A 67,503-nucleotide genomic window follows, 5' to 3' on the forward strand; every position below is an offset into this window, starting at 1 on the left:
GGCAGGGGAGGGGGAAGAATGCTGCAGTTGCCATGGGAATGGGATGGGGAGAGGAGGGGGATGCTGTGATTGCCTTAGGAGTGGAATGGGGGGATTTGTTTCGCTGAGGCTGCCGTGGGAGTGGGATGCTGTCCAGTCCATCCTGCGAGGCCAGGGCCCTGTAGCTGCCCGGCCCACCATGGAGCTTCTCATCCCCCTTCATTTTAGCAGCCTCATCTACCTGAGCTCCCTGGTCTCCTTCCTGTAAGGTGCCCCAGAGCCACGGGCTGAGCCCCATCCCCGGGTGCGGCAGCAGAGCTGCTGTTTCACACCAGTGTCCTCGAGACGTTAGAGCCAGGCATCAGCTCAAATGGCCTGGATCTGCAACTTCTCCACCACCACCCAGCTCCAACAGCCCCTGGGGCTGAGCACCCCAAGACTCTCTGCCTGCTCTCCGCCTCTCCCACAGCAGCCCCAGGGCCTGACCCCGGCCCCCGCCCCATCCTCCCTGTACCCCTGCTTGCAGGTGAGGCTGGCTGGTTCTGCACATCACGCTGCTGGTGCCCAGCTCCACCACCGTCCTCTTCCTCCTGGCTCTCGCCAGCTTGGTCCTGCTCAGCGTAGTCAGCCTGGGGTTCCTCCAGCTAGGTGGGGTGACAGGGGAGCAGGGACTTCTCCATGGTGAGGTGGCCCCAGGGGCTGGCCCTGGGGCTGGGGGTATGCAGTCTCCCCACGTGTCTCCTGCAGCAGTGGCCTGGGAGGACAGGCTGAAGCAGGGGCTCTGTGGCACAGCGAGATGGCGTTGCCCGCATGGGTGCCACCGTCACAGCTTGCTACACATCCTCCGCTGCCCCCACTGCAACCACTCCGTGGAGGTGAGGGATGTGGGGCACCCCAGGAGCCGGGGAGCTCTGCGCATGTCCGAGGTGCTGCGCACACCCGGCCCTACCCACCCTTCAGCCCCATTAACCCAGCCCTGTACCCCTGTCCCTGCACACTGTATAGCCGCCCCATCCTACCCTGTATACTGTGCCCCCACACCTGACCTGGCACACTGCACCCTGTAAACCCTACCTGTAGCTTGCATGCTCAGCCCTACACGCTGCACCCCATATACACCCATCCCTATACATTACACCTTGCACACCCAGCCCTACTCCCTGCAGCCCCTACACACCATACCCTACACCTAGCCCTATACATTGTGCCCAGCACACACAGCTCTCCACGTTGCACCCTATACCCCTGTCTATACATCCTGCACACTGCACACCAAGCCCTGTGCACTCAGACACCCCTTGCACACTCAGACACACCCACCCCCCCATGCACATGCAGCCCCTGCGTGCAGCCCTGTGCAGAGAGCAGCCACAGTCCTGGGTGCTCCCGGCACCCCCCCGCCCAGCACCCCTGTGCCGCACCAGTTTCACCAGCATTGCCTAAAGCTGAAGAAACACATCAGCTCCTACCACATCTGCTGCATCTGCCTCTTCGTGACGGTCACCGTGGGCTATGTCATGGCAATCCTGCTGTCCTGCCTCATCTACCTAGTGCTCATCTCCCTGTGGTCCATCACCACAGTGATGATCTGCACGTATCCTCGCCCAGAGAGGCAGAGCCCTGCCCCAGCAAGCATGCACACATGCTGCACCGCCCAGGCTGTCGTGTACAGGATTCCCCTGCCTGCACGTAGCCCCAGGGCCAGCACCGCCCATGGGTGCCCACTGCACAAGGGTGCACAGTGGTCTCTTTGCCACACCTGTGTCCATCTGTCCCTGATCCACTGCTCCAGCACCATGATGACCCTCCCTGCCACTGTCTACCTGAGCTTGATTGAGACCTGAGTCCGCTGTGTCCTCCAAGCACAGCACACCCTGAGGTGCCAGGTACGGCTGCCAGGCATGGAGCATCCCGCCAGCCCAGCAGGACATGGCTGGACCCCAAGCCCAGAGCAGGGGGGCAGCCCCACATATCGATTCTCTGCATGACTTAGTCCCACCATGCATGCTCATGCATGCTCATGCATGCATGGAGGGCTCCTTCACTGCACACACTCCCCTCTCCATCCCCTCTTGGCGCCGGATGCACTGGTGACACCCAGGGCAGCATTGACCCACCGCCAGCTGCACCAAGCCCCATCCCCACCACTGTGCCCAAGACCACCCCATCCTACCCCGCGTGGGGCCAGGACACATCCATCACACTGTCCTGCTATGGATGGCACGCTGCGGGGATGGGTGTCACCACCCCAGAGCTGCCCCGCGGGGACGTGGAAGGCTCTCGTCCCTGCAGCCCATGGCCCTGAGCCCTCCCTGCGTCAGCAGGACGGGACATGCCTGCGACTTGCTTGCTCTGACCTGCCCTGGGAGCTGGCAGAGATGGGTGTGGAGAGGGGAAACGCAGTGGGATGGGGGAGCCCAGGGTCCCCCCAACTTCTCCCCTTATTCTGGCCCCCGTCCACGATCGGGATGGGCAGTCCTGAGGCCACCAGGATCCGGGACTACGAGGGTCCTTGGCCACCGCCCAGCCACCCTTCTCCACACAGGCTGCTACCACTGGCAAAAGCTGGCAAGACAGGCAAGAGCTAATTGCAGGTGAGCATCCCCTGGCACAGGTAGGACAGGGTGGCCCAGCAAAGCTTCGGGCAAGCCCCATTGGCTCAAATTGGCCCCAGACCCCCGGGATGCTCCAGGGCAGAGCAGCACCAGGCATGGGGAACCCCTTTTCTGCCAAACCCTCCTTCAGCAGAGAAGGAAAATAGAGCACCAAGATGGGAGCCATGCACCCACCGGCCCAGGGCAGGGGTGGTTTGAAGGCTGACAGCCCCCTCGGCATCAGGGTGGCTGTTTTGCCCTGAGGAGCTGGCGGAGGGGCCAGTGGCAGTGCTGGCAGGCAAATCTCCCCGCTTGCTCAGTTAGCATTTTTATTTTAAACAAAATTGTTTGACCATTGAAATCCTGTCCAAAAAAAAAAGCCAAGCAGACCCTCTCGGCATGCCTGCATCAACCACGCTGCTGCTTTGTCAGCGTTCCCCAATACTTGGAAAAGTGCTCGAAATGCAAATATTTGCATGGCTTTTTAGACAGTTTTCCACCCGCCTCTAATTCCTCGTGGTTATAGCCGGAGGGGCTGACCCCAATGGGCACGGTGGGTTCCCAGTGACCATCACCAGTTTCCCCATGCCAGGACACAGCGGGGAAGGAAAATCCTTGTTCAAAGCCCTGGTAGGAGCTGGTAGGAGGCCAAAACACGTTCCTCCCCATGCTCTCCTCTCCCACCCAGAGCCTGGGGCTGTGGTGGACAATGAGGATGCTGAGGACTGAGAACCTCACAAGCAGCTCAGGCTGTGGTCCAGCCAGCCAAGCAGACAATAAAGATCTTCACCCCAAGCTTTTAGTGAGCCATGGTCACTGCTGTCCCGGGATGCAGAGGGCTGGACCCTGCTCAGCGGGATGGAGTGGCCAGGACGCTGCCTCCTCCAAGGGACATCCCTTGCTCTGCCTGGTCCCTGCCCCAGGCAGGACCAGCACCCCAAGAGCAATGGGACCCTGTGGCACAGGGGGATGCTGACACCCACCTCTGGGGGAAACCACCTCCACACCCTCATCGTAAGGATGCCCATGCTCTGCATGACCACAGATGACCCTGGTACCCCCTACCCCAGGGCTTTAGGGGAGAGGCAGCGTCCCCACCCCGCTGGTGTCCCAGCGGGACCCCACTGAACCACCGGAAGCAAAAGGGTGGGCGCGACTCAAGAGAAACAAATAAAAAGTGGAGGTCAACCAGACTTGTGAAAGGGACAGGAAAGCCTTTCCCAGGGCGCTGGCTCCGCCTGCCCCCCCCCCCACCCCCCCAGCCCCGGCAAGCATCCCTCCCATGAGGAAACCGCTGCTGAGAGTCTGGTGGAAGTGGATGGGGGGGCCATGCGAGGCTGCTGCCAGCATCCACCTTCACACGCCCTGCCACAACCCACAACTGTCCAGTGCGACAGCCTCGGCTGGACCCCTGCAAATCCGGCACCATCACGCTTGCCGCCGGTCTGGAGAGGGGTCCCGGGGCCCCTCGAGTAGCCCTCTGCAAGGGTCAGCATGGGGCCGTGGCAATGCCCCCAGCCCTGGCCCCAGCACGGCAGGGATGGGGCTGGCTCCCTTCGGCTCCAGGTCTGGAGTCGCCCCACTGATAAGGATGGCAAGGAGACCTGCCCAGAGCTGGCCCGCAGATAAGGCCCGTGTGCTCCCCACCGATTGCCCCGGGAGGCAGCCAGTGGGGTGGGAGCCACCATCCCTGGGAGATACGGCTGGGAGGGAGCAGCGAGCGAGGAGGGCAGGGGGACGGACTACTGCAGGGGTGTGAGACACCGGGGCCCTGCGGGTCCCCTTCTCTGGGCAGGGAAAGTCTCCCTGGCTCCCTCAAGACCACAGTGGGGGTGGCACAAGGTGTGGACCCCCTGGCAGAGCAATAGCCCCCCTCAAATTCTCCCCTTCCCAGCGGGGAGCAGTTCCTTTGTCACTGGAAAACACCTGCCACTGCCCTGCAAACCCACAGGGCTGCATCACGGGCTCACCGTGAGGCAGGGTCAAGGACCTCACCATGCCTCAGTTTCCCCATCTGTAAAATGGGGCAAGAGCCCTGCGGCATGAGGGCAGAGAGGGCTCAGTCTCTCCTTACTCTGATGCCCCAGGAGCGACCCATGCCAGGTGTTATTTATAGACCAAGCTGGCATTTCAGATGGGGACAGGTTGCCCTCAGAGCCAGCTGGCTGCTTCCAGCCTCTGCCTCAAGGTCACTGGGAGAAACGCTGGCCTCAGAGGGGCTTGGCAGGGTAGGAGTCCTGCTGGCCCCAGCCTACCCTCCTGGGCAGGGAAGATCTCCCTTCTCCCAGCATGAGGGGGTAAGGATCATTTCCACTGGACACACCAGGTGAGCCCCCTCTGCAGCCCCAAGCCCCCTGCCCGACCGCAGGTGACGGGACACACCAGTGGGGTGGCCGCGGGGCAGCAATGGCGGGGTGAGACTGGAGGCGTGCAGCACACTGAGGGTGTCTCCGCCAGTAAGGGCTGCGTCACCCGTTTTCCCTGGGCGGGAGTGCAAGAGAGAGCTGGGGATTTTCGCTAACCAGAGTAGCACGCTGCTTCACAGAAAAGCCAGCCCCCGGATGTCTCATCACCCCCTCCCACACCCTCTCAGGAAGCAGAAGTGGTGCAGAGGGTGTGTGGGCAAAATCCCCCCGTGCCCCGATCCCTGCCAGCCCCAGCTCAGAAACACTGCCCAGTTGCGGCTGTGGGGCTGGCTCCTGCACGCAGCCCTGATGACACCCCCAGGGACCTTCCTGCCCCCGGGCAGGTCTGTGTGCCACGGCGGATGCTGCTACCCTGACCAGGCTCCTGTGCCGCAGGGCCAGGCTGGGGAGGGAAGTGGGACATTGGCACAACCAGGAGTATCACCGCATCTGTCCCAGAGCACTTAGAGGGGTCACCCCTCAGGGAACCTGCTTGCAGGCCCTCGGCTGCTCAACTCTGCAATTCATGTCAGCAAAATGCCTCTTCCCAAAACTGCTGAGATTGACCATATATATATATTTTCATGGAAAAGCCATACATAAATTATACACACACATCTATAAATATGTGTATGATTTTATATACTATATAGGATCTGATGTAGTGTATATAAATTGCAGTGAGTTGGGATGGGTGTGCCTTCAAGAGCGGAACAGCTCGTCTTGACGGGCTTGCTTATCACCCGAGCCGTAGCCTCAATCACGCTTCCAAACCAATGCTCCCAGGGGATTGGCCCTGCTGCTCCTGCCCAAGGGTCCCTCGGCCCCAAAAGTCACCGAAGGGGATGCCCAGGGCAGGGGGATGCCCTTCACAATGTCCAGCATCCCATTACTGTCACTCCAAGAGTCCGTCTTCCAGATGGAGGAGAGGAGGAGGATGGTGGGGCTTGTCCGTGGCATGGGAGGAAGGGGAGCTCACCGTAAGTGGAAAGAAGTCCTGAAGAAGCTGGATGAAACCCTTCTCCCATCTAGACCGAGGCAATCAGAGCAGCTTTGATGGCTCCAGATGCCTTCTCCCTTTTGAACAGAGTCTCACAGAAGGGGCACCCGACAACACCCCTGTCTTCTGCCCAGCCCTTCTGGCCTCCTTTCTGTTTGCTTTTCCTCCCAGCAGCCCCACGTCCAACAGTGCCGCGCTCGGCCGGAGCGGAAGCGACCAAGCCACGGGGCTCGGCATGGCCGGGGCTTTGTCTCCTTCAAAGGGGATGAACAAACGGCCAGCGGCCCCCCAACCCAGCTGGGGGGATCCTGCGGAAATACCGCAGTCAACACCCTCAGGCGCTGCTTCCTCCCCACTCCGAGGCTTCGGATGCAAAGAAGTGTTTTGCTGCCGTAAGGCAACGTCTGCATTTCCAGCGGGCGTCCCGGTGAAACACCGCGGGTTTCTTAGAGCCGCCTCCAACCTCTGAATGAAAAGGCACCTTGTTTGAAAAACAGAGGGGCTTTTTTCTGCCACGGCCACCTAAAATATTGCACGTCACTGCTGATGTTTGCTTTTTGAGAATGACAAGGTAAAAACATACTCAGTGTGGGCTGCGGGCGTTTGCTTTGGTTGGGAGTTTTATTTTCATATGTGTCTGTCTCCTGCAAGAAGCTCGCAGGTGAAAATGCTGAGGGTTTTAAAAAGCCCTGCCTCAGATCGACAAATATTTTCCCAGAGAGCCAGCAGAGACATGCTGTGTTTGTGGAAGGGGGGTGCTGCTCCCCTGATGGCCCTGAGCCCTCCCAGCTCTGCAACACCCATCCACTGGCCTCGGCCACCCCACGGGGACACCTGCAACGGCCGTGGGTTGAGCATGGGGAGCAGTACCGCTCGCTGGAGGAAAGAAAGCCTTCGGCCCTCTGTGAGTCGTCTTCAGCAGGTCAAAGCTGTCCCTGAGTGATGCTGCCTCCCATCGCAGGTGGGAGGTGGAAAGCATCCCAAGTGCAGCCCAGTGGGAACCAAGAAAAACACGTCCCTTCCCCTCCTGTCGCCTCCACCGGTACTAGATCCATGCCAGGGTACCGGGCAAGCGCTCCTGCCCCGCTGCCCGCTCCCTCTTGCTTTGGCAGGCAAGCAGGCAGAGTGGTGGGAGGGGGTGGACATCCCCGGAGAGTTGTGGGTGCACACATGGGTGCCCATGTTGGGTGCACATGTGGATAGGGGTGTACGTGTGGATGTACATGTGTGTGTGCGCCCATACTTGAGACATAGATGTGTGGGTGCAAGTGGTTTTGTCCACCTGGCTGGCGTCCATGCCTGCAAGCATGGCACCCTATGGCACCCTACGGGGTGCAGGGAGCCAAGGCAGAGGGTGGTGGGGCCCCAGCATCACCGGCTCTTGCTTGCTGACAGCAAAGCAATGCTCAGCCCTGGCCAAGCCTCTCACTCGGGTCTCACTTCTTCCCCCAAGTCCCTGCTGAGGGATAAAGCGAAGGGAAAAGGTGTTTCACCACCAGGCTCCAATGGCAAGGAGGAGGGGAGGGAAGGTTGGGGCAGCACCATTTCCTCCGTGCGCATTGCCACGTGCCCCTTTGCCCTTTTTGCATCATGGAGTAATAAATAAAACCTCCAAATTCACATCTGGAAGAATCCATAAAAGCAGCTGGGACATGCACAGGCAAAGAAAGGCTCTTTCTCCAGAGTAAACTCAACAAAACCCACAACTGCACCCAGCCAAGGAGGGAGCCGGGGCGGATACCTGCCCCGGCACAGCGGGCTCAGCAGCCCCCGGGGCAGTTCTTGTGGACAGACTGAGCCAAGCCGAGCGAAAGGAGAGGCTGGTGCTGGAAATGGTCTCTGCTGACCATTCCTTTATGGGCTAAGGATGACTAAAAGTCAGGAGGTAAGAACAAATACCAGACTGCTCTTCACTGGGGAAGCGGGGAAGGGAACAGGAGAGGTTGTTTCCATTGCCATGACCAGAGAGTTTTTTTGGCTGCAGGAAGGACTTTGACTTTCAGGCCACAACAAGACAAAAATACAAACTGACATTTTTTTTCCCCTAGGGTAAAGCCAGCTTTTCCCACTGAGCAGGGCCCAGTCCTGCCATGTGTGCATCCCATAGGATGCCTGCCGAAACAGGGGGGATGGACATGGTTGTGCCTCTGCATAGCCTTCCTTGGAAGGGGACATGGGGGGACGGTGCCTGCCTGGGGCAGGAGGCTGTCGCAGGGCAGACCAGCAGGGATGGGAAGGTCAGCAATTTGGCCGAGGCACAGGGCTGCTTATCTCATTTCCAACAGCTGGGAGAGTCATAGCCCTTCTCCGGGCACACAGCTCCTGTAAGATTTGCCCTTGAGGCTCTGACCTGCTTCATATGCCCCTGGGAAAACGACACCCCGGGCTCACGTTTAAATCATCCGTTCCTGCTGCCTGCCTGTGTCCAGGGGCAGGGGCTGGCTGCAAACTACAGCCGGCGGGTTTCAGCTCAGCCCCCAGGACCCTGCAACAGCCCAAGGAAAGGGCATGACCCCCCCAGGGCCGTGCCAGGCACCTGAGTGCCGAAAGTATCCCAAGCCTTCTGGCTGCCAGAGCCGGACGGAGCTCCTCTGGTTTGAGCTCCACATCTCACCCTCCACTCATGGCACCTACAAGGCACATGGCATCGCCTGGGCCCCCGTGGCACAAAGCTGGCACGCAGGCAGCTGCGGGCAGATGTCCCAGCTGCTGCCAGCGCAGATAAGGGGCAATTAGCAGGTAGGGAGAAAGCTCCTGCTCTCCCTGCTCAGCCCAGCTGCGCTAATGCCACCCCAATTAAAGCCCCCTCTTTGCTTTCAGATATTGCTGTGAGAGATTAATCCGCCCCAAAACACAGCATTTCCAGCAGGCAGACAAGACAAAGGCAAATCTCGGGTTGCAAAAGGCTCCGGCACCTGCCTGGGAGCGTTTAATTACCCTGACAATGTCTTCAAAAGCAGAAAAGCCACCAAGGCCAGAAGAGCCCTGCAATCAAAAACCCACAGAGGAGGCAGTGGCTTAGCTTGCTGCTCCTGGGTGCCTGGGGCTAGCACCTGCAGGTTTCAACCATTTCCCAAGAGCAGAACCATCATCCAGCCCTCTTGGGGACACTTTTTCCCTGCAGAGCCTGTAATGCTGCACAGGGTGCTGACTGCTTCATGTTGTTTTTTTCCTTTGTCCTTTGGGCTGCTCTTTTTGCCAATAAATGCACTTTATAAAAACACAAAGCAATGGACAGGTCTAATCTCCTGAGGCAACATGTGCCCTTATCATGGAGGGTGGTGCCCACCGAGCAGGCTCGGGCTGTCCTTTATCCAAAGGCAGCAGCGTGTGCACACATTGCAGAGCAAATCAGAGGCAAAACTTTCCCGGGTTTTCCAGCCCCTTCCAAGGCCCTTTTGGGAGCACAGGAGTGAGCAGAGAGGGACTCTTGCAGGACTGATCCTGCTAGAGAGGTACAGCAGGTATTGCAGGACCCCACAGGGCATGTGCATGTCCAGCATACAAAGCAGACCCCTCTCATCATATCTTCGTGTCCTTTCATGTCTCCATCCAGACATTGCTCAGAGCTCTGCTTTCCAAGGCTGTTGGGTAACAGTCACTTACCTACCTTCTGGCTACATAGGCTTTGCGATCAAAACACCATAAATTGTGGATGGCATCCCTGACTTTCTAGGATTCAAACCACCAAGTCTGGAAGGGAAAAACCCCAACAGCCCCCAGCTGTGGCAATTGCTGATTCAAGAAAAGTGCTTGCGAAATTGCACACAAAGCACTTTGCAAAAATTACCTGAAATCCCTGCCTGGAGGTGCACTGAAGGAGGAAAGAGAAGGGCTGTGTGCTGAGCTCCAGATACAGATCACAGAATCATAGAACGGTTTGTGTTGGAAGGGACCTTAAAGATCACCTATTTCCAACCCCCCTGCCATGGGCAGGGACACCTTCCACTAGACTGGGTTGCTCAAAGCCCCATCCAACCTGGCCTTGAACACTTCCAGGGTTGGGACATCCACAACTTCTCTGGGCAACCTGTTCCCTCATGGTGAAGAATTTCTTCCTTATACCTAATCTAAATCTACCCTCTTCCAGTTTAAAGCTATTACCCCTTGTCCTATCACTACATGCCCTTGTAAAAAGTCCCTTTCCAGCTTTCTTGTAGGCCCCCTTCAGGTACTGGAAGGCTGCTATAAGGTCTCCACGGAGCCTTCTCTTCTCCAGGCTGAACACCCCCAACTCTCTCGGCCTGACTTCATAGAAGAGGTGCTCCAGCCCTCTGATCATCTTTGTGGCCCTCCTCTGGACTCGCTCTAACAGGTCTATGTCCTTCTTATGTTGGGGGGCCCCAGAGCTGAACGCAATACTCCAGGTGGGGTCTCACGAGAGCGGAGTAGAGGGGAAGAATCACCTTCCTCTACCTGCTGGTCACATTTCTTTTGATGCAGCCCAGGATACAGTTCAGCGAGGGCTAGAACAAAGCGGGACTGAGGAATTTGTGAGAAACCCGTGATCTGGAGGCAGAGACCCTCAGGGATGTGTCCCAGCTCCTGTGTGGATCCTCTCCCCACTGCTATCTTTTCCTTTTCCGCTTCCCACCGCTCAAACCCTCTGCCCCTTGTGCCGATGCGATGCTGGGGCCAGGTCCATGGGTAGCCATCAAACACATATGTTTTTTCGGCGGTGCAGAGCAAGACGGACCTTTGATGTGCCCCAGGGTGGCTGCGCTGAGTCCCCCTTCTTTTCAAAGGCCCGTCCTTGGCTATTGTGTTCACATCCTGAGCTTGTTTGTACACTCGTCCGAGGCCCCCAGCCCCGCAGCCCCCCTGCCGCATGGACAGCCGCGCTGACTGACAGATAAAAGCAGCCAGGCTTGCTGGGCAGAGTTGCTATCAGAGCAATGACAAGCGGCACAGTCCCGTGGTGCAGCCACCGAGATAGCAGGAGCTTTGCTGGGCTGACCCTGCACCCCTAAAGGCTCCAGGTCAACAACAGCTCCTGCTAGATCTCTACCAGCACTGGCTGCCTGGGCACTTCGTCTGTTGGCAGGAGCAGTATCAGCCCTGCGCACGCCAAGGATTTGTCCTCATGCTGCTTCTCTCCCCCTCGGCTGCACCTGGGGAGGGCCAGCATCTTGCCAAAAGATGTAACTGTCAGGCGGGAAGCAACATAAAAGCCTTGCTCTTTACTAATCGCCTCATCTCCCTGTATCATCTGAGCAGGGATAAAGCAGAGATAACCGCCTGCCCTCCTCCCTGTAGGCAGGCTTGGGTTGTGCAAGGAACACAGAAGGGTCCCCAGGACTTTGGGGGTTAAACTCCCAATGAAACCCAGTCTTTGCAAGCAAGGAAGCCCTGTTAAAAGAGCCAGGCTGTTTTAACCCCACTGGGGCAGTGCCCAAGCGGGAGCCTCTCTGCTGGGTCTCTGTGCCAGCCCCTTGCGAGCAGAGCAGCGGTAATGAGCACCACCACGTCCACTTCTCTCCTTGTGTGGTGGGAGAGATGGGGACATCAGCCTCCTCGCTGCAGGCAGACAAAAAAAAACCCAGAGGCGTCTGAGGAGGGGGTCCATGGGATATCCCAGGTCTGCACGTTCATAGGAACAAGGGACCACACCGCAGTCTGCACGTTCATAGGAACAAGGGACCACACCGCCCTCAGCCCCTTACCTTTCCCCCAGGTGCTTTCTGGCTCCTCTCCGGCTGACAGCTGCGGACAATGCAGAGAGCCAGGCTAGACCCAGATGCTTCCCCAGGAACGATGCAAAGATGGGTGATATTTTGAAGGTAAGACGGAGCTGCAGCCAGCTCTCAGCATTAGCTGCTGCATTTCCATTCTCTCAAGCGACTTCTCCTGGCTGTGTGTGGCCCACCCCTTGTCTCCTCTGCCCCTTTGCTAGAGGAGAAGAGGCAGCAGATCCTCTCCCAGGCGCTGGTGCCTGTTGGGCTCCCCCTCCTTCCTCAGGCTGCATGGCAGCTAGTGCCAGGACTGTGGCCGAAGAACCAGAGCTCCCAAGCATGGCCATGTGCGCCTGGATTGCTGGGAGCCAGCAGAATGGGGTGACCTCTTCCAAGGCAGCACAATGGCTTTTCCTGTGAGGGTCAGATCCAACTACCTAACCCCTCTTTCAGTCAGGGCAATTGAGAAATGCAGCAGCAAAAGCCAAAACCGCAAGGTCTTCTAGAGGATGGGGATACTCACAGTGTTGCAAAATTCTTGGATATTGCACTGCTGGCTGGGGGAGACAGGAGCAGAGAGGGCAGGCTTTCCTGGGAGCTGTGCCTGCCAGCCCCAAAGTGGAGCGGGGTTGCAGCATGATTCTGAGGTTGCAAAAACCTGGATTTCCTAGCTACCTTCTGGGACCTTTAACAGCTGATTTCACCCCATTGCAGCCCACGAGTTGAGCAGGGAGCATAGCCAATGCATTGCTCAAATCTGCTCCCAGGAAGGCAGGAGCTGCCACTGCCATTTCCCCGAGTGGCTGTGATGCAGAGGAAGTGGCTTAGGTGCAGGGCAGAAGATCAAAGTCTTTCTTTTGTCCCCAGGTGTCTGTTGTCTGCCTGGCCCTGCGCCCTGGGGTGCCTGGGGTGCCTCACAGCCTCTGTTTCACAGAGCGCATAGCCCACAAGAGCCCTTTGACTACCTCCCACCCCATGGGCCATCGCATCTCCTGCAATCCTTGGCCTCAGCCCAGCAGCGTGCACTTGGCTGCAGCACCTCCGACGTGGCACCACCCTCCAGAACTTGGTTCTTGGCTTTTCCATCCATTGCAGATTGAAGAGCCATGTTAGTCCCAGTATTTCTTCCCATAAAAGTGCTCAAGTCACCTCCCAATGTTTTTGATAAGCTGCTCACAAAGCACAGGGCATCCTTTCCAGCCTGTTTATCTCTGTGGCTCTTGTTTTCCCTCTGCTTTTTAACCGCCTTCCCAAAATGTGGTAGGACAGCTGGTCACACGAGGGTCAGCCATGCTGCAAAACTGAAGTGAAACTGTATTTTCCTTCCCACATTTTGGTCTCGTGTTTCAGCATTAATCCTGCAGGAGGGACACTGTCACATCATGGGGTATTGCACAAAGAAATGCGGAGTCATTTGAGTCCGAGTCAGGGGACTCACAAGCCCCTCAGGAGTTCGGAGGAAACAGGGACAAACATCTCCTAAAATACCAGGGCCAAGCTGCAATGAGGAGGAATGCCCTGATGGAAGCTAGGCTAAAGTGAGGTGGTCAGGACAAGCACAGAGGTTCCTGCACTGAACTGCAGGCAGGAGCTGGGCCAGGCAGGGAGCAGAGCAGGCAGCAGCAAGCAGGAGCTTGGTGCAAGCTGCAGATACCTATGGCGTGGCGCAGCAGGCCTCGAACAACAGTCTGCTGCAGCCAGCTCCAGAGTTTAAATGCTCCTGGTCTTTGGGAACCAGACAGAGATCTCCAGGTGGATGGCGATGGCTCTTGATTCTTATGGGCCTAAACCGTGCTAAAATCATGCACACAGAGACCATGCATCTTGCTGAGATGAGGGATGAGAAGTCAACTGTCACCCATCAATCCTATGTCCCCATCCCCATCTTTGGCCATTTCCCAGCTTTGGCTATCTCTGCTCCTCGCAAAAGTTTTTGGCTGAGCTGGGCAGCCTGAGCACCAGGGCTCAGCATCACCTGCGGTACAGGCACCGCTTTGCGAACAACACAGGTGGCACCAGCCGCTGACAGCCAGTAGCCAGCCTTCTCCCCCTCCCCACTTGCAACCAATGCAAGGTAAAGGGTGCTCAACTGCTCTCTCTGCATTTGAAGAACCCTCGTTTTAAGGTATTTCACTGCCAATGCTGGCTGCGGTGCAAAAATATCTGAGTTTCTAGAACATAAGCTTTCTTCTCATTTTCCTGGCAGGTGTAGAAATGGGGAACTGCTCAGCACATGGTCAAACATATTGTGAGAGGGAACAGAAAACACCTGCAGCGAGTATCTGTCAGGGCAGGTCGGGGCTGGCACAGCGGGGCACACACCACCTCCTCTGCTAGCTGGAAGGGAGGCACAGCAGATGGAGGCCATAGGGAGAAATAAATCAAGCTGCCTCTTTCCTGACGCATTTCAGCGTCACACTCGGGAACCTCCCGAGTGTGAGCTCTGCTGCAGGTGTCCCTTCTCCAGTGGGACCTCAGTGCGCTGCCTGCTCGGCAGCACTGGCCTGCAGTGATCCCAGCCCTGCGCCTGGCACGGGCGCCCAGCCAGCACACACCAGTACCGGTGCTACCAGAAGGTGAAGGCTTGGTGGGGGAGGGCAGGGCTGGGGCTATTTTCCCTGGGTTATACTTCCCTGAGCAGCAGGCTGCACCCAGACTGTTGCGTTGAAAAACGATGAGAATCCAGTCTGCAGGAATGATCTAATCTCTTTCTGAACCCTCTTAGACCTTCGGCTCCCACCAAGGCACCCAGCAGCAGCGCGTCCCATGGGGCAGCCACATGCTGAGTGACGGCAGTGTCCCCCCATGACTGGCCAGCCTCACCACACCTGGTGATGGATGGAGCTGGAGAAGGGAGAGCCTTGGCACTGGAGCCTGGCTCAAACCTTCTCCCGCAAACAGAGCTGGCGGGTCTACCAGCACGTCTTGCCTGAGAGCCATTTTACAGGAGGCTTGTCTGCAGACAGCTGCATCGAGTTTCAGATCTAGTTAATCCCCCCTTTATCAGCGCAGGAATGTATTGCTTTTCACAAAACATAATCCTCTTTGCAATCATGTGTTCTGCCAAACTACAAACTTTCTGCTCCCATCCTTCTTTCCTGAGAGAGGATTTGAGGCAATAATCCAGGCCTAATAATTTTTTTCTTTAATGAGCAAGGGACATATGAGCACAGCATTGCAGAACACGTGCACACTCAAACCTTGAAGCCGTTCCCCGGTTCTGGCACACCTTTGAGGGATGCCCTGAGCTGAAGGACTGAGGCTGGAAGCGGTGACCTCCACTTGTGCTGCAGCCCAGCCAGACAGGGCAGAGGAGGCTGCGGCCGCAGCCAGGGCCCACTCATAGCCGTGGACAATTCTGGAGACAGCAAACATCAGAGGGTGCTCGAGGAGGCTGAGATGTTCTGCAGGCTCCATGCAGCTGGGGTCTTTATGAGATTAGCCATCAGCTGAAAAGAAGTGGAGCAAATATCACAGCCCTGGTAGTCCTCAGGAAGCTGGAGCAGAGAGAGTCCCTGGCAGGGAGAGCTCCCTTCGCAGCCCCAGCTGGTGCCTGGCTGAGCTGTGAGCCTCAACCCAGCATCACACTGATAACTGCAGATAGACTTGCCAAGGGCATGGGTGGCTTATGGGTTCCCTAAATATCCCCCAGTATATTATTTACCACTTTCACTCTAAAACCGCTGAGCTGCCTCCTCACCTGTTTCTTCACCGTATTAAGCCTACTGGAAGATGTGTGCTAGAACTTTGTTCCGTTAAACAACCAGTATGTTCTACTTCTCCTTCCAGTTCCTTAGAAACAAAACCTCACTGTGCTGCACCTGCTGGCTTTTAGAGACCAAGCTCTGCACACCAGGGAGCTCCCAGCGTGGTGTGGGGTCACTCTGCCTGCCCCAGGGAGAGGGCTGGGGTGAGGACCAGTTAATTCAGAGCTGGAGCGATCCTGTGGTGTCCACCAAATGGATGCTTTTGCCAGCACAGCCTGGGTGGCCATAGAAACTGCACTGTAGGCCACAAGCAACCCGTGGCCTGACATGGTCTGTCTGTGCTTTTTGTGTTTATGCACTACTGAGTCTGGCTCTGATAAAGGCCTGCCACGCTTCTCATCGTGCAAATAAAATAGCAATCTCAGGTAACACAACATGAAGAAAAGGCACCCTGGGTGCCTCTGCTCGTTCAGACCTAAAAAGGCAGCCCTGAGCACACATGACTTGCTGGGACCTGAAGATGCTGAGCACTTCCCAAGCCGGAGTGAGTTGTGCGTCTGGTTTGCACCACCCAGTAAGGAAAATATTTTTCCTGCCCTCTTCCCTCAAAATGCTGAGAGGGTAGAAATGATGAATCTGTGACCTGCTCCTCCTTTTGGCTGCCGCATACTGTGGTAAAAGCATACCCGCCCCATGAAGAGGTGTTAAACTCACCTCCCCCCTTAGTGACAGGCAGCTGCCCCGCTGCCAGCCCTTCCCGTGGGGCAACCCCGAACTCACATCCACCCGGTAAAACACCTCCGCGGTCCCGAGGGCATCCGAACGCAACTTAAAACGAATGCAGTTTCCCCATATTCCTTCCCCGCAGCGGGGGCTGCTCAGGTAGCGCAGCAGCAACCGGCCCACACGCACAGCCGGCGGAAGGAGGTTCCCCTCCGCCGCTGCGGCGACCTAAGGGCGCCAAAGCCGCCCCCCTCCCCAGGCAGGGCCCACCACCCCCAGGCCCAAGGCCTTCGGCCGGGCTCTGCAGGCACCGCGCACAGGCTGCAGGACACCTCCCACAGCGGAAGCGCGGGTACACGTAAAAACGGTCGCCCAGGGCCGGGGGGACAGACTGTGGGCGAGGTACCCAGGGCGGGCCGCGGGGAGGACCTCAGGGCGCTGAGGAGACGGCGAGGGGCAGCCGCGAGGGGAGAAGACGGGGCCCTGCCGCGCGCGCCTCTGCTAGCGGCGGGCTGATTGGCTGCGGGCCGTGGGGGCGGGACGCGGAGAGGGGTGGTAGAACGGCGCTGCGGCTGCCGGTGCAGCAGTTGGGCCCCGGCGCGGCGAGCGGAGGGGCGGCGGGTGAGCAGCGGCGCGCGAGAGCTGGGTCGCGAGCGCCGGCGGTTGGGCGGGTGGGGGAGTCGACCGCCGCCCTGAGGCGACGCGGCCGACGCGCGGCAGAGAGGGCGGGCGTGGGGGCTGCACGGGCCGCACCGGCGGCGCTGCAGCTGCGGCAGCCCCGGTTGGCGGGTGGGCGGGCGCGCACGCACGTGGCCGCGGCAGAGGCTGCCATGGCCGCCTGACCTTGAAGGTGGGTAGGGCCCCGCTGCGGGGGCAGCCCTGCGGCTCGGGCGAGGATGCGGCTGCAGGCCCGGGCGGAGGGGAGACGTGCCCTCGGCCGGCGGAGTATCGCCCGGCCCGCTTATCTGGCGGCCCGCAGCCGGGCCCTGCCCGCGATACCGGGGCCGCCCAGCCCCTCGCTGGAGGCTACTCCTATGCTTCCCCCCCACTTCACCTTATTTTTGAGGGATTAGGGGTTGTTTGCCGCCTTCCGGGCTGCTTCGTGGGAGGAGGGAAGGTCCCTTCCCCGTCAGGCGGCCGGAGCGCGGGCTCTCCCCGCGGCCTGGTGGGGAGGGGGTTTGGGCCGTGAGGGGTGACTGCTGCGGAGCAGCCCTGGTGGGCTCGGGGGGCCCTGCGTTCCCGGGCGGCTGGGGAGCATCCCTGCCGGGTGCCGTGCGTGCGGGCCCTTTGCGCTTCCCTGACTTTTCCCCTGGGTTAGCTGGTGTGGCTTTTGGGAGACCTTTCATACACACGCCTTGTTGTGCCCTGCCTGCCAGGTGGGAGTCTGGGCCTCAGATTGTCACTTGGAAAAGGCTTGTCAAAGCTGCCAGGGATTTGTCTTCATGTACTCTTGCCCTAAACAAAAGGTGAAATGAGTGGATGGCCACTATTAACCATTGATCTCCAAATAAAACCTGCTTATATTGCAGAGCTCCCAGATGTGAAACTAATCCTTGTGCACCTGAAAACCATTTCAAAGCCATTTCCCTGCAGTGCTGCTTAAGGGCATACTCAGGTCGCATGCTCCCAACCTAAATTCCTGTACCAACCCAAGCTGTCTAGTCACTAACTGAAAAAGGTTTTTCAAGCATCTTTTCAGGAATAAATGCTGAAGTAAATCAGTTACAATTTACCTTTCAGCTAAGCTTGCTGTCTAGGGAAATCCAAACTATCAAGGTTACTGAAATGGTTTTGGAGAGTTGGCTATTATTTTGGCTCTTGGCTATTCTGGGAGACTGTTCAAAACTGAAATTGCCTTTATAAAGAATATAGCCATCTAGAAGGGACCTTGCAATTGAAAGTGTTTTGGCAAGGTAGGAGTTTATGCTGCTTTACCTTACAGCATTGTGCTGCGTCTGGCTACCAAGCAGACTCTTGCCTTCATCCTGTCATTGAGACAGACCCCAGGAACCTTAGATACGCAGTGTCCGTTGTCACAGTTGAGTAAGTGCCTCTTGCCAGCACTCCCTGAGTGGAGGTGGCCCTACCATTAGTAAGACCCTTGGCTGAAATTAGCCGTTTGAGACTATTCCTCATTCATACACACACACATGCCCCACCCCGCATCCCTGGAGTTCAATAGAGTCGGTTTGTTCATCAGAACTTATATTTGCAGTGGAAGTATATGAACTTCTAGGTTGCATTCAAGGTTGATGTAGGTTTGCTAACATTGTGACTTGCATAGAAGCGTGCACATAAAATCCATGGGCAAGCTTTGCACTAGTGGCAGTGCCTGATCTTGGATGTCTTATGTAGTGGCAGGGGAAAAGCCTGACTTGACTTGTGTTCTGAACTTCTAGGGCTTTGATCAAGTTGGTGGGCGCTCCTCCAGAAGGCAATGGACCATGCCAGAGCAGCAATCTCTAACTTGGTAAGATACAGTCCCCCTGTGCTATTTGTCTCTTGGTGGGCTGACGATACTGCAGAAGAAACGGTGTCCATGTCAGTATCAGAGAAGATCATGAATCCACAGCAGCGTTAGGTGCTACTTTGTGGGTTGTGAGCCAAATGTTGCTGTAGCTAGCTGGCCATGATAAGAAGGTGGCTTAAGCGGTTCAGTGCTGGTGGGGTTATCGTTAACTGCTAGGATGTCTTGGGTCTTTCAGGAAGCTGATAAGGGGTGGGGGGGGGGTGGGGGGAGAACCTTGAACAATGTTCCAGGAGGAAGTGCTGCTGAGGAAGCTGATTAAATGCCTATCAGGACAATCAACATGTGTTCTATTATGTTACTTTGGAGTTAGGAATTCAACCACAAGTCCAGCCTTTGAATGCGACCTGTGCTTTGAAATAAACATGCAGGAGGAGGTAGCTCTGAGCTTGCTCAGCCAAGCCCGCCGGTCCTAGAGAGCTTGGGTTGTGAAATGACCCTAGGCTAGGACTGCGAATGTGATGGTTTGGTCTCTGAACAAGGATGGAGGATATGTGGGGTTGAGGCATGTCCTCTGCAAAGTGTGAGGGAAGCAAAACTATCAAGCAGCTGAGCAGGGAGACTGCTAGGATAGATGATGGTATTGCCCTTTCTGAAATGTGAGCAGCCAGCCACTTCGTTGCAGGTAGCTTGGGCCAGAATGGAACTGCAGATCTGAAATTACATTGGTTTAGTTTTGACCAACCAAGCTGATGTCTGGTCTCTTCACCTCTAGCTGTTGACTTGTAGTTTGAGAGTAAGCTGAGAACTGTGGATGAGCTGCTGAAATTGTAACAGGGCTTGGGTGCTTGCCACCAGCTGTTTCTCCAGTACAGTGGAGAGGGTCTGCAGGACTGTTGCTCCCAAAACTATTCCTCTGGCCTTTTAGCTCATCTCCTGCCTATCCCCAGCAAAACCATGGCTGCAGGCAAGTTCAGTGCCTCTAATGGAAGCTGAGTGGTTCTGCTCAGTGCCTGGGTATGCCTGGAATTGAGTTTAACTGTCTATTAATCTGAGCGACTGCCTTGTGCATGGGCTGCTGTTCTGTGGGTGGTTGGACTGTGCATTGCAGCTGTTTAGAAAAGTGGGCTCAGCACTGGAAGCTGCTCTGCTTGGGCACTGATAAACACCTGTTGAATGGTTCCAGTCACTGGTGGATGTGGGAGGTGTATCCTTAGCTTTCATGTTAGCTGAGATAGCAGGATTCCCATGGGTCATCTCTCTTCAGCCTAGCTGCTTTATATTACTCATCAAGAGGAGCTTGGGGTAGTTTAATACAAGATTATCTAGATACTGGATGAGAGTATTTATGTCAAAATGAATGCGGCTCAAAGGCACAATCATGGAGGGGTTGCCTTCCCTTTCCTCTGTCCTGATCAAAGTTCCCTTCTGTGTGAGTTGCACATTTTCAGGTCAGATCAGTGCACTCCTAATCAAGACCAGGAGTTTCTGCTTCAGTCAGCCTGTGCTGTGGGGGTCACATGGGAAATGCCGATGCCATTGGTTGTGTCATATCTGTAACAGACTCCAAGCTAGACTCTGACCAGTGTGGCTCTGAACTTGTGCAGGGCAAACAGATGCCAAATAGACTCTGGAGACCCTGAGTGGGTCTGGGTCTAACTGTCTGTTCAAAGCAGCCAGCCTGACTTACTGACAGCCAAATGCTTGGGCTGCGCTGGAGCAGTTTCAGATGAACAAGCTGTATTTGGTTTGGAGCACAGGTGCAGCTGACTGCACGGACTGTAGGCTGGTGTAGCAAACTCTTCCATCACATGACTGTCTTTCCACACAGTTTGGTGGCGAGCCAATGTCCTACACGCGCTTCAGCATTGCCCGGCAGACGGATGGAGACAACAGCCATGTGGAGATGAAGCTGTCTGCTGATGATGAGGAAGGAGGAGAAATTGGGAGACCAGAGCACTTGCATGCCAGCATGCCTCCTCCACGGAGGAGTGGCAAGAACCTCTGCTTCCTAGTCATCGCAGCTGTCCTCCTCCTTTTGATTGGTAAGGAAGGGTGGGAGGCAACTGCATGAAGTGGACTCTAGTATTGAGTATATCTGAGGCTGTTAACATTTGAATCTGTATTGTTTCAGGAGATAATTAAAGAGCCCAGATCCAGGCTGCAGCCTCTTGTCACTAACTCAAAGTATGTCTAGCTCAGACATGATACAGAATTGGCACAAAGAAGTGTGAAGTTTGACAGTGGAACTGTCACTTAGCTAAAGGGCAAACTGGTCCATGTGGCAAGTGTACTGGTTTTCCCTCGATTAACTCTTAACACTTCTGTGGAGATGTGGGACAACATATCACTAAAGCCTTTGGTGCTTGTCTCTCAAGGGTTTTAACACTGCCACTGACCTAAAGTAAGCATTCTCCTTCCCAAGTGGTGCTGGAGGGACTCTGCCAAGCATGAGATCAGATTTACAGTGTACCTTAAAACACGCCAGCTCAGGCAAAATGTCAGGCTGCATATTCCTGTCTGTCCTTAGGTATGCCAGCTTGTCAAAAATGGTGTGAGAGCAGAGCTGCATCTTAACCCTGAAGCTGCTTTGAATGCATTTGTATGGTATGCGGCTGGTTTAGTAACCTTCCTGCAGCACAAAGAAATACCTGTTCTGTCCATAGGGTTTCTGATTGGCTACTTGAGTTACCGTGGACGAATGCAGAAGGCTAGCAGGTGTCTGGATGGAAGTGGCAAGTGTGAGATGACTCCTACCGCATCTTACTTAGCGGATGATGATGAAACTGAGGAAGAAGAGGTTCCTGGACCACCTGTCTTCTACTGGCCTAAGCTCAGAGACCTGTTGTCAGATAAGCTGTCAGCCAGACATCTTGAGGATAGGTTGAGGTAACAGTTCTGGAAAGCTTAGCTACAGCTATGAAAGAGGCACAGCCTGTGAGCAGAACTCAAGCTCCTTTGGAGAACAAGGGCCTTAAAGATGTTTTGGGGTGGCATGTGGTTAAACATGGGCTTAAAAGGCCCATCTAACTTGGGTTTGCAGGCTGGAGCATTGCAGTGCAACCTGGTGCTGTAGCCTAAGCTATACTTCTGTTACCTACAGGCAAAGAGCAAATAAGTACTCTTTTGAAGCTGGCCAGAGTGAAGATGAGAGCATTGCCAGCTACATTCATGAGCAGTTCACCAGCTTCCTCTTGGATGAAGTGTGGAATGATGAGCACTACATTAAGCTGCAGGTTAAAGGCAGGTACGTTAATGAAGAAATGCAGATCTCTTCCTTACAGCATGGGTATCTGTAGTCTTGAGCAAACGTGATTTCTGCTGAAAGCAGTGCTAAGATTGTGAGCCAGTTACTTCTTTCCAAAGAAGGTCTCAATCTAGCCAAGCAATAGCTGCTCCTCTCTCTTCTCAGGCTTTCTAAATCCGTAGGGTCTTGTAGCAGCCTTCTGGATTTTTCCTGGGGCAGCTGTTTCCTTAAAGCATGCTTAGGAAGTGGAGAGAAAACCAATGAGTGAAAACTCAGCTGAAGGGCAGATTCCTTGTGTCTAAAACTGCTAGCACAGGCAACTCTGTCTTGTCACCCAGATAGGTGTTGCAGTCCTGGCACTGGCTCTTATAGTAGCCCAGGAGGGTATCAACAGGCATTGTGTTGATAGCTCATACCCTCATGGCTTACTTGCCCCTTCATGTCAGGGAGAAATGCTCCTCTTAGAGTGCTTAGCTCCTCTTAGGAGGGGACTAAGACTTGAAAGCACACATTCTTTCTGCTATGTATCTTAGAAATTTGCCTTTGTTAATGTATCTGAACAACCCCAGAGATTCTTGCACAGAAGTACTGGGATGAGACTGCCTGTTTCAGGCTCTGCAGTGACTTGATCAGAATTTCTAGAGCATAGACAAATGTGGGAGCTAGTTAAATATGGAGTGTATGTATGAAAGAACATAACACTGTCTCTTTACATTTAACAGTAGCAACAACAAAGTGTCTATTCTGGAAGGTGGTAAAGAAGAGGAACTGGAGAGTCCCGATGCATATGTGGCATACAGCAAGAGTGGCTCAGTTGTTGTAAGTGACTCCAAGAAGATCCTGGAAATGTGCTTGCACACTTACCAGGTGGCAACATCCAAAATATGTTCCTTCAAGATACAGAGTGTATAAAGCCCTCCACAGTTAGAGAACTGGAGGGGGTGGTAGGGAGAGTGGGGTGATGTGTGGGCCCACATAGTTTTATTACTTCAGCAAAATGCAGAAGTAACTTTTTAAACTTCTCTGCTGGGATCCAGACAGGAACCTTGACAGAAGTGCTGCTCCAACAGGCATGTTGCATGTAATCAGAGTTTACATTTCTGAGCTTGAACTTCCTACTGTTAACGGGAGTCACTGTTACTGTGATTTTGTAGGCTGTTTCAAGTATCTTACTGACATAGGACTGCTGCATTTATAACCAGTGTTTCTGTTCCAGGGCAAACCAGTCTATGTGAACTATGGACTTAAAGCTGATTTTCAGAAGATACAGAAGCTGGGTGTTTCACTGAATGAAACTATAATCATCTTCAGAGCTGGAAAAATAACCCTTGCTGAGAAGGTAAGCAGTCTGTACCTGAAAGCCTGGCCAAACTTGGCAGCAGTAAGCTATGCTTCCTCTTCTTGAAAAGACACCTCTGCCTCAGTTCAGGTCTCTAGAACTCATGTATGTAGACTTGTCTCTGCAGGTCTAGTCTTGCTGGTTTGCACTAAGCCTCCACGTGCAGTCTGGACACCAAGACTGAACAGAGCTGGTTACCGTTCATGGTGGCATTCTTCTTGGCCTCTGGCAGTCTTGCTGGGACAGCCAAGCATCTGGAGTGATGGAGCTGGGGGGCTAGAGGGTGCAGAGCTGGTTGGTATTGCTAGATGCAGCAATAAGGCTGCTAGAAGCAGAACAGCCTTGCCTTCAGAACACTTCTTGCTGCTGCAGCCAGATACTTTCAAAGCTTGGCTGCAGTGTCTCACTTGGGCCCTTGCCAACTGTCCACTTGGACCAAGTGAAGGTGCTGATACTGCATGCCCAGTCAGCTGCCTTGCATGTTGCCGTAACGTTCCCTTTATAGTGAGTAGAACCGCATAGCCAAGCAGCCTAAAGGATCCAAGTCCTTCTGTACATAAGCCTGTTCTAGGTCTGACCCAGAGCTGCCCCTCAGATGGGTGCTCCTGGAGAGTCTGGGGCATAGGACTCTTTCCAGTCAGACTCTGCCTGTCTGCATGCATCAAACAGGCAAAGCTGAAAAGCATTTCAGCAAGGCATGCTCACTGGTTCTCCAATCCCCTTCCCACTTTTCAGACCGGTGTCTAGCCTTGCAAGAGTGTTTGTACTGGTGGCATATTGGAGGCAGCTGGGTTGCAAGTATATTAAACAGGCCACTTTGCCGCCATTTTCCATGTGAAGATGAGCCTCCAGTGACTGCTTATCTTGTCTTGAGACTAACCTAATCTTGGGAAAACAGATGGAGCATAATCAAAATTAAATAACATCTTTCTTCTAAGCTGCTCTGAAGAGCAAGTGTGAGCTGAGGGAATCATAGGGTGAGACACTAACCGTGGAGTGCCCCAACTGTTCAAAAGGGTGTTAGGCACACTCTGCCTAGAGTAGGACTGAGCTGCTAGTATTCACCTTCTTTGTGTATGTATCACTGTCAGTAGCTGTTAAAATCTGTTGTGGAGTTGGGCATTGAGGAGCACAACCCTTCACACCTTTACTCCACGTACTTGCTTTAACTCCCCTTGCTTGCAGTGCAGTTAATGTTCCTCTTTGCTTCAGGTTGCAAATGCCAAAGAGGCAGGAGCGGTTGGTGCCCTGATGTACCTGGACCCCTACGATTACAGGAATACAGATGCGCTTGTCCCCTTTGGACATGTGAGTATGCACCTGGCTCCCCTGTTTGTTCTTGTGAACCTTTCTCACTGTGGACTGCAGGCTGCAGCAGTCCTGCAGGCCTCTGGCTCAGCAGTGCTTCATGCCCTTGTGTAGATGAAGTGTTGGGCTCCTCTGAGACTTGAAGACTCCTCTTTCTTTTCACAGGCCCACCTTGGAACTGGAGACCCTTTCACCCCAGGCTTCCCTTCTTTCAACCACACCCAGTTCCCACCAGTGGAATCGTCTGGACTACCTCGCATTGCTGTTCAGACTATCTCTAGCCAAGCAGTAGGCAAGCTGTTCAGGTAACTGTTTCTCCTGGCTTGCAGACTAGGCTGTTGTGGCCCTCTTGCAGGGGTGAGGATGGTGTTGAGGTGCTGTGAGCCCAGGGAGCTCTCTGCTGGTCTCTGCTGTGTATCGCAGGGAGCACTTACTGGAACTGGCTGGAGAAATGTCACTTGTGTCTGTGTCTTGCATCTTAAAGACTGAACTTAATCTACTCTTGGATTCCTCTTGGCCTCTGCATCCTATCTCTCCCTGCATGATTAGTGGTACAGGACTGCGAGTTATTTCCTGAGCAGGCCCTGAACAAGGCTGCACCTGCAGTTGCAGGCTTGGTTTTTTTCACAGGATAACTAAATGAGGTCAGAGCTGGATAATGAGTTCAAAGGATCTCTTTTTTTTCCCTCAGCAAAATGGATAGAGAAGAATGCCTTCAGGAGTGGAAAGGTGGAGTCATGGGATGTAAGGTGACACTGAGCAGCACGAGCAACATGACAGTGAAACTGAGCGTGAACAACGTTATGGTAGACAGGAGGATTCTGAACATCTTTGGTGCTATCAAGGGGTTTGAAGAACCAGGTAACAGCAACTGCCTTGTGGCTGAGTCTTGAGGGGAACCCTTCCTCTTCTGTGATCATCAGAACATAATGGCTACTCCCAGACAGAGACAGCCACTTCCTCAGCAGAACCAAGACCCTTTCCTAAGGGTCAAGGAAAAAAGCTGAACTGCACTGCTAGGGAAAGGCTAAATGAAAGCAAGCAGTGTGCCACGTTCAGGGGTCAGACTCCATACTCTGTTCCTAGTACAGAAACTCAAAGCTGCTTTTCTGATAAATAGTGTTTGTAGCCTGATGCTTGCAGCTTAGATCTTGATGTCTCCTTTATAGATCGGTATGTTGTGATCGGAGCCCAGAGAGACTCCTGGGGCCCAGGAGTGGCCAAGGCTGGCGTTGGAACTGCCATGTTGTTGGAACTTGCCCGTGTGATCTCAGACATAGTGAAAAATGGTAAATATTTGTGTACAAAGGCATGGGGGTGGGAGGTGATGCAGGTTTAGCTCTATGAGCGTTAACATTGGAGCGCCCAGTTGCAGAATAATCCTTTGGGAAGGCATAAGGAATCTGACAAAGCTTCCTGAGAAGCTATTACTTGTCCAACATAGACAACTTGTCTGCAGTGAGCACTCGCTTCCAAGGGACTGCGTGCTTCTATCTGGTATAGCTTGAATGCAAGAATGTCCTTGGATAACACACAATGCAAACCTTAAACTTGAGCTGTCTATTGGACAGCCAGGCCTGAAGGTGGGAAAACACTGAAGTGGCTGAGCAGTTGGAGCAGTGGGAGCTGCATGGTGGTGCTTAGTGTGAGTGCTCTTGTCTCCAGGGTTAATTTTGGGCTCAGACAGAAAAGGGGGGGAATGCAGACAGCATGGTTTTCGTACATAGCTCTGCAGCATGGCGGGGGGCAGGGTACAGCATCCATGAAACCATTAGAGTGCACGTTTGTCTGCAGCAGTCAGGATGCTTCAGCTCTGTCTGAGGAGCAGGCAGTTCGTCAACACAGGCCCTCAATGCTAATCTACATCTCCATGGGGGAAGGGCAGACATCTCAGTGTCTCTCTCTCTCTCTGCAGATGGCTACAAACCAAGGCGCAGTATCATCTTCGCTAGCTGGAGTGCAGGAGAGTACGGAGCTGTGGGTGCTACTGAATGGCTGGAGGTACTGCTTCTTTGATAGACTTCTGCGTGGTGACTGCGCAGTTGTGATTTCCTGTGGATTAAACATCCTGGTGTTGTACTGCTACTGCTTATCTTAAAATGCTTGTTTTGTTCTAGGGGTACTCTGCCACACTGCATGCCAAAGCCTTCACTTACATTAACTTGGATGCTGCAGTCCTAGGTAACCTGCTACTCTTAAATTTCTTGAAACTGAGTGGGACCAGAATAGCTTGACAGACATCCCTTAACCTCCAGGAATGGGGGCTGTGCCAGAGGTTGATGCTGGGTGTTTGGCTGAAGACTGGCATGCCTCCATTTATTCTCCTGTTGCCACTGAAGCTGGGAGGTTGCTGCAGCCTGAGCCAGAAGGAGGCAGCTCTGCTAAGTCCCATAGACTGTCCTGTGTCTCTTGAAGTTCCTTTGGCAACAAGCTGTAGATCAGTTGTTGCTCAGTCACAAGGCTGAGCAGCTCTAGCAGTAGTGGCTAATTGTGCCAGTACATCAAACAGCCTTTCTTTTTTGCAGGCTTCAACGACATGAAGATTTCTGCTAGCCCATTGCTCTACACGCTGCTGGAGAGAACTATGAAGGGGGTGAGTTGAAGGGTCTTGGGCTGGTCAAGGTGACTGTGGTTTTAAGGAGGAACTGAAAACAGCCAGAGCTGTGCTGGGTCACTTTCCCCAGCTGGCAACTTCTGAGGAGAAAGCCCCATTTAGGAGAAAGGGCTGAGATACTCTGGAGGGCCCTGTCTGAAGTCAGATGGGCTCTGTGAATTGCAGTTCACGTATGCGGAATCTAAAATCAGCGAATGCCACAGTTCGATGGGAGGTGAATGCCTGTCTGGCATGAACCATGCCTGTGTGGAGAAAGGTCAGGGGAGCACACCTGACTCTGGCATCTGCACAGCAATGCAAGCTCTGGGATGGACCTGGAAGCCCAAGCAGAGGTCAGAACAAGTGCACTGACTTGTCATCTCTGTGCAGGTGAAGGACCCAACAAGGGATTCGGGAAGCCTGTATGACAGAGTTGGCTCTGACTGGGTAAAAACAGTGTAAGTATTGTTATCCTGCTGTTTAGGAAAGCAAATCTCCATAAAGGAACAAACTAAGTGGCTTCTGCTCTGTGTGCTGCAGTGTCATACTACTGCCTGGGGTGGGCTTTGCCTGATCCCATTGCAGCAGGCAAGCATGAACAGTACAACACTAGCTGTGCTTAGTGCTGCCCCAAGCTACCTGTAGGCAGCCCAGACACCTTTTTGTAGGGCAAGAACAGCCTTGTACAAAGACCGGTGACCAGAAATGGATGAACAGCCCTCGGCATTTGGCCAGGACTCCTTGCCAAAAGCAGTCTTGTCTAGACAGGGTAGTCCAGTTGGCTCAGAGCTCCAACTCTAGGGCTTGTAGCTTTTCTTCTGGGATGTCCAAACCAGTTGGTAGCTACTCAATACTTGTTTTTTGCAGTGTTCCCCTTGGTCTGGATAACGCAGCGTTCCCTTTCCTGGCCTACTCGGGGATCCCGGTGGTTTCCTTTGGTTTCTGCAATGTAAGTATTGTCTGCCTGCCTGGTGTACTCATTCCATGGAAAGTGCTGTAAGGATATCTGCTCTCCAGGATGGCAGAGCACAAGGTGCTGTCCCAAGCTCATTGTCCATGCAGGAACCTCTCTGGGAGAGGAGATGCAGTGCCTAGACCTGGTGGCAGTACTCGCTGTGGAGGCTGCTCCTGAGGCATGGTTGGCCTATGGTCTCTGTTCCACAGTCCTGAACCCTTGGTTTTTTTTTGTTGGGAGAGGGTGCACTTGCTCTTCTGGAGGCTCAGCTGTCAATAATTCAGAAGCTAAAAGCACTAAATATATGTCAGGTTGTTGCTGCTTCAGTGGAAGACTGTGCTGGTCAGCAAGCTGGTCAGCAAGCAAAGCACATTGGGGAAGCTGTACTGTTGGCCAGAGCAGGTATTGACTCAGACTGTTGAGGTCTGCTGCTGCAGCTTGGGGCTGGCAAAAACCGCATCAGCCAAGCAGCCTGCTCTGTTACTGCAGGCATGCAGCTGGGAGCCTTTCTGATAACAGCCGCCTCTGCTTATGAATGCTTGGATTTTGTCAGACTTGTTCCACAAAAAACCTTGAGTTATCCTGCTAGGAAGTGTTGGAGGGTGCTGCCAGGACGTACCATACTGGGTGCTGGGGTTTGCCCACCTGTGCTTCTGCAGTGAACTCTGAGGAGGGGAGGAAAGGTTTATATGTCTTTGGGTCTAACAAACTAGCAGAGCATCCTGCTGATTGCTGGAGACTGTGAGGGATAATACGCAGGAGCTCCATTCCCTTCCCCTGTGCTTTGAAGTTTTGCCACTCAAGTCTCACTCCTTAGCAGCACAGGGAGATGGAATGTGGTGGAAGTAGCAAACAAACTGTAGTGGTAAGTAAAAAATCCTAGCTGGAGAAGCACTCTTGCCTAACTTCAGTGCCTTCTTTCTTGTAGAAGGATATGGAATATCCCTTCTTGGACACTACTCAGGACACTGTGGAGAACCTGAAGATGACTGACAAGTTGTATGCTCTTATGCGTGCTGCTGCAGAAGTTGCTGGACAAATAGCTCTCAGGCTGACCCATGATCATGAGCTCTTCCTGGACTTTGAGAGATACGGTGAAGAACTGCTAGCGTTCCAGGAGAAGATCTTGCCCTACGATCGGGATGTGAGGGTGAGAAAGGCTCAAAGTGTACTGAATCCCTGTAGACTGTTATGGGGCCATGTGCTCTGCTGCTATTGGATACAACAGGGTGGACATCTTCCTCCTTTGGGCATGAAAGCGTAGCAAGATGTGACCTGAATCAATGTACCTTATAGAGCAGTGCAGGCAGAGTAGCTGTGGCAGACGAGTTTAGCTAATATGGCTGTGGTAAGCTCTTGAGGAAACGAATGTGGATGGTTTCATGTCTGGTTATCATTCACAGCATGGTGCAGCTTTGCATCTCATTTGCACCTCTGCTGAAAGCCTGCAAGAAACTGTGGGTGGGGAGAGACATCACTGAGCTCAGTGACCTCAGAAGAGCCTGCCAGGAACTTGCTCTGCTACTTGGTTAAACTGGGGAAAAAAAAAAAAACCCAACACTTTCTTTTGGTAAGAGAGCAGCAAAAGAAGAAAATCAGGTTTGCTAACAGCTCTTCTCTCCCAGGCACTGGGGCTGACCTTGAACTGGCTGTTTTTTGCCCGTGGTGACTTCCAGCGAGCTACAGATGCACTGAGAAGAGACATCGCGAACAGTGACAGGGAAAACAAGATAGTCCGCAGAGCCCTGAATGACAGGATCATGAAGGTGGGTATTTACAACTGGTTTTTCTTTCTTCACGAAGGAAGAATGTGCTGGCTGGGATGGGCCTCTTCCTGAGGAGCTGTGGGCACTGTGCAGACTGGTATCTCTTCCGCTTGCTTAGTGTCAATGTGATTGACTTCTGTGCTTGCTGTCGGGAGAGGGTCTGGCCCTTGCAGAGCTGCTGCGGTAAAGGGCTGGGTGGGAAGGGAGCTTGGTGAGATTGGGAGCTTGTGATGGGGCAGATTAGGAAAGGAAAATCTTGGGAGGTGAGAGTATAACCCTAAATTTGCACTTCTACTACAGGTGGAGTATGACTTCCTTTCCCCCTACCTCTCACCAAAAGATGCTCCCTTTCGCCACATCTTCTTCGGCAAAGGCTCCCACACCCTGCAGAGTTTGCTGGAGAACCTGCAGCTGCTGAGAACCAGCAAGGACAGCGTGGATGTGAACATGCTGAAAGAGCAGCTGGCCCTGGCGACCTGGACCATTAAAGGGGCTGCCAATGCCTTAGGGGGTGATATCTGGGATACAGACAACGAATTCTAGACACGGCAAACACCTGTTTAAGGTACAGGATTAGGGAAACCCACTCCCTAACATGGCATTATTTTTCTGTAGATTTTTCTGGCAACAAATCTTTTTTGACCAAAGTTGAGCATAAAATTTTGAATCTCACCTTGACAAATTCACAGGAGGCAATTTTAAAGCAGGTACTAAGATTACAATGAAATCTCCTCTGACCACAGTCCAAACAGGTCACGTACAGCTGCTTGTGGGGCTTGCTCTCCAGCGTACTTGAGAACTAACAGCTCAGGTGACTCCTGAACCGGTACCTTGAGTGGGGAGGTACCTCATCTATTTAGGGTTTTAATTGTTGGCCCCCTAAACCTAGTGACAAAGTAGGGAATGGATTCCTCTAATGCTTGTAATGAGGATCCCTTCTCTGGCAGGGAGCTGCAGAGACCAACCTGTAGTTCAAAAATAAAACAACATAGTAATAGCCCGCAAGTGCTGGATTATCGGCAAGCTCTGAAGTGCCCGGCCTGCCTTACTCAACAGCAGGGTCCCAATGACGTCTTGGAGGCTTGCTTCTGCTGAGGCAGGTCTCGATACCCAGGGAAAATGACCCAAAGACTATCTAATGCCCCTTTTATATCCTTAGCTGGCACCTCAGCGAGTCCTGCAGCATTGAGAAATGGCTCTAGACTGGCACTTCAGACCTTGCTGCTCTGGGGCCTTTTGTGAAATCAAGTCTCTTGCTGGCCAAACCCTGTTTGATGCCATTTTGCAGGATGGCTCTTGTTTGGCATTGAGATATTTATTTGTTTATTTATTTATCAGTGACAGCGTTCACTATAAATGGTGTGTTTTTTTTATAGAAGATAATTATCGGAAGCAGTGCCTTCCATAATTATGACAGTTATACTGTCGTTTTTGAATAAAGCAGCATCTGCTATTACAATCAAACATGATACTGGAACTTTGCATTTAAAATAACCTAAACAGGCCCCTCGAAAAAAAGTTTTTGAAAACTAGCAGTTAAGCTTTCTGTGGCAAAAACACCCCTCTGGAAGAAACTTGAAGGTGTAAACCTGGTAGCAAGTCTCCCGGTTGCACTCCAAAATGATCCCTGAAATGCTGAAAACCTGGGTGGGAAATGCTAGAAATTTGGCTTCCCTTCTGGGCTTTGGAATCCCTCTTTTCTGGACACTGTGTGCTTGCGTGGGGAGCACAGCTTCCTTCCTGGCCCTGGCCCTAGCTCCACCTGCGGCAACACACACAAACTTCTTGTACCTCAGATGAGGCATTGGCCCAATTTTTAAATGGCAGCTTCCTGCAAACTTCCAGTACCTTATGTATCATGAAACCTAACTGACATTATCGGGGGCAGTGTCTTCCATAATGTGTAAAGAACAAGGTAGTTTTTGCCTACCACAGTGTTATATCGGAGGCAGTGACCTCCATATGTTGCACTATGGGTGTACGTAATTATCGGGGACAGTGTTTCCCATAATTGTTCTATGCTTATCATGCAATGTCATCTGCGAAGCTTGATGGTTAGTATCTAACATGGATCAATTTCCTGCAGTCCTATTTTTTCACTCTCCTGTGGTGATGCAGATACAAACTTCGGTCTGTTAATGTACTTCCCTAGACTCTACCGTAGGCTGAACTGTTTCAAATAGCTGTGCTGTCTTGAAGTGGCTTCCTGCCTCCAGTCACTGGACTGGTGCTTGAATGTTTAGTGGAAACTAGGCTAGTTAGACTGTGTGCTCTGTGATTTAGTAAACTTCCTTCAAATCAGTTACAAAGACTTGGAGAATTAAAGGTGAATGTAGGCCTTGGGGCTGACTACTGTCTGGAGGGCTCTGGTCACCGCTCTAGATGGGTGTGCATACTGCTTAGAGGCTGGCCTGCTTTGGAACTGGGGTGATGCTGGTGTGTGTGCGCTTGGGAAGCTGCTTGCTCCCCAGGTCTCACTGGAAACTCCAGTCTTGCCTCCTGCGTGTTGTATGGAGGCGGGGGGGGGGGGGGGGGGGGGGGGGAATCAGTGGCACCTTTCTCATGGTGCCCCTCTGCTCCCTGACCTGAAGCTGAACACTGCTGCTGTGTGACACCTGCTAAACTGTGCTGTCTGTTCCCAAAAAGCAGCTGGCTGGCTGTCACCAGCCCTGTACTCTGCAAACAGTTTGATCTGGTGTTTAAACCCAAACCGCGTGAGTGACCTGAGCCCCGGCAGTAGTCCTTGAGGGAAAGAACCCTGTTCAGCTGGAGCAGAGACCTGGGCCTCCTCAAGGAACAGGCAAGGACACGCCCCCAGCCTAGTTCTGAGCTCAGTGCTCACCAACTTGGAGGGCTGGATTTTCATCTGGCTCTCTAGAAGCCTGATGCCCAGGCTTGTGCAACTCCTTGCTCTTCCTTAACTACCCTGCTGTCTGAGGCATGTATGCAGCCCTGTCTGTGTTACTGTTTCCTAGTGACACTTCTGGATGGCATTTAGGAGCTGCTGTCTGGGAGTCCTCACTGTAGTGTTTGCATGCATCTTGATGTCAGACTTAATCACATGCTTTATAGCCAGCAGAGAAAGACAAAGCCTGTCTCCAGGCTAGGCAGCACAACTGTGACTACTGGGATGTCGGGATGCCTTGCTCAGCGCTGGCATTTGACTGGTGTGGGGTGCTAAACTCTGTTTCTGGGTTACCTGCTGTCTGCTTGAATAAAGTTTTAAAGCTTGAACAGTCCCCTCCTCTCGTGGGTTCTTGTGAAGTCATGATGCTGTTGTGGCCATGGGTGAGCTCGGGGAGCTGGAGGGAGGTGGCTCTCCTGGCCCATCAGGGCTGGTAGCTGGCAGCTCCAGTACCACCTTGTTGACTTCAAAGAGCAAGTCCAGACTTCATCATGCTGCTCAGCTCTGAGTCCTGCTTCACCACAGGTGAAGGGGATGAGGACTCTGGCAATGATAGGGAGGAGCAATGTACCTGAGCCCCTGGCCCCCCCTTTCCTTTCACAGCCCTGTCCTGCCTGCTGTCTCTCAGTCACTGTGTTGACCCTAAAGAGCCGTTGGGGTTGGGGTTGGTGTTGGTAGGAGGATGAAGTGTCAGATTTCCCCTGGGCTGTGGCTCTGCAGGTCTCTGCTGGTGAGAAGGTGGCTGGGCAGGGCTGTGTCTGTGTCCCACAAAGCCAGAGCTGTCCCCCTGCCTCATCCCTGCCCCTCATCACCCCCCTGGAGCTCCCCTGGGTCAAGGTGCAGATGGCTATTTGGTTACTGCTTAGAGCCCCAGAGAGCTCTGGCAGAGCGGGAGCTGCATCAGAGGCCTGCTCAGGTGGGACTGCACTGGTTTGGGGCTTTGCATTTTAAATATGCTCGGCTTTTCTTGGCTGTCTTCCCTCGTCCCTGGTGCCAGTCTCACCTCCTGCTTTACAAACACTGTATGCCGTGAAGATGCACCATTTGGGGTGGGAGGCAGCTTCTCCAGGAGCCCTGCTTGCTCCTTCTGGGCTGTCCTGGCATAGCTCTGGTCCCTCCTCTTCCAAGAGGGATGATTTACTCGTTGGAAACACGTTGTTTCCCGCATCTCCCTGCCCAAACCTGGCAGGGCTCCTCGCCCTGCAGTGGCTGTGCAAAGCACCCCGAGAGGCAGGGCCGGGGCTGCGTGGAGCTCTGCTGCAGCCGGGCAGAGCGAGCCCCCCCGGGGCAGCAGAGAAGGGGGTGTAGCCCCTCCCCAGGCACTGGGAGCAAGAATTTGGGCCGCCCCTGGGCAGTGCGGGGCAGCCCGTGCCCTACGGCGGAGCCGTCCCGGGGCCTGGCGCTGCCGCGCGGTGAGTCTGCGTCCGTTTGCGCGTGCACCTGTCTGTCCGTCTGTCCATCCCCGCGCCCCACTCCTCACCCATCCGCCTGCCCGTCCGTCCCCGCTCGGTCCGTCCGTCCCCACCCCCCCGCCGTCCCCCCCGCCGTTACGTAAAGCGGCGACGCGGCGCCTTTAAGAGCGGGGCCGGGGCCCGGGCGAGCGCGCGCCGCCCCGGGAGCTCGCGCCGGCGGCGGCGACAGGAGGCGGTGGCGGGGTAGGGGGGGGCGGCGGCGGCGGCGGCGGCGGCGGAGCCGGGGCTCGGGCTTCAGCAGCGCGGCTCGGGGGGGCCGCGGCGGGGGACGGCCCCGGGAGGGCTCCCCCAGCGTGCGGGGCGGGGGCCGGGACCGCGTGCACCATCCGGGGGCAGGGGGCGAGCGGGGCCCCGGGGGTGCCGGAGGGCGGGGGGCTGAGCCCGGGGGTGCCGGAGGGCGGCGGGGTGGCCCCGGGGGTGCAGGAGGAGGGGGGCTTGTCCCGGGGGGTGCAGGAGGCGGGGCTGGGGGCGCTGCCCCGCGGCCAGGAGCTGGTGGCCGCCGGCGGCGGGGAGCTGGGGGGCGGCGGTGGGGCGCCGGGCCGGTGGCACTGGGTGCCGCTGGGGGAGCGGACGGGCCTGCAGGAGTGGGGCGAGCGGCCCGGGCCGGTCACCGCTATCGGCAGCCCCAAGCCGGGCGCAGAGGCGCGGCGGCCCCGGGAGCGGGGGGCGGCCCGGGGGCGGCGGCGGGCGCGGGACGCGGAGGAAGCGGCGGCGGGGGAAGCGGGGGGCAGCCCCGGGGCGCAGCCCCCGCGGCGGGCGCGGGGCGCGGTGCGGGGGGTGCAGGAGCACGGCCCCAAAGCCGGGCAGGAGCAGGGCCTGAGCCGGCGGGCACAGCAGGAGCGGGGCGGGGGGGCGGCGGGAGGTGAGCCCCCCGGCCCGCGCCCGCTGGTGGGTCAGGCGGGGCCGGCAGGAGGAGGGGGAGGCCCGGGGCGGGGTGCAGGAGGAGGGCGAGCTCTACCCGGGGGAGCAGGAGCACCCCGGCAGCACCCCCGGCACGCAGACCCCAGCACACCGCCAGAGCCGCAGGAGGGCCGCCCGGGTGTGAGGCCGGATCTGGTGCCCACCGACCCGCGGGGGATCCCGCCCGGGACCTGGCCACCACCGGCGTCGATCGGCGCACCCCGCCCCGGCAGGCGGGCGGACACATCCTGCCTGGCATGCCGGCTGTCCCGAGCAGCGCCGTGCCCGTTCTCTCCCCACGATGACACTGCAGACCCGGCGCAGGATGCGGTGGCAGCGGTGGTGAGCGGAGAGGTAAGGGGCGAGGCGTGACACCTTGCTGGGGGCGATGCAAGGGGCAGGGGGCGTTCAGGGTTTGGCACTGCGGCAGTGCCGGGTTGGCGTCTGCATGTGCCCGCTGCGCCTCGCCGGGTGCTGCTGGCACCGTGCCCTGCAGCACTGCGGGCTGCTGGTGCTGCCATCGTACCTGGGCACTGCAGGGCCGCTGAGCCCCAGCCAGCAGCGCGCCCGATCCCCCTGCTCCTGCCTGCCAGGGCAGAGCAGACAGTGGGGTCTGGTGTGAGTGGGTGCCCGCTGCCCTTGAACCCTCCCGAACTGCAGCGGAAGCCGGGGGAAGGTTTTTTTTCCTGGAGCAAAGGCGCTTTTGCTCTGCTCTTCCTCTTCCCCGGGCTCGTGGGAGCTTCTGTGCTGAACAGAGGATCCTTGTCCTCCGGGGTCGGCCCCGCGCCTCAGGGTGTCGTGCTGCTGCCGAAACCTGGAGAAGCGGCAAGATGCAGGGAGCCTTTGCCCCCAGGCTTGGCGGGCAGCACCACTGCTGTGGCTGGTTGCATCACGACAGGTTTTTCTCTAAACACTTGGGACTCTTTGGGTACTTTTGGTCTTTGTTGGTTTTGGTTTTTTTTTTTTTTTTTAATAAAACCTTTAAGTTAAACCTGGTAAGGTGGTGCCGATGGCCCAGGCGAGGTTCCCACCTCACTGGGAAGACCCTGCTCAGCTTCTCCCAGCACGGTTGGAGCCCTCACCTGCTCTACAAGCGGCAGCTGGGGAGGGGGTTTGCAGGCAGCCGGAGGAGCCCGGGCATGGGCAGCGCCTCTGCCTGTGGAGCTGCCGCCAGCTGTGGGCCGGAGGCCGTGCCAGGGCTGGGCTGTCTGGGCAGGGCAGGCCGGGGCAGAGCCTGGCGCTGGCGCTTCCCCACGCCCTCATCTCCCTGGGGCTGCCTTGGCACAGCATTCCTCGGGGTGCCCCAGTGCCGCTGGACTCTGGCGTTGGCTCACCACCCCACAAGGTGGGTCCCCCCCTCATCAGGTGCTGCAGGCTCTGGGGGTTGTGCATCCCCCCCTTAGTCAGCCCTTTGCCAAGCTGGCTCAGGGTAAAGCCCTTGAAAAAAGTTTTTCAGCGCTGGGCTTTGCAAAACTCTCCTAAAAACAGGACCTGCCCAGAGGGGTGTCTCTGAGCAGGTCTGTACTGCTGGGCCCCTCTTTAGGGCGAGGGTCCGGGACAGACCGCGGGTGCTGTGGGCCTACTCTCGACTGCAGCCCTGGTGCCGCTGCTAGCCCCAAACCACTGCTGCCCCCAGGGAGCAGGGCCCAAAGCAGCCGCTGCACTCCCATCCCACTGCGCCGAGGCCTGGGGGTGCGGGGTGGGGGCTGTACAGGCTGTGTAACCTGTTACCAACCCCTGGAGCTACCCGGGCCTCATTTGCCCGATATTCATTAGCGCAGGGCGTGGGCCAGCCCTGCCGGTGGGGTATTGTGGGTATGGGGGGGGGCTGGCAATGCCTCCCTCCTCCTCCTCTGGCAGCTGCCAGCTTGCTGTACCCTCTATGACTCAGCCTCCCCCCAGGGTGCGGGGGGCCTCCGTGGGCAGAGGAGCAGCCCCCACGGGACTGTGAATCAGTGCGGGCTTGTAGCCAAGCCCTGTCCCAGCCAGCCTGCAAACCAGACCTTGCTCCGTGCCTCAGTTTCCCCTGAGAGGAAGCTCGAGGCCCCATCCTGTCCCTGGAGCATCAGGGTTTTGACTCCACTCATGCCTACAAGGGATGGCAGCTGGCTGGGACAAGCATCCCAGGGGCGTCACCGACTCGTATGGGTTTTGGGTGGCAAGAGGGGGCTCTGCCCCACGCACAGCCCCTGCTGGGACAGGAAAGCTTTAAGGAGAAAGTCTCAGTCCAGCCCTCTGCTGAGCAGCCCCGGGGGGGCACTGCCTACGCTGCAGCCTGGCTAATTAGGCTGCTGTCAATTAGCACTAATGACCAGCAGATGCTGCATGGTCTGGCCAGGGCCCTGCTCTGCTCTGGTACTGGGGAAGGGCGGGGTTTAGCTTCCCCGCCCCCCAGCTCCGGGGGGTCTAACCGCCCCTGCTCCCAGCACCCAGTGTGGAGGGGAGATGTGGTAGTGTGGATGGGGCTTTGTGCCCATCTGGCCTGAGACCTGGCAAACTCATTTCATGCCAGTTACAGCCCACCCCAAGGGCACGTCCTGCAGCAGCATGGGGATGGGGGTACCGGCGGCGGCACCCCCAGGGGAGAGGGGTTGGTTGGATCTGGGGCTCGTGCTGCTGCCCCCCCCCCCCCCCCAGCAGGACCAGGGGCAAAGCCCACCCGTGCCCTGGGGCGTGGGGGGACAGCTCCACAGAGGCTCTTTCAGCTGCTCGGGCAGGGCAGGGGGGTAGCCCTGGGCGCTCCTGGGGGGTCTAGAGGGCCCGGGGTGGGCAGGAAGGGGGTGCCGGGCTGGGGGGCACCATCCTGACCTCTCCCTCCCACTTTGCCCCAGGGGGACCCCGCGGCCGGCGTCACCGCAGCCCTGCCAGCCCCATGGCTGAGCTGTGACGCCGCGCCCCCTCGCACACCGCCCGGCTCGCTGCGACACCGGGGCTGGCGCTGCCGAGGGACCCCCGCAGCACCACCGCCGCGGCCCAGGTGAGAGAGCGCGGGGGCCGGCGGACACGAACCAGCCTTGCGGGGGGGCAGCGTCCCCACCGCGGCAGCCCGCTGCCCTCTCCCCCTCCCTGGCCCTGCCCGCGGGCACGGAGCCGAGGGCGGGCAGCGCGGGCAGGGTGCTGTGGGCGCCGGGGCGGGATGCTTGGCCTGCTTGTCCCCCCAAACACCGCGCGGGGTCCCTGCCTTGGTGGGGGAGCTCGGGGCCGAGGTCGGCTACGTCGGCGACAGGGTCGGCGGTTCCCGCCTGTCCCCCGCCCGTGCTGGAGAGCCGGGAGGCACAAGACGGGCTCAGCCCGCCCCGGCTCGACCCGCGGAGGGGATTTAGTGGAGGAAAGAGGCTTAGGGAGGGGATTGGGGTTGCGCCGGGCTCTGTCGGGGTGCCCCCCCCCCCCCCCACTCGGCTGTGTCTCCTCCCCGGGCGGCCACTGCTGCAGGCAGGGGCTCAGAGCGGGGGACGCTCTGCGCCGCGGGCAGGGTCAGGCCATGGGCCCAGGCACTGAGAGCCCCGAGGCGGCAGCGAGGGGGAACCTGGCACCCCGGCCGCCCCGGCCGCCCCCGCCGCAGGGGGCACCGGCCCTCTGTGCCGGCCCCCCGAGACCTCCTGCTTGCCCGAGCCGGCCGAGCAAGCGGCATCAGGTGCCAGCACCGAGGGAGGCAAAACACCCACCGGTACGGGGTCCAGTGGGGAAAACGTGGGGCGGCGCGATCCAGCGAGGGGCTGGGGACGGTCCCTGGGGAGCCGGGTGGCAGTAGCATCCTGGGGGCGGGCAGGATGCGGCCGGCAGCCCCGTCTCTGGTGGGAGCCGGGTGCGTTTGTACGCGTGGGTATGTGCGTGCCCGCACGCCTGCACCGCGGCGGCCGGGCCGGGGAGTGTGTCACCACAATTTGGGGCCGCCCCCGGGGCCCCGCCAGGGCTGAGCGAGCCAGCCCGCAGTGCCGCCGCAGCCGCCCTGCTGCCGTCGTGCTGCCGTCGCAGCCGGTGAGATCACTTCCAGGTGACACGGCTGCCAGGAAGGTGGCAAGTGGGCTGTGACAGAAAGCGGGGTGATGTGCTGGAGGTGAGTGGGGGACCCCATCCCCCTCTGGGAGCTTGTTTTGGGGACTCGCCGCTTCTGGGGGTCCTCTGTGCGGGGTGGTGGGCACAGGGGATGCTGCAGCCCCGATCCCCAGGGATGCTGGAAGGGATGCGGGGCCAAGCATGGTGTCCCAGAGGGCTGGGGAGGTCCAGTGTCCCCATGGAGGGGAGGGACACCCTGTGGTCAGCGTGACTGTCACCGCCCTGGGGGGCAGGGGACAGCACAACCTGTCCGGTGGCTGTCATTGTGGTGGGAGCCCCCCCGGGGTGGAAAATGCAGGCAGGTGGGTCGGGGTGGCATGGCGCGATGCCATCCGTTCCCGTTGCAGGGGACCTTGTCGTTTGGGTTTCAGCTCAGCCTGGGCAGGCCAGGAGGACCTGACGTGTGGGGGGGGTGACCTGAATCCATGCCCAGGGCTGTGGGGACAGGGGTTGTCCCCTCTCGGCTTGGGGACCCCACAGCATCACTGTCACGGAGCAGGCTGGTGAGGGTTTCGGGGCAGCACAGGGTGGCTGGGACCGGCGGGAAGGTGGCATAGCACGTGCATCAGTCACCGGCCTGCGGCGTGCCAGTGCGGTGACGCCGGCGGGCCGCACGCAGGGGCGGTTCGCTGCTCCCACGCCGCGGGCTCGGCCGCCTCGGCGCCGTAGCTGAGCTCACCTCCGTGGTATGGCAGGAGGAGCCGCCATGGGGCCACCTCCGCCCGGCTCCCCCAAGCCCCCCGAGCCGGGGTGGGTGCCCCCCAGGATTGGGTGTGTTTCTCGGGGGGGGGGGGGCAGGATGGGCTCATGCCTCCTGCCCTGGCACGGTGACAGCCTGGTGTCACTCCTCTGGCTACACTAGGGTCTCATGGGATGGGGGGGGTCGTAGAGGCACTTTGGGGTGTTGGGACTGGGTATCGTCCCCAATGGTGTTGGCATGAAGAGCAAATTCGTCCCTGGGGCTGTGCCGTGCTCCAAAGGACAGGCAGGTCCCGGGGGGCTGTGGGGGGCTGCAGGGGCTCCCCCTGGTTTCAGCCTCCTTGCAGGCTTGCAGCTCTGGCCCAGGGGACTCAGAGCGGGGCTGCGGCCAGGCAGAGTTGGAGTATGGGCCAGTCCTGATGTGCGGGATGGGGAATGGTGGGGGATTCCCCATCCGGGAGGGTGGCTTCACAGTACCACCCCCCTGCTGGGGGCTGTGCCTGGTGCAGCGCCTGGCAGAGGTCCAGGAGACCCCCGGTTCCCTGCGAAGGGGTGGGGGGAGAGGATTCATCCTGGGAGGAGTCCTCCTGGTGTGCCCCCCTGGCCCCCATCCCAGCAGCACCCACTGGGCCCTGGCTGCTCTCCCGGCCCTGCCGTGCTTGCGCCAACACTGCCGGGTTGCTGCGGAGCAGCCATCTTCCCAGCGCATCCCATCCCCCTCTGCCGGCGCAGGGAAGCGGGAGGGATGCTGGGGATGCTGCCAGCCCCAGAACCCCACCCCACCCCTCCACAGGTGCCCAAGAGGGGGGTACGGTGCCTCTTCACCCACCTTGCTTGCCACAGAGCCCTGTCTGCTGGACGATGCTACCCCCTCATCTTCCTCCTCCACCCGGCTGCCTGCACTGCATCCCGGCTGGCGGGCTGCACCGTGTCAGGGTGGGGGGAGAAGGGGGCTGTGAGCATGGTGCTGTGGCTGGCAGTGATGCCACCGCCTCTCTGCTCGGGTGCCGGAGCGGGGACAGCATGCGGGCAGTTGGACTGCCAAGCCGGGAGGAAGATAGCAGTGCCAGGCTGGGATCTGGGTGAGGACAGGCACTCGAGGGGCTGCCCCCTCTTTCTCTTTTCCTCTGTCTCCTCTGCATCCCTCCATCCATCCCCTCCTCCCCTCCATCACCGTTGCGGTCACCTTCACCCTCTCGCTGTTTTCCGGAACTGCAGCAACTTTCTGCCATGTGATCCCGAGCCCGGCTCCAGCCCTCGCCACCCCCAGGCAGGCGCGGGCGTCTCTGCAGAGCCCCCCGCTCGCCGCCGCGCCGCAACCGCCGCCACCGCGCCGGCCATGGGCGAGAGATGTGACTACCAGCGCCTGAGCAGCGCCGAGGAGGAGGAGGAGATACTTGGCCCCCTGCCCCACAGCTTCTCGGACAGCACTGGGCAGCGGGCCCTGCGGCCAGGCAGCGGGTGCCCCGCGCCGTCCCCCCGCCAGGACGTCACCCCGGGCATACCGTTGCGGCGGGTCAGTGCGGGGGGACCCGGTGGGGGGGAGCGGTAGGGGACACCCGTCTGGTCTGGGTGTCCCCAGGATGGGCAGGGTCCTGCTGTGGGGCGCGGGTTGGCAGCTGGCATGGGGCTGTGGGGGTCCCTGCATGGCATCTCCCCTCTCCGGCACTCACGGTACCCTGTGGCATCTGGGATGGCATGGGGACAGCACTCCCTCTGCACGGCTGCGCTCCTGTCCCGACCCACAGGAGTGGGGCTGCCTGCTGCTTCTTGCTGGGGAAACTGAGGCACGGGGGAATGGTGTGCAGCGGCGTGGCTTGGCCAGGCCCGGCTCGGCTCGGTGGGGAGGGGGCGGTGGGTGGGCACGGTACCTGGCACAGACAGGATGGTGTCACCCAGTGGCATCACCGTGTCCAGCCGCTGGCCCTGCGGGCTGCCCTCTGCAATAGGGGTGTTGCTGTGGGGGTGTTGGGCTGTGCGTGGGGGTGTTGTGGGGGATGTAAGGAGCACATAGGTGCATGTGGAGGGTGCAGCTGCCTTGGGGTGTAGGGGAGGTGTTGGGGTGTCGTCACGGGTAGGGGTAGTTGGGGGGGTTTGGCCACCCGTGTGCCATCTTGGGCAGGTGTGTGTGGCCATGCGTGATGCCGGCCAAGCGCGGATGTCCCCTGTGCCCCGCCGGTGGGCAGAGGTGAGGAGCGTGCCACGCCGGGGGTGGGCACCCGTGGGTGCGCAGGAGTGCAGGCGGCTCCAGGTGTGCGTCAGGTGGAGGCGGGGGAGCAGGCCGGTGTGCTGCCGCCGGCTGTGCAGCACCGGTGTGTTTGCGCACGTGCGGCTGGGCAGGGCGGTAGCTGGGGGGGGTGCACGGAGGTGACGCGATTGAGGGGGGGCGGCTGCGGTTGTGCAGGTGGTGGGAGGCTTGCGGGGTGCCGGGCGTTGCACCTGTGTGGTCCCGGGGTGCACGTGAGAGTCGTCACCACCCGTGCGTGAGCCTGGATGCACGTAGGGTGCATCCCTGGGGCTGCAGGGGTGGGTGTGCACGGCATGGCCTGTGTGCACGGCACGGGGGGCCGAGTGGCACCTGTGCCGGGGGTCTTTGCTGCCTTCTGGGTCATGGGGGCTGGACGGGCATCTGTGCCCGCCCCCCCCCCCCCCCCCCCGATGGGGGTTCGCTGGCAGGACTCTGCTTGCCTGTCTCAGAGCTGAGGTTGCAGTGTTACACCCTGCACCTGTGGGTCTATCACAGAGAGGGAAGCTGAGGCACAGAGCCTCACCCAACACAGTGGGCAAGGCTGGGTCCCCCTGCTTCCTTTTGGCGACCAGTACTCCCAGTGTGGGCGCTGAACTGGGCAGCCTCACCCAGGGTTTGGGGGCGCAGGAGGTGGGCTGAGGTGCAGGAGGCAGTGCACCAGCCCCAGTGGGTGGTAGTACCAGCTGATGAAGGAGATGGACCGTTGCAGGGCAGGGGACCCTCTGCGTCCCTGGTGTCCCCTGAGCCAGGGAGGGGGCAGTTGGCGCGTGGCAGAGGTTGGTGCCGAGGGCACCATGCCCGGGTGTCCCCCGTCAATGGGCTTGTTGTGCTGAGCGCCTGTACTGCCGGGTGCCAGCCGGAATCCCAGCGGTGGAAGCCGCAGCAGAGGCTCCTGTGCTCCTGGGAATGCGCTTAACCCCCTCCCGGCTGCCCCCCCGGCACAGCGATGGCCATGGTTGGGGGGGGGGGGGGGGGCAGGCAGGCGGGGGCCACAGCGAGAGGTTGCTGCAGGTCTTTCCTCTCTCACGCTGTGGGCTGTGGCGGCCAGCATGGCCAGCTGTTCTCCCTGGGGAGCCCACGGGCGGACAACAGTGCTGGGGTTGGGTGCCAGCCCCGCCAGGGAAGGGGAGCGAGTCCCAGGATGCTGGTGGCACCCCACGGCAGAGCCCCGCGGGGGCTGGCAGCTGGGCAGCGGGTACGTTTGCCGAGCCAGAAGCTCCCCCCGCAGTGCCCATCGCCCTGGCGTCGTGCCTGTGGCCTCGGCTGGGGAGCGGAGAGCCGGATGTCTCCTCTCCCTCCCTCCCTCCCCGCTTCCTGGGGGGGAAACTGAGGCCCGGGAGCGTTTCCCAAGGCCGGGGCGAGTTTCCATGGAAATGGGAGCGGGGGTCCGGGCTCCCAGCTGCCGGCGCGGGCGCCCGCCGAACAAGGGAGAAAGCGGCACATTGATGGGAGCCCGGCCCCCTGGGCGCGCGTCCCAGCCCCGGCCGAAAATAACCCCTCCCGGGGAGCGCCGCGCGGGCAGCCGGCCGGGACCGAGCCCCGCTGCCGGCCGGGGGTCCCCAGGAAGCGGCTCCAGCCGGGGGGGGTGACCCCCAGCCCTGCCTGCCGCCGCCCCCCCCCCCGCCCCGTTGCGTTGGGGAAGGGGAGGGCCGGCGGGAGGATCGAGAGCCGGACGGAAGGAGGGGGAGAGCCACAGCCCGCCTCCGGCCGACGGACGCCCCGAGCCCCCCTGCCCGCTCGGGGGGGGATATATGGGGCGGCCGAGCCCGGGGGGCATCTCTGTAGCCCAGATGAGGGGGCTGCGGGTGCCCCGGCTGCGCTGAGCGGGCTCTGCCGTGGGACGGCGGCGCCGGGGAAGGGACATCGGCGGTGCCAGGGGCCGGCGGCGGGCAGCCAGGCAGGATGCGACGCTTCCAGGCTTTGCACCGATCCTTCCCCTTCCTCACCCGCTTCCGCCTCTACCGAGTAAGTGCCGACCCCCGGCCCGGGCAGACCCTCCGCTGGCCGGCACCTGGCGCTGTCCCCATTGCCTGCGGGCAGGGGACCGGCCGTGCCCGGGCCGCCGCGGGCGCGCACCGAAGGCCGGCGGCTGCTTTCGCCCCGCGTGCCCCCGCGCGCCCCCGTGCCCAGCTGCTGGCCGCACCCGCCGTATTTTTAGCCCGGTGCTGAGGGCTGTAACTGCGGTGACGCGGCCGAGGGACCCGAGCGCGGGGGGCGAAGACGCCGGGGGCCACGTCGTCTCCTGGGGGGGGAGGAGAGGATGGAGGGGGCTGCCCCGCTGTGGGGCCGGGGCAGGGGGTCCCACCTCCCTTCCGGCTCTTGGCGGCGGGAGACAGAGCCGTGTCCCTTCCCGAAAGGTGGCGATGGAAGGGCGGGGAGAGCCGGGGCAGCGGCGGGGGCATGGGGAACCGTGGGTGCGACCTGGCCGCATCCCCTCCCTCCCCGTGCCCTGGCACGGCTTAGGGCGGTGACGCCGGCAGCACTGGGGTGCCCTGTGCCTCAGCCCTGGGGCACCAGGACCCCCCAGAGACCGTGATGTCCCTGTCTGTCCCCTCCCTGTGGCTGCCCAGCGAGGTGCCACCACCCATGGCAGAGGAGACCCACCGTGGGTCTGTGCCCAGCCCAGCCAGCTGTGCGGGGATGCCGGGGGGAGGGCGAGAGGCAGTGCCAAGGTGGCTGTCCCTGCCGGGGACAGCTGTCCCCTCCCCAGTCATCCCCTCCAGCTGGGCAAAGGGAGCCTGGCAGGCATGGTGCCAGGCATGGGGTGCCCCCTGTACAGGCACAGTGCTAGGCTGTGGGGTGCCCCTCGGCTGGGGGCTGCTGCCGGGTGCCTCCATCCCCCGCCCTGAGGCTCTGCCCTCTCCTGAGTCCCTGGCACTGCTGCCTGGGGACAGCCTGTGCTGGAGTGGAGGGGACAGGCTGCTGTTTCTATGGGCACGATGGGGCAGAGCAGGAGTCCCTACCCTGATGGGGTGCCTCTCGCAACCCCCCTGGAGAGCTGGAGATGAGCTGAGGAGATGAACCCTGCTAGCATCCCTTGCATCCTACCCAGGCAGCACCCCAGCCTCAGCTCTCAGCTCCTCCAGGTGACTCCCAGGGGGGACGGGGCAGAGGGGAGCAGGGCAGGGTTCCCCCTAACCCAGCATGGTGTCTCGGCAGAGGCTGAGCTGTAGCATGCAGGTGGAGGAAGGCACAGACTGGCTGCTGGAGCTGCTCACTGAGCTGCAGCTGCAGCAGTACTTCCTGCGCATCCGGGACGAGCTCAACGTCACCCGCCTCTCCCACTTCGAGTACGTCAAAAATGAGGATCTGGAGAAGATTGGCATGGGACGCCCCGGTGCGTATGTTCCCCCCAAATCTCCCCCCGTACCCCCTGCTGGCTGCGCAGCATCTTTTGGGGAGCCCAGAGGAGCATGCGGTCCATGGGGCTGGAGGGGACCCCCACTCCATGCTGGGTCGGTGACGGTCCCTGTGTCCTGCAGGCCAGCGGCGGCTGTGGGAGGCAGTGAAGCGGAGGAAAGCCATGTGCAAGCGGAAATCCTGGATGAGTAAGGTAGGGATGGGAGAGGGGCAGGTGTGGCAAGGAAACTGAGGCAGGGAGGAGGAGCTGGACCTCTCTCCATCCTCTTCCCTGGTGCCCAGCTCTCCCCATGCCACCGGTCCCTGGGGGCTGGCAGGGAGATGGGCAGAAGCCCTTGCCACGCATGCCCTGCCTGCGGCGTGCACCCCAGTCCCGCGTGGGCTCCTGGGTCACTTCCCAGTGAAGGACAGCCCTGCTGCCCTGGCACTTGGGAAATTCATTCTCCTCACGTTATTTGCCTCTTTGCCAGGAAACTCATTTGCAGCTAACGAGCCACAGAGCTTGTGCATCTCGCCCCAGCCAGCTCTGTGGGCAGCAGCGCTACCCGGCCCCCTGCCTGCCCCACTGCGTCACAGCAAGGGGGCACAGCCTTGTGCCTGAAGGCTGGGGCTGCACTGGGGCAGGGGACCTTGGGATGCTCACGTATGCCCCTGATGCCATCCTGTCCAAAGCTGGTGCTGCTGCTGCCCTGGCACCCCCTGGCACCTTGCACCCAAAAAAGAGCAGGGTGCTTGCCAGCTGGGCGGTGGGTCGTGGCCTCTCCCCTTGTGTGACTCATCTGGGCCGGGCCAGGGCCAGGGATGGGGCAGGCTTTTAATAGAAGGCTACTCAGCCTCGCACCGGGCATGGAAATGCCCCCTCCCACCCCGGCCACATCCCTGGCCCAGCTGCTGCGCACCCCACATGGGTCCTGGCTGCTGAGGCTGGGATGGACCCTGTCCCGTGGGGCACATCATCGATCCCAGCACGTCATCGGTCCCAGCTGGGAGAGAGGCAGGGAGAGCCCGTCCACATCCCCTCTGGGCTGGCAGCGGCAGCAGCGCATACTGCAAGGCCCACGTTGCTGCAGGGATGTGTCACCACACTCGGCCCAAGCTGGAGGTTTCATTGGCTTCATGCCCAGGCACATCGTGTGGCCACAGCCTGGCCAAGGAGTGCCCAGGACCTTCCAGCTACCAGCCTGGTTTGCTGGGGCTGCTGGGGAGCCACTGTGGGGCTGCTGTGAGAGGCACACCACCTTCCTTCCACACGAATCACAGCTCAGTGTGCAGGCAGCTGGAGGAGCAGAGCCTGCTCCTGCAGCCAGCCTGCCCTGGGTAATCACCAGTTAGGGGTCATCATTAGGTTCCAGAGTGTACAGCCCAGGCAGGGGGTCTTCCCGGCACTGTGCGCTCATGGACCCAAGGACCTGGGGTGTCTCCGCATCTGTGTCTCACCTGCCTCCGTGTCTTGCAGGTGTTCAGCGGGAAGCGCCCCGAGTCAGAGCTGCCACCCCAGCCCCAGAGCACCTTCCGCAAGCCCCCCACGCCGCCGCCCCCTGAAGCCGGGGGCCAGCACTCCCTCACCTGCCTCGTGCGGGAACGGGATCTCTCGCTCTTCGAGAAGCTGGGCGATGGCTCCTTCGGCGTTGTGCGTCGCGGCGAGTGGTGCACGCCTGCTGGCAAGACGGTGAGGGGGTCACGGGGGGGAGCTGGGTGCGGGACCACCCCGGGCAGGAAGACGCTTCAGGGCTCACCCCCACTTTGGCCATAGCTGAATGTGGCAGTGAAGTGCCTCAAGACAGATGTGCTGAGCCAGCCAGAGGCACTGGACGACTTCATCCGGGAGGTGAACGCCATGCACTCCCTGGACCACAGGAACCTCATCCGCCTTTACGGCGTGGTGCTCTCTCACCCCATGAAGATGGTGAGTGCGGGGGGGCAGGGCCATCCCTGATGCCGCCCTGCGGGTGTCCTGCATGACGGGGCAAGCAAAGCCAGTTTGGGTCTGTACCCCAAATCCTCTCTTGGCATCCCGGGGGGCACAAAAAGGCTGGAAACCAGCCCAACCAGGGTGCCCCTGGCCTGACCAAACTGCTGTCCCCTCCCCATGGCCCAGGTGACAGAGCTGGCCCCACTGGGCTCCCTCCTGGACCGCCTGCGGAAGAACCAGGGCCATTTCCTCATCTCCACCCTCTGCCAGTACGCCATCCAGGTGGCCAAGGGCATGGCCTACCTGGAGTCCAAGCGCTTCATCCACCGTGACCTGGCTGCCCGCAACATCCTGCTGGCCTCCAATGAGCTGGTCAAGATCGGGGACTTTGGGCTGATGCGGGCCCTGCCCAAAAATGACGACCACTACGTGATGCAGGAACATCGCAAGGTCCCCTTTGCCTGGTGAGCCCCAGCGAGGGGGGGACCTGGGGTTGCAGCACCCACGACCTCCTGATGCTGACGTCCTTCCCTGCACAGGTGTGCTCCCGAGAGCTTGAAGACGCGCACCTTCTCCCATGCCAGTGACACCTGGATGTTTGGGGTGACCCTCTGGGAGATGTTCACCTACGGGCAGGAGCCCTGGATCGGCCTCAATGGCAGCCAGGTGGGTGCACAGCAGGGACCTGCCCCCCACTCTCAGCCCAGTAGCGCTGGGGAGGATGTGGAACCCCCTGACGGCACTGCCTGCCCCGCAGATCCTGCACAAGATCGACAAGGAGGGTGAGCGGCTGCCGCGGCCTGAGGACTGTCCCCAGGACATCTACAACGTCATGCTGCAGTGCTGGGCACACAAGCCTGAGGACCGACCCACCTTCGTGGCCTTGCGGGACTTCTTGGTGGAGGTGGGTGAGGGGGTAGGGAGGGGGACATGGGGGTCCCCGGTGCCCCCATCCCATCAGCTCTGCCTGGGTGTGGGCAGTTAAGGGTATCGCCAAGGCGGGAGGCGATGTTGGAGGGCTTGGGCCAGGCAACTCTGCAGGCTGGGAGGTGGCAGGCAATGACACGGTCACAAGCAGGAGGACCCCTGGGTGCCACCTTGCCCTTGCGGAGCATCCGGGTGCTGCAGGTGCCATTGCCCACCCCAGAGATGTTGTGGCTGGGAAGGGGTTGGGAGTGGTAGTGCTGTCTCCCGCCAATTTTTGGGGCTTCTGTGTGGGGTTGGGCCTGGCCCTGAAGCTAGGAGGGATGGACATGATGGGGGGCTGCATCCCCTGTCCTCACCCCACCCTCCCCCCAGGCCCAGCCTACTGACATGAGGGCGCTGCAGGACTTCGAGGAGCCTGACAAGCTGCACATCCAGATGAACGACATCATCACAGTCATCGAGGGCAGGTATTGCACGGGAGGGCACGGCCCAGCTGCCAGCTTCAGGGGTGCCAGCCCGCATGGGGATGCAGGACCCCAAGAATAAGGGTGCCGTGGGCACTGGCAGAGTTGTGGGGAGCAGGGATGGGGATGAGGGCTCTGCCCCTGCAGCACACCTGGCCGCATACCCCACAGGCGGGCAGAGCTGCCCCTGCTCCCCTGAGAGGTGTGCAGTTCCCTGAGCAGCACGGTGCTGCAGGGCCACCGCAGTGTGGGGGCACAGCCGTGCCTGCGGGCAGCGCAGCCCTGCCCGCATTGCCCACACCGTCCGCCCCACTGGTGCACCCCGCTGTGCCTGTGGATTTGCAGCCTTGCCCCGGGAAACCGCATGTCCCGGCACCTCTCCCTGCTGATTGTGGCGATGATGTGCCACCAGCATCTGGGGATGTGCCACTGTCACCGGGCTGGGAGAGGCACTGCGGGCTTGGTACCGTGGTGGCGTGACCTGTCACCCCCTGTGCCATGGGCTTCACTCCTTGGACCCTGCCGGCCACCCCGGGGCATGGCCATCCCCCTCTGCTGCCCCGGGAACCCACAGGCTGGGGGGACCTTTGGTCCCCGCATCCCCATCCCAGTATGTGCCCATTCCCCTCCAGCTCGGGGACAGCCAGGACCCCCCAAAGGAGCTCAGTGTCCCTTTGCCCCACTGGCACACGGGAGGCCGCCCCCCCCCAGCCCCGGGGGGGATGAGAAGGAAGGCTCTGTCCTTCCCCCCTTCCCTCTCCCCCTCCTGGGGGCCCGCTCCCCGCGGTTAAGTCACGGCCCGGAGGTGAATCAGGCCGGATTTGTGTGTCTGCGGGGACCGGCTTTCTCCCCGGCCGCCGCTGCCAGGGATGACTCTTGCCCAGGGTCTGGCGGTTTAATTGCAGGCAGGGGAGGGGAGGGGAGGGGAGGGGAGGGGAGGGGAAGGGAAGCGGCGTCGGCGGAGGGAGGGAAGGAGGGAGGGAGGGAAGGAGCGGCGGAGCGCGGCGCGGCCGCGCCAGTGCGCCTACATCGTCCCCGCCGCCGCATCACGGCCGGGCTGGGGGTCCCGCTCCCGCCGGCCCCCGCCCCGCCGCTGGCCCCAGGTGAACCGCGGTGGGGGGGACCGAGCGGGCGGTTGGCGGGAGCGGGACGGGGGGACGTGGCCGCGCTGGGGGGGTGCCGATGGGCCGGGGAGGGCCGGGAGCGGGGTGGAGCCGGGCGCAGCCTCCCCTGCCTCAGTTTCCCCGGGGGACGCCGGTCCTCGGTGGTCCCCGGTGGGCACGTTTTGGGGGTGCTGGGTCTGGGCAGGCGGGGTGGGCTCTGCAGCCCGGGGGTGGCAGGAGCCCCAGCGGCTGCCGGCGCTCCCGAGGGGCTGGAGGGGAGCCCCCTCCCCCTGCCTCAGTTTCCCCCGGGGCGGCTACCCACCCCCCTCTCCCCCCCCCCCCCGGCGCTGCCGGCGGGGGTGCCCGGGCAGGGAGGGGAGGGCTGGCGGGGGTGCTCCTCCCGGGGGCCGCATCCGGCCCCGCCGAAGCCGCCCGGGGCACCGTAAACACCCCCCACCCCTTTTCAAGCCCCTGCCTGTCGTTCGGCGGGCGCCGGGCGTGCGTACGTGTGTGTGGGCAGGGGCAGGGACCTACCTGAAAGCCCCCCGGGGAGCTGGCCGCGGGAGGGGGCTTTCGCGCGGATGCCAGGGCAGAGCCGGAGCGGGTTTGTGCGGGGGGTCCGGGCCCGGATCCGGTGGGACGAGGCTGGGAGAGGGGGGGAGCGGAGGGGCCGGCCCGGCCGCAGCATCCCTCCGGCGGGATGCGGCGGTGTCGGGGTGCAGGCAGGGCGAGCGGAGGGGACCTCCCGGGGAGGGGAACCGTCTCCCCCCCCCGGCCCGCCGCGGGTGAGGGAGGGTGCCCGGAGCCGGCTGGGCTCTGCCGAGGGGTCCCGGCGCTGAGCAAGGCGGCTGGCTGGCGGCGAGCGGGGAAGGTAAACAGGAAAAGGGCTGAGCTGGTGGCCGGGGGTGACTCACAGGTGACTCCAGGAAACCGTGGGGCCTGTGCCAGCCTCACCGGGCTGGCACCGCACACCGCCTGCCGCCCCCCGCCCGGTGCGCACCCTGCCCGCGGGGAGCGGCGGCCCCCGGCAGGCAGGGAGGAGGGGGACGTGGTGGGAGTGGGTTGCAGGGAGTGGGGTCAGGCTCTGCTCCTTAATTTGGCACAGGCTGGGTGGGGGGCACCGCTTGGGGTGCCCTTCCCTGGATCCTACCTGTCCCTGTCCCCCCCACCCCCCAAGCTGGGCAGCTGCCCTGTCCCACGCTGGAGGTAGCCGCATCTTGGGGCAGGCAGGCGGCACCCTGGCCACCCTACTCACATGGCCATGGGCAGTTTTGCAGCTTGAGTCCCCCTGCCTGCCTGCCCATCTCCCCCAGCCCATGCCAGCTGGCACGGGGCTTGCCGATAACGTAGGAAGGGAGCAAGGGAGATCCCACAACCCGCTGTCCCCTACCATGGCCCCTCCAGTTTCCCCTGTGGGACTGGGATATCTGAGTGTTCATCAGCACACCATGCACGTCCCTTGTGCCATCCCCGGCTGCGTGGTGCACAGGAGGACCAGTGGTGAGCAGCTTCGGGCAGGCATCACCCCAAGGCTCCCGCGTAATTTGGGGCAGCTGGGAGGAGGAGGAAAGGGCACATCTTTTTGGGTGCAAGCGGGGAGCTTCATTCCCCACCACCCGCATCTCCAGCACCACTGGGTGCAGGGGCCATGTGGAGTGGAAGCGTGCTGCCAGCATAGGGTTGGGATCCCGGGTAGCCGGGTTCCCTTCCCAGTTGTGCCACCGCCTGCCTGCGTGGACCTGGGCGAGTCACCTCACCTCCTCCCTGCCACCAAAGCAGGTGTGTGTTCCCCTCCCATCCCCTCATCGGTAATGAGGTCCTTTTTATTCCTTAGGGCTGAGAATTACTGGTGGCGGGGTCAGAATAAGCGGACCCTAAAAGTGGGCCAGTTCCCCCGAAACACGGTGACCTCGGTTGCAGGGCTGTCAGCCCACGACATCAGCCAGCCGCTTAAAAACAGCTTCATCCACACAGGCCATGGAGACACCAACCCGCAGCACTGCTGGGGGTTTCCCGATAAAATTGATGAGTAAGAAACTTTCTGTCTTCTCTGCATCCCCTGCCTGCTCCCTGCCTTCCCCACTGCCCGCCGGGCAAGGGAGCAAGCCGCGGCTTGGCTGCCCCCCCCTTGAAGCATCTCTTCCCCCCCGCTGTGCTGGGGATGGTGGCTCCGGGTAGGGTTCTGACAGCTGGACTAACTCCCTTGCCTTTTCTCACTAACGGGGTTGGGGACGCGGAGGGCTGCTGTGCTTGTGGGGGGCTGTCCCGGGGGGAGCACCTTCTCCCAGCCCTGCAGTTCCTCGTGGCTGTCCTAGGGCAGGGGGACATCAGTAAGCACCACCCCGGAGGTGGCCACGTTACCGCAATGCTTTTAGGGTGTCCTAGGGCTGCTAAACCCGTGCCTTTCAGCGCCTGCATGGAGGGAAGCCACGGCAGAGGTGCAGCCCAGCCCCGTGCTTTTAATGGCATGAATCTTCTCAAAAAGCAAAATAAGAAAAAAATCCACCAAAATGCTCTTTTTCTCCCATGTTCCATCAAGAGAGACCCCGGACGGTCTGCAGCGGGGAGCAGGGTTTGGGTGCCTACACCCCAGGGCACCCTGTGCCCTCCTGCCAGGGTGGGACTGGCCATGCCTAGTGTGGGTGCTGGGCACCCCGGGGGGAGGTGGGCAGGGGCACCTTGGCTCGGGGCAGGGCCATGGGGGGGTCTCTGCCAGTGCTGGGCTGGGGGCACGTGGGAGGGCTGGGGTGGGGGGGCAGGGTAGGATTTCAAAGCCTGGAAAGCTCCTGCTGGGTAGAGCCAGCTCCTGCGCTGGGCTCGGTGCATCCCCTGGGATTGTGATCCCCGCCGCCATTCGGCATCCCAGCCCTGGGACAGCTCTGCTGGTGCCCTCAGTTCCAGCCTGACCGCCCCCATGGTGCCCTGTGCCTCAGGCTGTGCCGGCAGCCCTTAAACGGCTGAACCAAGGTGCCGTGCACACGGACCCGGCTCGTGCCCCGGCAGGCCTCCCCGCACCCCGCTGCGTGGGCACAGGCGCTGGGTACGTGCCGCCCAGGCCGCTGAGAACGCACCGAGCTCGGCACACGCCCAGGCCTTCGGGCTGCACCGGCTCCCACCGGCTCCCTGCCTCACTGCGCCTGGCTTGCGGCGGCTCGCCCGGGCCTCCTGGCACCCCACCGCGTGGCGTACTGGGGTGCCGTGCCCTGGGCACAGCATCGTGCCACGGCACACCAGTGCTGGGAGGGTGTCCCGGGCACTGAACCCTGCACAAATACCTGGGCATGGCACCCTGTTTGCGGTCCCCTGGGTACAGCACATCATGCACATGGAGCTGGAGAGGGCTGGGTGACACCAGGATGGCACCAGGCTCTGTGCCGTAGCACCGAAAGCCTTCAGGGTGCTGTGCCCCGATGCTTGTGGGGACGGTACTTGCCGGGCCGTGGTGTGTGGCAGAGGGGCTGTGGGATGTCCTGAGGGACATGGTGTGCGAGCAAGGGGTCCCACATGGCCCCCGCTGACTCCTGGGTGCTCTCCTCCTCTCTCCCCACAGGCTGTACCTGGGAAATCCCATGGACCCTCCTGACGTTTTAGGTGTGGATCCGAGTGCTGCCAGACCCACCCAGCTTCCAGGCAGGGCTAAAAGTGAGCACCTTTTCTCCTTCCTCCTGCCCATCAGCTGTGCAAAGGCCCTGTCCCTGTGCCCTGCTGCCAGGGTGATGGGCTGGACCCTCTCCTTTCTGTCTCTCTGCTGCCACTTGCTTTTCGCAGACCCAGGGGGGAGCTGGGGTGACAGGCTGTGTTGTCACCTGGCCAGGTGCCACTGCCAGTAGCGTGGGCGGCCGGTGGCTCTGCCCAGCTGGACTCTGCCCTGCTGCCCTTCGTCCAGGTCCCTCGTCCCCTCCCAGCCTCCCGCAGCTGGACTCCCCAGTACAGGGGATCTCAGCAGAGCCGCCACGAGGAGGGAGCTCAGACGCCATGCGTGTGCCGCAGCTCCCCCTAAACCTGCAATTTTCCCTTGGGAGGTCTTCCCACTGGCATCCTCCCTGCTCCCCACTGGTGATGGGGGACATGACAAAGCATGCACCCTGCTAACGAGTGCCCTGGCTGCCACTTGCTCCGCGCGCTCACCCCACACCTCCTCTCCTCTCGGGCTCTCTCTTTTCCTGCAGGGCAGCCGCCTCCACGCCCGCCTCAGCCTACCATCCTGCTCACCAGTAAGTTGGGCTTTTTCAGGTGCTGCTCTCCCTCCTTCTTGCCCTCCTTCTTTTCTCTCTTAGCTCCTTTCACCCCCTCTGACCCCCGAGTACTGCTGTGCACCTATGTGTGATGTCATCTGTGGGGGGGACACAGATGCCAGCAGGGTGGCAGGGGTACCCTGTCCTTCCCCACCCTGCAGCCCCTGCCCCGGCACCCTGCCCTGGCGTGCATCGCTGCACCCAAGGGGGAAGCAAAGGTGGCTGAAGCTATGGGGCAATTTGGGAGCTTGGGGTTGCAGGTGCCCCCCCTTGCACCCCAGGGATGGGGGCCGGGACCCTCACCATCCTTTTCTGTCCCCTCCTAGAGCCCTGCTACGACCCGGTCAGTGAGGAGGAGGAGGGTCTGCCAGCAGGTCTCCGGAAGCTCTGCCTGAAGAAGCCAGGTGCAGGGAAGGGTTTGCGACCGGTCAAGCCGTCGGCACGGGTACCAGGCACCAAGGTGGGCGAGTGGCACCCCGGCCGGCCATCAAGCGAGGGGCTGGCGGGCAGCGAGGTGACCCTCATCGATTTCGGGGAGGAGGTGACCCAAGGTAGCCCCTCGCCAGTGGGGGAGCTGACAGCCCCATCGCTGGCCAAGCTGGCCATGGAGGCCTTCTCCTTGCTGGACAAGACCCCACCACAGAGCCCCACACGGGCTCTACCCCGGCCCCTCCACCCTACGCCGGTGGTGGACTGGGACGCCCGCCCCTTGCCCCCACCACCCGCCTATGACGACGTGGCGCAGGACGAGGATGACTTCGAGGTCTGCTCCATCACCAGTCCCCCGAGCCGGCGGGGCAAGACTAACTACGGCTTTGTGGATGAGGGCGAGCGGGGGCCAGCGCTGGAGGATGACCTCTTCCTGCCCCCCAAGGAGACCAAGCAGCCCAGCCTGACACAGACCACCGAGCTCTTTGAGGAGCTGCAGCAGGAGTGCATGAAGAGGCTCAACGTCCCCCTGGGACCGGCTGCCCCCGCTGATGACAAGCCCCAAATCCCCCCCCGTGTCCCCATTCCGCCCCGGCCCCTACGCCGCAACGAGCCTGGGCGCTGGTCTGGGGACCTTTCCCCAGCTTCAGGGGGCGAGGAAGACCGGCCGCCCCAGATTCCCCCCCGGGACCCACTGTCGCAGCCCACCTCCCGGACACCCAGCCCCATGGCCCTCCAGGTGGGCTCCCCCCAGCAACGCACCGCCCTCTGCTCCTGCCTCTCTACATCGCCGGGGAAGCCCATGCCCACCACGCAGAGCTTCGCCCTCGACCCCAAGTACGCCACGCCCAAGGTCATCCAGGCGCAGGGCAAGGACTGCTCCAAGGGACCCTGTATCCTGCCCATCGTGAAGGACGGGCAGAAGGTCAGCAGCACTCACTACTACCTGCTGCCTGAGCGCCCTGCCTACCTCGACAAGTATGAGAAGTTTTTCAAGGAGGCCAAAAGCCCTGAGGAGGTGCCAGCATCCCGCCTGGTCACCACAGCCACTGTCCGTCCCATGGTGCAGCAGCCACCGCCAGACTGCAAGGCCAACTTCTCTTCCAACAACAGCAACCCTGGGCCCAAGTGCTTGGTGAAAGCCTCCTGCAGCCTCCAGAAGATTGTCTACGATGGCCCAGATGGCTACCGCCTTGCCGACAAGATCCGACTGGTAAGTGGTACCCCTGGCATCTGTGGGCAAGAAGGGATGCGGTGGCCGTGGGCTCATTGGGCAAGAGCCATCCCCACCCCATGCCTCGTTTTCCCCATATTCAGCCCTCAAGGGGTGGCTACAAGGGGTCCCCAGACGTGCTGTGGGGCAGAAGTGTCATTGCAACTCCAAAATGGGGTTTGCAAGCCCTTTTAACCCAAATTAGCCCTACCCATGGCCCCAGGGAGGGGGAGGAAGGTGGCTGTCACTGTGGTCCCCTTGGGCTCTCCAAGCTGGGTCCATGGTGTCGGTGCCCCAGCCCAGGAGGGGCTGGAGATCCTGGGGATGGTCCCAGCTCTGAGCTGACAGTGCTCCCCCAGGACAGAGCTGGGGTGGGGGGCAGCCCCAGTGTCCCCCTGCTCCAGCCACGGGCTCCTCGCTGCCTGGGGGTGGTGGCAGGCGCTGACCACGAGCCCCCCCCAGGTGCAGGACACAGTGCACGGCGTGACCACCGAGGAGTGCCAGGCAGCCCTGCAGAACCACGGCTGGAGCGTCCAACGGGCCATCCAGTACCTGAAGGTACCACATGCCCCCGGCCACCCACCCCGGCTCCTGTGAGAGTTGTGACACCCCATCATCCCCCTCGCTGTGCCCTGTCCCCTTGCAGGTGGAGCAGCTCTTCTGCCTGGGGCTGAAGACCCGCGTCGAGTGCCACCGGGTGCTGGAGATGTTCGACTGGAACCTGGCCCAGGCCAGCTCCCACCTCCTCGATCCCTACAGCACCGCCCGCCAGAAGTAGGGGCATGGATGTGGTTTGGGGCAGGGGGGAAGTCTCCATGCCACGCTGCTCTTGGCCAGCTGGCACCATCACCCCTCCTGAGCTCACGTCCTCGCCCCTCCTTAGCTCATGTCCTGTTCTCTTCTTACAGGCGGTGACAGTGGAGATGGGGCGAACTGCGTCGGATCCGTAGCAGGGATCTCGCCATGGGGCCACCCCCCCGGTGCCCACCCCCACCCACACAACCTGCTGCTGGACTCTGGAATGAGCCCCCGCTTAGGGGATGGGGACAGCCTGAAAAGGAACCTGCCCAGTGCCCCAGACTTGCCGGGGTGCCTGCACCCTGGCTTCGGCGATGGGCTCCATCCCCTGGCCCCGTGTTGAATTGTTTTTGTAAAGAGAAATGTAATTTTAATATATATATTATATATATATATATATATAAAAAAAGTATTCTATGGACAGGAGGAGGGTGCCTGGGGCCATCTGCCAGGTTCATCCCTGCCAATGCACAGGGACAGGCCCTGCCTCCATGGGTGCTGGTTCCTCCCTGCAGGCACTCAGGACTGTGACCAGCGGGACCTGCTGCAGGGATGGAGCCCGGATGCAGGGTTCCCCGGGAGGGGATGTATGTGTACAGTGGTGCCCAGCAGGCGCTGGGAATCCACAGGGAGCTGTATGACTCAGGCGCCTATAAACCCCCTTGGTGATGGCTCCCAGGCTGTTTTGAGGCTGTTTTGGGGTGCAAAGGTCTCCCCATCCAGGTCCGCTGGAGTTAGTCACATACTGTCCCACCCTCAGGCCTAAAGCTTGAAAGCTCGGGACAGTTTTGCCCCCTCTGAGCGGGCAGCGCTTGCCCACGGCGATGCACCTGTGCAGGGGAGCCCCCCGTGGCAGGGCCCCCCCTTGCCCCGGCACCCCGCGGGACTCAGCTCCTGGCCGCCGCCTGACTCATGCCCGGGCGGGGAGTGGCGGGACCTGCGTCGCTCCCCCACCCACGCGAGGGACGTTGTGCAACCGGATGCCACCACGCAGCCAGAACCAGGTGCCCGGGCGGGGAGTTGGGGGGGGGCTGGCCCCCATCGGGTCCCAGGCCAGGTGGCCGTGCTACCCCCCAAGTGGGTGTCGGAGCCCCTTAGCTGGGTTCCCTGAGGTGCCACCTTGCAGCAGCATCAGGAAAGGGTCTCCGTGCAGGTGGAGGAGGACGTCAGTGCCCAAACCCACCGGGTCCATGGGCATTGGTGGTACCTGGTGCCCAGGGTACTCTCTGCTCCACAGCTGGTGGCTTCAGTGGAGAGGTCCCACCATGCACAGTGAGGCATCTGGCAGGAAGGGCTGCCCCGGCATGGCCGTGTGTCCCTCCCCGTGGCAGATGGTACCCAGCCACATCGCCTATGTGCCATGTGCACTCATGGCTCCGCTCATCTCTGGTACCCTGGCCCTCCCTGAGCCTGGGGACAGGGAGGTTTCCTGGTGCTGCTGTGGGCATGGCCATGCAGAGGTGCTTTGGGCTCTCTGTGCTTCAGTTTCCCCATCAAAGGTGCAGCTACCAGGGCATGGCAGCCAGGTGGGATGGCTGTCAATGAAGGGGGGAAGGCACGCCTTCACCGACTTATTTGCCCCCCTTAAATGATCCCGGAACTGGGCTAGGCCCTGTGAAGAAGCAAACGTGTGTTTGCTGCAGTGGCCCCATTGGGTCCCTTCGCACGGCTGGGTGCGCCTGGCCTCTGTCCCCAGCGGAAGGTGACCTGCAACCCAGGGCAAGGCCCGGCCCCGTCACCCCTGTGGGAACAACCCCCAGGCCGGGCTTGTGTGGGCGTTCGCCGCGATGGCACAGATAACCCCGGCACGCAGGTCGCTGGCGGCAGTGCTCGCGGTGCCGGGAGGGGGGCCGGGGCAGGGTTAGCACACGGGACCCCGAGGCGGCAGCGGGAGGCTGCTCCTTCCTTCTTCCTCCTTGGCGGCGAGCCCACCCTGCCAGGGGTTATCGGCTGCTCAGCCGAGTGTGGCAGGGACCTGGCAGCAAATGGGGGGGTGGATGGGGGGTGCAGGACCCAAGGCTGACCCACCCCTCCCAGAGATGCTGGGGACCCCTGTCCCCACTTGCCATCCCAGGGCCTTTGGGCCAGGTAACTTTGCAGCCCATCGGGTGCTTCTCCAGGGGTTGGGGACCCCAACCCTGGGGTGTCAACCATGGGGTCACCCTCGGAAAGGCCTTAAAACTTCCCATGGCAAAATGGGTGTCCCCCAGCATCAGCGGGTCCCCAGGACTGGGGTGCGGCCTCTTCCATGGCAGGCTGCAAGGACATGGAGCTGTCAGTGCCCCAGGCAGGACACGTGGCATTGCCGTCCCCCCCACCCAGGGGAGTGCTCACCGACGGAGCCACCCCATTGCGTCGCTCCCCTGGGATAGGGAGAGCCGCAGCCCTGTCCTTGCCGCCAAGGAAGTGCCATGGGGTGCCGGGGCTGGTGGCCGCTCTGGAGCTGGGTGCTGTGGGGGGTCTGGATGCTGCCAGGTAAGCTCTGGGGTCGCCCGCACCGCTGCTGGTCTGACTGGGTGGCCGATACCATCTGGGTGACAGGTGATAGGTGACGGGCTGCGAATGACTCTCTGGCTGCTCGAATGCTACAAGTTCGAAATCGAGTGCCCAGCCGGGGTTTGCCCCCATCTCTGCCCACTGGTGCCACAGCCTCGGTGTGGTCCCCCAGCCACGGCAGGGGAAGGGGGGGGCAGTTTGTGGATCAAATGGGGACTCTCACCCATGGGGAAGGTGCCTGTCTTGCGCTCAGTGTTGGTCTGGCTGTGTGTGCTGTGGTGGGGACCAGCCCCAAGGGCGACGTGTGGCCTGGGGGCACCTTCCTCCCACAGCAGGGAGGAGGGAAGGGGTGATGGGAACCCCGGGCTGGTTTTTTTCCCTGTCCTGTCCTCACCAACCTGCTCTGCTGCCAGCACAAGCCGGGGAGATGGGGGAGCAGCCCCTTGCCCCTGCACCGGCCCCGGCAGAACCGGACAGCATCTCCCCTGCGTCCGACAGCACCAGCGCCGAGCTGCCTCCGGACCTGGGCACGTGCCAGGCATTCCCCAGCACCACGGCCGCCTGGCCGGAGCACCCCTCTCCCGCTGGCCGGACCACTGCCTCCGCAGGCAGCCACAGCCCAGGTAAGACCGGTAGACAGCTGGCTGCAGGCAGGTTCCTGCCTGCCAGGGCCACGGTGGGTTTCATCCAGCTGGGGCTGCCTTGTCTCGCCCCACAGGCAGCCTGGTGCCACAGGTGACAGCAAGAGCACTGGTCCCAGCCAGGACCAGTGGTGAGCAGAGGGGGCCTCCCAGCACAGCAGCTCTCCCTGGGGGTCTGGTAACACGAGGCAGCCCCCAGGCAGGGGCAGGGGCTGGGGTCTCCTCTCCAGGCACTGCCAGCCACCCGACCAGCATCCCTCCGGCTCCCACCACTGCTCAGCATGGGCAGCTTCCATCCCTCAAGCCAGCGGGGCACACAGTGGGTCTTGCCATGGGTGGTGGCAGTGCTGGGTCAGCCAGAGCCACATCACCCCCAGCTCCAGGTGTCCCTGCTGCAACAGGGACAAGCAAACCACCATCAAACAGCAGCACCACTCCTAAGCAGGCTGTGGAAGTGTCCAGAGTGGCTCTGGACAGCATCTCTGGAGAGGCAGTCCTGGGAACAACTGTCCCCGTGCAAGAGGGGACTGCGGCTGAGCCACCCGGGGGTGCTGCCAGTGCACTGAGAGTTGCCCCCCCAGCACCAGGAAGAGGTCTGTCCCCACCAGTGGCACACATCCCAGCTGCTCAACCAGTGCCAGGGACAAAAGCGTCTTCCTCAGTCACTGGCAAATTGACTGATGCCAATGAGTTGGTGCAGCTGGGCGATGCTGTCACTGTGGAGGGGATGCAGGGAACAGCATGGACCACACTGCCATCGCTCCCCCAGGATAAGCACAGCACAGGGACGTCTGCCCCCAGCATCAGCAAGAGCTCTGCAGAGCTACGTGCAACCACCATGCTCCCATCCCCGAAGGTCACACCGGGGCTGGATGAGGCCACCTCACCTCTGGCCACAGCAGCCAGCATGTCTCGGGACATGGGCAGCCCCATGAAGCCGTCGGCAGCAGCCTCAGCCAGCCCTGTCACTGGCCTCCCCAGGGGTCCCCTCCATGCAGTTACAGAGGGAGCCAGCACGGCAGCCCCACCATCTGCAGACCCCCCAAGCGCATCCTCGGCAAAGGTCACCTTTTCTTCTGCAACTGTTGGCATCAGCAAGGCTACAGAGCCAAGGACACGTGCCTTATCCAACACTGGCCACAATGCCTCGCAGGCCCCACCTCTGCCCCCCGTTCAGCTGCCTCCAGCCCTTTCACTCCAGCTCCCCGGTGATGCCATGCTGGGCACAGGAGAGACGCTTCCCCCCAGCCGCAGCACTGCTCCCAGCACTGCTGGAGATGGGGTGCCTGGAGCCAACACTATCACCCACCCCCAGGCCACCGCACTAGCTCCGGGCACACCAGCTATGGCAATGGATGTCACTGCTGCAGAGCACATCCCCACCACGTTGTTCCCAGCTCTGGGAAGCACCGGTGCTGAGCTGGTGTCCGTCAGGAGTGAGCCCAGCGCCAGAGCCACAGCAGGCACCACTTACCCGGAGACCAAGGCCACCCCAGTGGGGCTCAGCATGAGGCTGTCCCCCCGTGCAGCTCCTGATGGCCCTGGTGGTCCCTCTCTGGGGCCCTTTGCGCACTCCACAGGGTCTCTGCTCCCCCAGACCCCCACAAAAGGTCCTGGAGCCACCACAGCAGAGACAGCTGCAGGCGGATCCCCTCCAACCAGACCCAGCGTGGCCACATCCTTGTCCCTCATGAGTGCTGGTGGAGCAAAGCCAGACGGGGTCCCTCGAGCCACTGCTGCACCAATATTTTCCCTCAGTGCATATGACATTGGGACTGGGCCAGCTGCCCATCCATCTTCCCTCGTTAGCAACACTCCAATTAGTGAAGCAGAGATGAGACCAGCATCGCTGGCCAGTGACAATGCCACTGCAATGCTGTGGGACACCAGAGCCACCCCAGCTGTGCTTGATGCATCTCCCAGCCACAGCCAGCCTGGACCCTCTGCAGGCTCAGCACCCCTGCAAACTGGTGTCACCCCTGGACCTGCACAAGCCCCACTGCTCCAGGCTGGGCCCCGACGTGGGGCAGCTCTGGGGGCAGAGACGTGGTCACCCAGCGCTGCACCAGGCTTGGGCACGGCTGTGCCAGGCACCCCAGACATACCCAGAGCAGCAAGCATCCTCGTGGCATCACCATCAGGTGTCCCGTCTCTCCTGGAAGGGAGTGCCACTGCAGGGATGGCTCTGGGGGCGTCTCCATCCAGCATCCCCCAAAAGATGGCAGCAGGCATGTTCCCACTGTCCCCAGCCATGCCAACACCAGCAATGGGAGCTTCAGGTGAACCCCACCCTGATGGCAGCACCGCGGGGCAAGTGATGGGGATGGCATCCCTGGAGGTGGGCACAGAGGAGAACCCAGGTGCCAGTGCAGCTGGGCGAGCTCCCAACTATGCAATCATCAGTGCCGGGCCATCAACAGAGCCACCTGCCCGAGGGACCGATGCTCCTGAAACCAGGCCCCCAGCAGATCTGCCTCTCCTGGCTCCCAGGGGTGGTCGCTCGGCCCCACCAGCCATGGCTAAGTCCAACCCAGTGCCAGCCACAGCCAGCCACCTCCCCAGCACCGCCACTGGCAAGACACCCCAGCCTGTGACACCACTGCCCCCTGAAAATGCAGCCGCGGAGGGAGGCGGGGGCAGGTCCCAGCCAGCAGGAGATGGCAGCACCACGCAGGCAGTTCCGGGCTCAACCCCACTTGAAAACACAAGAGTGGGTACCACGATGGGTATCCCCCACAGCGGTGACACCACTCTGGGGATAGCCTCACCGGCATCACCCCCCACCACAGCCAGCATTGCTGCTCGGCCAAGCACAGCTGCATCAGACTACAGCTATCGCACTGCTGAGCCCACCACGGACGTGGGCATGGACTTGAACAGGGACACGGCTTCTCCCACCATGGGGAACGGGGCTGCGGGGCTGCCCCTGGGGTTGTCCACTCCTATGGCTGGGGTGGCTGAGCCAGGCACCAGTGATGCCACCCCATCAGCACACTCTGCCCCAGGCAGCAAAAGTTCCACGGCAGTGGCCATCGTGGGCACGGTGTCACCCACAGCTCCGGAGCCGATTATAGCATCTTCCCCTGGCCTCACTCACAGCACTGCTGAGCCAGATGTCGGTGAGTCCCCTCCTGTCCCCAGGAACACCCATCTGGTGGTGGTGGCACCCTCCGTCACCCCCAGCATCACCGTCACTGGTCCAGCAGCGGGAGCAGGTGATGCCAGTCTCCAGAGGGTCACAACACCCTCTCCTGTCCCCAGCAGTGCCTCCGCTCCACGCAGCCCCCGTGTCACCCTGAGGCCATCCCCTGAAGCCACTGGTAGCATCCGTGACCCAGCCTTGAGGGGTCTCAGCCCAGTCACTGAGGATGAACCCACAGCCGGAGTCTCCTTGCTGGCTGTTGGCCACACACACGCATGGGAGAGTACAGCTGCATCCTGGTCAGGTGCTGGGGATACCACCGCCAGGGCAGATACCACCCACTCTGAGAGCAACGCCGAGGGTGCAGCAGCCCCAGCTGGCACCAATAGCACCCATGTGCCTATCTCCAACACCACTGACACAAGCCAGGCCACCATGTCAGCTGCCAGCATGTTCCCCAGCAACACCATGCTGCCAGCCACCTCAGCCAGAGGGGATACCTTCATGGTGACCAGGGCCGCCACAACCATGCCATCTGCCACGGCGAAGGCCACCAGCACCAGCAGTGCCCTGTCCCTTGCTGTAACGCACGACGAGGCAGGCAGAGGCGGGCAACCTGTCCTATCCCTGGCAGCACGTACCCCCTTGGTGGAGACAACTGCCAGATCCTGGGGCATCCTTGGTCCCAGCCCCGCCATCGTGGTGCCCGGTTCACCCCTCCCCAGCCCACATAGACCAGCGGAGGAGCCAGCAACAGCCCCCTCATCCCTTCTCAGTGTTGGTGCAACCGGGGAGCCAGCAGCCAGCCAGCCCCCTGCCGAGCCACCAACAGGCGCCACTTCTCCCATGGCCATCAGCAACCATGCCATGGGACAGGCAGTCAGCACGTCACCTCCCAGCTTCTGGACATCTTTAGGGGCATCTGCCTGGGGGGAGAAAACAGCCATCACAGCAGGCAGCACCGTGGCCACCACTGCGGGGAGCACCACAGCCATTGCTGTAGGCAGCACCATGGCCATCACTGCGGGGAGCACCATGGCCATCACTGCAGGCAGCACTACAGACATCACTGCAGGCAGCACTACAGACATCACTGCAGGCAGCACTACAGACATCGCTGCAGGCAGCACTGCGGCCACCACTGCAGGCAGCACCGTGGGCATCGCTTCAGGCAGCACCGTGGCTGTTGCACCCACAGCCCCAGTGAGCCCAGCCAAGGAGGCGGGAGGTCTCCCGGCCCCAGGCACCACTGCACCCGGGAGACCACCAGCCACCACCAGCCCTGCCACCACCCCGGCTCCTGCCTTTGGGACACAGAGGGGACCAGCCACAGCACCAAGCACATCTGCCCACACCACCGCTGGCCACAGAAATCCTGTCCCTGAACCTCAACCCACCCACAGGCTTATCAGTAAGTAGATTTTCTTCTTCCCAAAGCAAAGAGCAGGAAGGGGTTGTGAGCTGACCAAGCACCGTGGTGGCTGAGGGTAACAGCCCGGCCCGGGGTGACTTGTCTGCATTGCACATTGGGCTGCCAGATTCATGGGGAAAGGTGAAATAGGACATCTGAGAGCATCCTATTCCAAGTTAAAAACTGGGTTAAAAATTGCGTTACAAGCCATCAGAGCGCTGGTCCAGCTGGGGGGAGCGCAGGCACAGCATCCTGGCAGCAAGCAGGCGAGTTTACCCTGGTCACAGGAAGGATGAAGCAGACATTAATGGTTTTTCACCTTTTCGATTAATCTTCTGCCCGTGTCAGTGCCAGCGGCCTCACTCTACCCCTTCGGCATGGAGGGAGGGGACCAAGAGTGCATCCAGAGGACGGTGGATTTTAACTCCCCCCTGTTCAAGCCAGAGATTGGGTTCCCCTTCGGGAAGTCGCTGCGGGATGCTCTCTACGTGAGTTGCCCCCTCTCCGAGCATGTAAGGGATGTGCAGCCTCCTTGGTAGAAAAAAACCCATGGAAATGGAGCAGAAACCAAATTTCACCTGAATGTTAATTTTTTTTGCAATTTAAAATGGCAGGTTTCTGCTCTTCCATGGAGGCTAAAAGCCACACAGTCCAGGCGGGAGCTGCCTGGGTTGTTGGCAAATAATCAGTTATTTTGGTTAGTTTACAGATAATGGACAGATTATTTTCCCACCCACGGATAACTACGTCCCCTCCAACCCCAACCCCCCTCCCCGGGGCTTCAGCGGCCAGGAGGGTTTGCCGATGGTGGCTGCCTTTTGGGACGACGCAGATTTCTCCCAGGGTGTCGGCACCACTTGGTACCAGGTTGGGGTCATCAAAGATGTTCTCCTGGGAGACCCCAGCTCTCAGCTTGCCCATTAAACCCTCTCTCTTGCTAACTGGCAGGAGTACCCCACCCTCGGCTCTATCCGAGACCCTCTTGTCCGTGACGTGGAAGTGAAGATTGAGAAATACCTGAAAACCCCCTACACAGCAAAATGGACCTTGAAGGTGACATGGGAGAAGGCTGCAGCGTACCCGTCCCGGCGGGACGACACTCAGGTGAGCAGCGGGTGACCCAGGTGACAAAGGGGATGCCACCAGCGGTGGCCAGGGAAGGGCTGGGCTGCTGGTCTCCTGTGGCTTGATGCAGTCATTTTGGGTCTCACCACCTCAGTCTGCACTGTGGGGAGAGCAGGGGAGTGTTTGGGGGTGCTAAGGGGGTGCCTCGGGTTTCTCCAGACAAGCACCTACCAGGCAGTCCTCACCACCGATGGGAACCGCTCCTTCGCCCTGCTGCTCTACCAGGATGGTGGGATGCGGTGGGACTACACCAAGCTGGCTGCAGGCAACGTGCTGATCGGCTTCTCCAGGTGTGTGGCTGTTTTGGGGCAGCAGGGATTTCTCCCAGCACTACATTGGGACCATCGGAGACGTTATCCCCAGGAGAGCCCAGCTCCCAACCCTGGAGCAACCCTGTCCCATCTAAACCCCCTCTTCTGCAAACTGCAGCCGTTCCCACCCCAGCTGCTCTACGGGGAGTGGAGGAGAGTTGTGTTGGGAGGGTGACCCCAAACCTCCTCTCTCCACACAGTGGTGATGGTTATGCCCAAAATAACGAGCTGACTCAAAAGCCACCAGCTGTCAAGTACCGACCCGACCAGCACAGCGACACCAGCACCGGTACGGCACTGGGGGAGCCCTCAGGGCTGGTGGGGATGGAAGGAGCCATGTACTCTGTGCTGGGAGCATGTCCCCAGCACACATCCCTGCGAGGCAATGGGCCAGCAAAGCCACTGGGCAACGGCTGGCCACCGAGAGCAGAGCATGTGTGTCCTGTGTCCTGCTGTGGCTTGCCATGGCCACACCGGCTCTAGAGGGAGCCTGGAGACCTCGTGTGAGGTCAATGGCCAGGGACGGTTGTCCCACGGGATCACCCTCCGCACAAGGCAAGAACTCGGCTGAGCTGTGCTGTTCTCCGGTTGCTCCCCCAGATGTGCGTGGGCTGTGGCTATACAGGCTGGACAGTCGCTCCCGGGTGAACTACAGGCTGCGGTGCCTGGCGTGGCTGGACGCAGAGCCAGCTCCGGCTGCCTGGAACAGCCAGTTGCCGCCATGCCCCTGCTCCCAGCCCCAGGCAGAGCTGGACCCCCGCTACCGCAGGAGCAGAGGTGCCAAGCGCTGTCCCCCAGGGCCAGCTGCGGGGTTGGGGGGATGGCAGGGGGTCCCCTCCTGCTCTGGGGGTGGCCTTGATCCCCTGTCACCATTTCAGGCCCTGTGGACACCTCTGTGAGGATGCTGCGCACTGCATCCCCCAGCCCGGCCGGAGCTGGGGTGCGGTGTCTGTACCAAGATGGGAGCTTGCTCGAAGGCTGGCAGGAGAGAGTATGGAGCTTCCCCCTCCGCCCCAGGGCTGGTAAGCGGGCACCGGTGCTCCCTCACCCTAAAACACCCTGAGCACCAAGTACTCTGCAGGCACAGCGGGGACCCCAACACCCCCCAGTGCCCAGCCACCTTCCCTTGCAGACAGGGAGCTGGAGGCATTCGACTGGTGCTGCCGGCGCGTGGAGAAGCCCCTGTTCTGTGCCAGGTTTGCTGAGAAGAGACCAAGGGTTGGCTGCGAGGGATACATGCCGCCCACCCCTGGTGAGTCCCCAGGACTCTACCTCCTCTTTGCCAGGGTACTGACGGGGTGACACGGCTGTACACGGACCCCATGCATTAACCACACTCTGCAGCATCCCAGTGGGGACTGCTGTGTCCAGTGCAGCACCAGGGGCTGCTCTCCTGCAATGTCATGCAATGACACCAGCATTTGCTTTTCTTCCTTCCCCCCAAATGGCTCTGTCTCCTTTGGTCCGCAGCTGGTGCCTTCGGGGACCCCCACATCACCACACTGGATGGACTCACCTACACCTTCAATGGGCTCGGGGACTTTGTCCTGCTGCTGGCCAGCGACGCCCAGACCAGCTTCGTGCTGCACGGGCGCACAGCCCGGACTGGCACAGCCCAGGCCACCAACTTCGTGGCCTTCGCTGCGCAGTACATCTCCGTCACCACCACAACAGTGAGTAGGAGTGACCTGGGTATCAGTTTGAGCTTCTAATGGTAAAGACCCCTCTGACAGGTTGGGCATCGCCTCTGCATCACCTACAAGTGGCCGGGAGCCATGAAGCATCCCCTGTCCTCTTCCTGCCACCTCCCATGACCCCAACAAAGTACTAATAGCAGTGCGTTGGACTAAGACTAATAAGACGCAGCTCTAACACCTCATGCAAGCTGGCCAGCAAGGGCC

The 67,503-nt window shown here is 60.2% G+C and overlaps 3 protein-coding genes across 7 annotated transcripts in view; all 3 read left to right on the forward strand.

The window, feature by feature from the left end:
• Positions 1–16,664: 16,664 nt before the first annotated feature.
• On the forward strand, positions 16,665–32,284 carry TFRC (transferrin receptor). Its single transcript, XM_059822514.1, has 19 exons — positions 16,665–16,701; positions 18,480–18,550; positions 20,379–20,592; positions 21,214–21,436; positions 21,651–21,794; positions 22,517–22,613; positions 23,011–23,133; positions 24,346–24,441; positions 24,607–24,746; positions 25,133–25,302; positions 25,611–25,730; positions 26,357–26,442; positions 26,559–26,622; positions 26,967–27,034; positions 27,425–27,492; positions 27,902–27,983; positions 28,918–29,139; positions 29,615–29,755; positions 30,056–32,284. Exons 2-19 carry the CDS (start codon positions 18,518–18,520, stop codon positions 30,296–30,298), a joined length of 2,334 nt encoding a protein of 777 aa, XP_059678497.1. The 5' UTR covers positions 16,665–16,701; positions 18,480–18,517; the 3' UTR covers positions 30,299–32,284.
• Positions 32,285–37,983: 5,699 nt separating this feature from the next.
• TNK2 (tyrosine kinase non receptor 2) lies at positions 37,984–56,873 on the forward strand. Of its 5 annotated transcripts, none has more exons than XM_059822396.1 (16): positions 37,984–38,009; positions 45,195–45,372; positions 45,518–45,588; positions 46,852–47,064; positions 47,149–47,301; positions 47,494–47,771; positions 47,847–47,973; positions 48,065–48,211; positions 48,607–48,701; positions 51,636–51,830; positions 53,352–53,443; positions 53,971–54,015; positions 54,363–55,678; positions 56,141–56,236; positions 56,325–56,452; positions 56,587–56,873. In XM_059822396.1, exons 2-16 carry the CDS (start codon positions 45,210–45,212, stop codon positions 56,591–56,593), a joined length of 3,126 nt encoding a protein of 1,041 aa, XP_059678379.1. In that variant the 5' UTR covers positions 37,984–38,009; positions 45,195–45,209; the 3' UTR covers positions 56,594–56,873. The 5 variants fall into 5 exon arrangements, with proteins under 5 accessions (XP_059678379.1, XP_059678376.1, XP_059678378.1 ...); XM_059822395.1 differs by lacking the exon at positions 37,984–38,009 and adding an exon at positions 43,952–44,000; XM_059822393.1 differs by lacking the exons at positions 37,984–38,009; positions 56,587–56,873 and adding an exon at positions 41,260–41,303 and having other exon boundaries at positions 56,325–56,456.
• Positions 56,874–62,335: 5,462 nt separating this feature from the next.
• The window catches only part of MUC4 (mucin 4, cell surface associated), an 11,924-nt gene continuing 6,756 nt past the window's right edge, over positions 62,336–67,503 (forward strand). The window contains exons 1-10 of the mRNA XM_059822864.1: positions 62,336–64,166; positions 64,515–64,654; positions 64,869–65,033; positions 65,115–65,270; positions 65,451–65,581; positions 65,803–65,891; positions 66,203–66,379; positions 66,481–66,624; positions 66,735–66,854; positions 67,073–67,275. Of these exons, the coding sequence (XP_059678847.1) occupies positions 62,336–64,166; positions 64,515–64,654; positions 64,869–65,033; positions 65,115–65,270; positions 65,451–65,581; positions 65,803–65,891; positions 66,203–66,379; positions 66,481–66,624; positions 66,735–66,854; positions 67,073–67,275 (3,156 nt within the window). The remainder of the gene's footprint in view (positions 64,167–64,514; positions 64,655–64,868; positions 65,034–65,114; positions 65,271–65,450; positions 65,582–65,802; positions 65,892–66,202; positions 66,380–66,480; positions 66,625–66,734; positions 66,855–67,072; positions 67,276–67,503) is intronic.

The sequence above is a fragment of the Gavia stellata genome, chromosome 11 (assembly GCF_030936135.1).
Source record: "Gavia stellata isolate bGavSte3 chromosome 11, bGavSte3.hap2, whole genome shotgun sequence".
NCBI classification, from domain to species: domain Eukaryota; kingdom Metazoa; phylum Chordata; class Aves; order Gaviiformes; family Gaviidae; genus Gavia; species Gavia stellata.

What these genes read in the sequence shown, in the direction of transcription:
- TNK2 (XM_059822394.1), top strand. Translation starts at nt 45,180, where the DNA reads ATGGTGTCTCGGCAGAGGCTGAGCTGTAGCATGCAGGTGGAGGAAGGC. An exon ending in ATCACAGTCATCGAGGGCAG is followed by an intron (nt 48,702 to 51,635) that starts GTATTGCACGGG and finishes TTTATTCCTTAG; the next exon opens with GGCTGAGAATTACTGGTGGC. An exon ending in GCTTCCAGGCAGGGCTAAAA is followed by an intron (nt 53,444 to 53,970) that starts GTGAGCACCTTT and finishes CTTTTCCTGCAG; the next exon opens with GGCAGCCGCCTCCACGCCCG.
- TFRC (XM_059822514.1), top strand. Translation starts at nt 18,518, where the DNA reads ATGGACCATGCCAGAGCAGCAATCTCTAACTTG. An exon ending in GAGCAGCAATCTCTAACTTG is followed by an intron (nt 18,551 to 20,378) that starts GTAAGATACAGT and finishes CTTTCCACACAG; the next exon opens with TTTGGTGGCGAGCCAATGTC. An exon ending in GCAAGAGTGGCTCAGTTGTT is followed by an intron (nt 22,614 to 23,010) that starts GTAAGTGACTCC and finishes TTTCTGTTCCAG; the next exon opens with GGCAAACCAGTCTATGTGAA.